Source organism: Lotus japonicus, chromosome 6 (genome assembly GCF_012489685.1).
Source record: "Lotus japonicus ecotype B-129 chromosome 6, LjGifu_v1.2".
Classification (NCBI taxonomy): Eukaryota; Viridiplantae; Streptophyta; class Magnoliopsida; order Fabales; family Fabaceae; genus Lotus; species Lotus japonicus.
Window position 1 is genome coordinate 9,406,447 of NC_080046.1, and position 72,089 is coordinate 9,478,535.

The 72,089-nt window shown below is 34.8% G+C and overlaps 6 protein-coding genes and 2 long non-coding RNA genes across 17 annotated transcripts in view; 6 read left to right on the forward strand and 2 right to left on the reverse strand.

Annotated features, from left to right (window-relative positions):
• Positions 1-1,013: 1,013 nt before the first annotated feature.
• Positions 1,014-2,333, forward strand: LOC130724854 (uncharacterized). Its single transcript, XM_057576122.1, has one exon. The coding sequence runs from the start codon at positions 1,014-1,016 to the stop codon at positions 2,331-2,333; it is 1,320 nt and encodes a 439-aa protein (XP_057432105.1).
• A 2,814-nt stretch (positions 2,334-5,147) lies between these two features.
• LOC130723889 (uncharacterized) lies at positions 5,148-5,991 on the reverse strand. The gene is made up of 2 exons (XR_009014387.1): positions 5,674-5,991; positions 5,148-5,546 (listed from the first exon to the last, which is right to left on the reverse strand). It is a non-coding gene; the product is annotated as an uncharacterized LOC130723889 (long non-coding RNA).
• Positions 5,992-10,794: 4,803 nt separating this feature from the next.
• On the forward strand, positions 10,795-16,520 carry LOC130722297 (glutamate decarboxylase 1-like). Its single transcript, XM_057572985.1, has 7 exons — positions 10,795-10,975; positions 11,255-11,459; positions 14,333-14,533; positions 14,664-14,878; positions 14,966-15,219; positions 15,600-15,652; positions 15,806-16,520. Exons 1-7 carry the CDS (start codon positions 10,881-10,883, stop codon positions 16,304-16,306), a joined length of 1,524 nt encoding a protein of 507 aa, XP_057428968.1. The 5' UTR covers positions 10,795-10,880; the 3' UTR covers positions 16,307-16,520.
• A 6,156-nt stretch (positions 16,521-22,676) lies between these two features.
• Positions 22,677-25,186, reverse strand: LOC130726912 (L-type lectin-domain containing receptor kinase VIII.1-like). Its single transcript, XM_057578234.1, has one exon. The coding sequence runs from the start codon at positions 24,653-24,655 to the stop codon at positions 22,682-22,684; it is 1,974 nt and encodes a 657-aa protein (XP_057434217.1). The 5' UTR covers positions 24,656-25,186; the 3' UTR covers positions 22,677-22,681.
• A 585-nt stretch (positions 25,187-25,771) lies between these two features.
• On the forward strand, positions 25,772-43,644 carry LOC130724855 (SNF2 domain-containing protein CLASSY 1-like). The gene is given in 11 exon segments (XM_057576123.1): positions 25,772-26,659; positions 26,755-26,842; positions 29,737-29,807; positions 30,110-30,214; positions 30,534-30,778; positions 32,448-32,532; positions 39,696-40,040; positions 40,105-40,574; positions 40,576-40,694; positions 41,050-41,206; positions 41,722-43,644. Coding segments are annotated over 8 exon segments (3,399 nt in total). The 5' UTR covers positions 25,772-26,659; positions 26,755-26,842; positions 29,737-29,807; positions 30,110-30,159.
• Positions 43,645-51,973: 8,329 nt separating this feature from the next.
• Positions 51,974-55,321, forward strand: LOC130726896 (uncharacterized). 7 transcript variants are annotated; one of them, XR_009015043.1, is made up of 8 exons: positions 51,974-52,508; positions 52,967-53,038; positions 53,209-53,266; positions 53,447-53,531; positions 53,641-53,685; positions 53,776-53,975; positions 54,808-54,900; positions 55,010-55,321. It is a non-coding gene; the product is annotated as an uncharacterized LOC130726896 (long non-coding RNA). The 7 variants fall into 7 exon arrangements; XR_009015040.1 differs by having other exon boundaries at positions 53,776-54,900; XR_009015041.1 differs by having other exon boundaries at positions 54,808-55,321.
• Positions 55,322-68,172: 12,851 nt separating this feature from the next.
• LOC130726362 (uncharacterized) lies at positions 68,173-69,916 on the forward strand. Of its 4 annotated transcripts, none has more exons than XM_057577617.1 (5): positions 68,173-68,332; positions 68,586-68,695; positions 68,805-68,877; positions 69,146-69,314; positions 69,388-69,916. In XM_057577617.1, exons 1-5 carry the CDS (start codon positions 68,215-68,217, stop codon positions 69,671-69,673), a joined length of 756 nt encoding a protein of 251 aa, XP_057433600.1. In that variant the 5' UTR covers positions 68,173-68,214; the 3' UTR covers positions 69,674-69,916. The 4 variants fall into 4 exon arrangements, with proteins under 4 accessions (XP_057433600.1, XP_057433599.1, XP_057433601.1 ...); XM_057577616.1 differs by having other exon boundaries at positions 68,175-68,332; positions 68,583-68,695; XM_057577618.1 differs by having other exon boundaries at positions 68,175-68,332; positions 68,583-68,695; positions 69,146-69,301; positions 69,414-69,916.
• A 1,977-nt stretch (positions 69,917-71,893) lies between these two features.
• The window catches only part of LOC130724856 (uncharacterized), a 1,443-nt gene continuing 1,247 nt past the window's right edge, over positions 71,894-72,089 (forward strand). Inside the window, exon 1 of the mRNA XM_057576125.1 lies at positions 71,894-72,089. This exon is cut by the window's right edge and continues 1,247 nt beyond it. Within this exon, the coding sequence (XP_057432108.1) occupies positions 71,894-72,089 (196 nt within the window).

The following is a 72,089-nucleotide window of genomic DNA, read 5'->3' on the forward strand; positions in this document are numbered from 1 at the left end:
GTATTCGAGGAAATGATGGGGCACGTCGATGAGGTTAATTTCGGGCTCGATGGATTGGGTCCTTCCTTGTTCGTTGTGGTGATTGTCTCATCAGAGAACTGTTGCAGAACAGTGTTTCAAATCGAAGGGGTTTTATTACCCTGTTTTTGGATTTGTTGTGGGGCGGTGAGCGTTCCTTCTGCATTGGCTTTCAAAATGTCGACAGGTCTTTCTATCGTCAAGGCATGGAAGGAGTTCTGTCGTGTTTCGTCGGTGACATCAATAATTTTCTTTTTTGGTTGTTTAGGGGTTGTAGTTGATTCGTTTGAGGCTACAATTGCCTTTCGTTCTTGCGTTTGGTGGTTTCTTGCTCGTGTTTAAGATCATTTGTTGGTTCTTTTAGGTGTCTGTCCAGTTTTATTTTTTTCGTTTTTCTTTTGATTACTTGTGTTTTGTGTTGGTGGATGTGAACTCTTGGGTTTGTCTCATTTAATAAGTGTGTTTTATTTGCACAGTTTCATATTTGTTTTTGCGGATCGGAGGCTTAATTGATATGTCTCCTTTTTGAGTTTGTAATTCTCTGACGAAAGAACTTGTATTTTAACACTCTAGTTCATCATTCAACAAATATATTCGTTTTAAAAAAAAATTGTTGACAATAGGCTCTCTCAAGTCTCTCAACAATGGACCAAAACTAAAAACCAACAAGAACAATATTGTCAAACTAACCAAAATAAAGATAAAAAACCAATCCCAGAATGAAATTCCACACTTACATAGCATCTAAATTTTAGGCGATTTCAGTTTATTTTATCCAAGAAAACATTAATTTTTAAAACTTACTTTTACACATTATTATTAAACAAAATTTTATTCTTTTAAATCTAACTATATTACCGGAATCCTTACTGGGTAGGATTTTTAAAGCTGTGTATTACCCAAAGAATGATCTTTGTGGGGCTGTGAGAGGGTGCCGCCCATCTTATGCTTGGTCGAGCATTTGGGGGGTGGGGTGGATTTTCGAGAAGGGTGGAATGTGGAAGGTGGGAAATGGTGAGGGGATTCATGTGTGGCGGGATAGATGGCTATCGAATGGTGTTCCTATTAATTGTAACAGGGCAGTAGCCGCTGATTTTGGCATTGAGAAGGTATCACACCTTATTTCCTCTCTTATTGGGGGGTGGAATAGAACGATTATTGAGATGATTTTCCCTCCAACAACTGTAGCTGAGATTTTAGCGATACCTCTTCCTCATCAAAGGGGTCCTGATATGCTATTCTGGCCTGATAATCAACATGGTAATTACACTACAAAGGCTGGTTACCGTTTCATCCTTGGTGTCAAAGCTTCCTCAGTTGCTTCTTCCTCAAGAGCAGCTCAGTTCACAGCGGGTTTTTGGAAGGCCATGTGGGGTTCTGACTCTCTTCCGAGGTGTAAGGAGCTGGTGTGGCGGTGCTGCCAGGGTGCTGTTCCAATTCGGGCCGAGCTAGTTCGAAGAGGCATTGCGGAATATCCAATATGTCCGCTATGTGAGGAGACGGAGGAAACGATCGATCATGCTTTCATGTCGTGTTCGCTGGTTCGCCGGGTCTGGTTTGCGTCAGTCCTTTCGGTGAGGATGGAGGAGAACACTACTGGTTTAGGCACTTTCCTGCAGGAGCTGCTGGTTTGTGCTGATATGGTGGTAGCGGGCAAGGTTTGCTCGTTGATATATGATGTTTGGGAAGCCCGGAACAGGTGGGTGTTTGACGGTGACCCCTTTGATTGCAGGCGAGTGTTGCAGCGCGCTGTTAGCTTGTCTCCAGCCCCGGCGAGTTCGTCGTCTCAGGGGTGTCAGCAGCGGTCCTTTGCGTCCTCTTGGCTTCGTCCACCGGAAGGGAGATTTAAACTTAACTTTGATGCTTCGGTTCTCGGTGATGGGAGTGCTGGCTTAGGAATGGTGGTGAGGGACGTGGATGGGATGGTGTTGGCAGCAGCTACAGAATCCAACGTTTGTGTCCTTTCTCCAGTACAAGGTGAGGCTCTATGCATGCGTTGGGCGATAGCTTTGGCTATTGATTTGGGGTTTCGACATGTGCTTTTAGAAACCGATTGTTTACAGCTATTCGATATGTGGCGGAGTAAGGGTCGTGGTCGTTCATACTTGGCAACCATGGTCCAGGAAGCTCGAACTTTGTCTTGTCATTTTGATTTTATTGATTTATGTTTTGTTAGACGTAGTGGTAACTCTGTTGCGGATTATTTTGCGCGTAATGCTGTTAGTTATGGCCAACGAGTCTGGGTGGAGGATGTTCCCCCAGCTGTTTTGCCGCTTGTAAACGGTGATATTTTGTCCTCGGCTCCGGTGGTTTGATTTCTAATGCATTTTGGAATTTTCAAAAAAAAAAAAACTATATTAAATGTAATTTTATTTAACGGTAAACAAAACGAACCTAAATCAGTCTACATTTCCAAAGGATACCTTGATCCACTGAATGAATTTTTAGGAGAAAGAAGAGAGGTTATTGGAAAGCATTTTTTGTGTGGCTTTTGTCTTAGATTGCATCCCCCGGTATGTTTATTTCGTACCGTGAACGTTGATGTCCGAAATTGGTGGCTTTGTAATTTTGTCCCCACTTTTAGTTTTTTTTATTTCTTTGTTACGTCCCCACTTTTAGTTTGATAAAGAAATATATCCAACATTTAAAAAAGAAAGGAAATATCTCCACACCTTTTGAAGTGCAAAAGTTATGGAAGACAGATAAGGAGAAACTAAAAAAATATCATGAATGACATGATTGAAAAAGGATAATAAAGATATAAAAGGAGAAAAAACAGAAATAGCATGCATGAGGATAGAAATAAGATAAAAAATGCTAGCAACATAATTTTTTTATAAAATATTGGTAGACCAATGAAATTAAAGAAAAAAAAACTACTCTACACCAGCACAATAACACTAGTCTGAAGCAAAAAGAAGAGTCAACTTAGCAAGCGGCAGACACCATTGATTAAGATGAACGTAGCAACACAAACTCACCAGATTTAATCTATCTAAAGGTGCGTCTTCTCTCTGAACATGGTAGAAAGAGAGATGTTACGTAGATAGAAATATCCATAATATCTAACAATGTAACTTTCAAATACGATGATGAAAGAGAAAACTCGAACACCCTAATAACATCCAACGAATCACTCTCACACACCTCATAACAATAACTCAAATCCTAAGCAAGAAGGAGAAGACCATACATACTTCAATGCATGCATAAAAGGTCAACGAAATTTTCAATAATTGAGAAAAAATATATTGACCAAAAAAACAATTGAAGTGTGTTAGTATATCGATATTTTAAAGAAACAAAAATATTACTCTTTCTCAGATAGATGTCAATTTAAATAAACCAAGTTACTTCTTATTAAATTGGCTTCTTATTTAGGGAATACTTCTTTAAAATTGGAGTATTACTGATCAACTTACCAGAGAGATGTCAATTTAAATATTTATTTCCAAAGTTGAAACTAGAAACTACTTTTGCTTAATTTTTCATTATGGTCATCGTAATAAAGATTTTAATAGAAACGCGTAAAAATTATGATCGGGAATTATTATTTGAAATAAGCATATTATGATCTGGATGTTTGAAAGTTATTAGAAGGGAACGGCCCTGTCAAAGGCTGGCAATCCATCCATTTTAGATTCTTTAATTGTGGGATGCATCTATAACATGGTCTCAATCTCCTCTTTTACGTAAACACAGATAAGACCTGGAGTTCCCCAGAAAGACCCTATTGGCCACCACCAAAGAAGTAATTCCTTTAATAAGAAGTATTTCCTCCATTTTTTTATTAATAATACAATGTTACTACTTAAACAATTTGGAAAATAAGAAGAGAAGTTAAAACAACAATTTTAATTAAATAAAAAGAGTAACTGCATCAATAAGATCGAATTTAATTAAGATGAAATTTGATTAATTTGATATATAAGTTGAAGAAATTTATGAAAGAAATACTCCCCAATTCCTTTTTATATATAAGAATCAAATCATGATTTCACACTTCTTAAGAAATGTAGTTATAGTAGTTAATAACGGTGGCTTATAAGGTGCACTAACATAATGGGTCTTGCACCGTACAAGGTAGAAAATCACTTGTTATAACAAGTTTTGTTACCTGCTGTAAAAAATATTAAAAATAAAATAAACAAAGAAGTTTATATTAATATTCTCCCTCTCTCTGTACCTCTCCCTCACTGATGGCAACTGTACAGACCAAGGCACCACTGCAGCCTTGGCTCCTCCGTGTCGAAACTCTTCTGCCACCGCAAGTCGTCCTTCTCAACCGCGAGTATCGCGACATCCTCCTCCCGTCGTCGCCGACCACCAATTTAGAGAGAGGGAGATGAGGGGCGCGACAATCTAGCTTTCTATGAGTGACACAGTGGTGCGACGGTGGCGGCGATGAGATCGATGGTGACACTCCAACACCTTTCTCTCTCTCTCTCTCTCTCTCTCTCTCTCTCTCTCTTTCTCTCTCTCTCTCTCTCTCTCGTTATAGATTTGGGTCTTGTTGGGTGTTTTTGTTCTAGATCGGGAGGAGATGTGATGGATTTTCCCTGTAGTGGTGGCTAGCACAGTAGCTCGGGTGTGATACCCGCAGTGGATGCGACTAGAACGACTAATTGTGGGTGGAGAGAAGGTGGCATGAAGCCTGATCTGTCGTGGAGGCTCTGTTAATGTTGCGGCGAAGAGAACTGCAGAGGGTAAGGTTCGATGGAGCGAGGAAGGAGGAAGAAGAGAAAGGGACGACCGACAGAGGTGGTGCGCGCGCTGGCGTGCGGTGGAGAGCAAGCAACATGCATTCACTAACTTCCTCCAGTTAAAGAGGAACGGAGGGAGTAGCTTATAAGACTTTTGTGTCATTTACTAATTAAATTTCAAATTTAATCAAAAACGATTTTACCAGATTATCCAATTTCCCTCCATCTCAGTGACACGTGTTGTGATACTATTGACCCTCAGAGGTATGGCACCGATGCAATACCTAATGCGTATTGCACCTTATACTCCACCGTTAATAACATTGAAATTTGTTCAAAATTTATATCAGCTTTTCAAAATAATCCCAACCTATTTTTCGTAATTTATATTCATCATTAATAAGTTGTATAGTGAAAAGATAGAGAAAACACAATTAAATAAGATTTCAATTCTGCTTGCTCATAGAGACTTGATGTCATGTCAAGGAATTTGGATCCTCTCCTACAGAAATTTATGTGCAGCCCCTCCTGCAGTGCTATAATCCGTCAGATTCATCTTATGGTCCGTAAAATTTTACTCCTAAAATTATAATATACATTAAATGACATCCCTTGGATGCATCTAACTGTGCACAACTGCTTCTGAACAGCTATTTCCTCTGCTTCAATTTGTGATATGCGTTTGGTTTTTGGATCACCATCAATTCTCACCACCTGAGGAAACAAAACCACCACTGTTTTCTATTGATATCCTTTGAGATCACCTCACCATATCAGATCAACAATTTCCCCAACGACCCCAGCAACCCATTAGAAATAATGACCCTGATCAAAGCATCAAATTAAATAGTCTCAAAACATCAATTTTTACCAACTCATGGAAACCAATCTAAAACCCCAAGGACTTATACATGTTACTATTGTTCGATAAACCTTTAAAAATTGAAAGTACCAGATTTTGAATAAAGATGCAGTACAAATCTAATCTGCAGAGGACCTGCAACGAAATCGCCGGTGGGTGGGGACGTCGGAAAGGCAGCGGCGAAGGGTTTTTTCTCGTCGCCGGCAAAGGCGTGGTGATCCTTAAGGGTGATGAACCAAACGAAGCCCGGTGAGAGGAGAACCAGTTATTGTTGATTGGAACAGAGCTTCTCTCACGACAGACAAGGAAGAATGAGTGTTACTTGGGTTTCTGTTTGAAGAAGACTATTTAATTTCAACCATGAGATTAATTTTTCAGCTGAGATTAACTTTCAGTATATAATTATTATAATTATAATTTTAAAACTAGAATTTTGTAGACCACAAGATGAATCTGACGGACAATAATACTACAGAAGGGACAGAACGGAAAAATCAGCAGGAGAGGATCCGGATTCCATGTCAAGCAACCAATTATCTCAAATACTTAATTAAGCTGTTGAATAAGAGTCACATGAATGATCTTATATTATAGTCTAACCGTTACGACGTGGGATAGTAATTAATGTGCCTTGTAAGCGTTGCAGTACTTAGGAGCCGCAAAGACGAAATTACTTGAAGACATAGGGGCTATGGTACATATAAATAAATATTACTCTCTCCGTTCCAAAACTATTGTAGTTTAAGGTTTTTACACAAAGTTTAAGAGATTATTAATTAATGTTATAATTAGACTGAAACACCCTTATTTAATATGAGTTATAGGAAAGAGAGAGAATACAATTTATTGGTCAACTAATTGGTGAGAATTGTGATTGGTGGAAATAAGAGGTAATACTTGGGAAATACAATATTAAATAAGGGCATGAGTGGAAGAAAATTAGATAAAGTGCTTTGGAAATGTAAAACAACAATGATTTTGGAACAAAACAAAAAACTTAAAACTACAATAGTTTTGGAATGGAGAAAGTATGTCAATAAACGATTATATACGAACAGACGACGATGATACATACAAACAAGTGTGTCCCAGCAGAAAAAGTTTTTGCATCTCTCTAGAAGGTCCACGGTTCAAATTAGCTAGTACACTTATTTTGAATCAACTCCCACATTTTTTCTATTTTTGATTAATTGACACTTATCATTAAAAGAATGAATTCTTTCTTCAAGAAAAAGATTTATGACAATAATTATAAAAATGCTATTTAAAGGTAAAAAAATATATCAAGATTGAATTCAAAACTTAAAAAATGAGTACTGATTATGATTATGAAAGTTTATTAGACGAAATGCAAGATAAAAATTGTGGCTATCTAATTTTTATGTCAATTTCATCAATTACTAGCGTTTTTACCCCGTGCGTTGCACGGCGAATATTGATATCATTATTTAAGCACGTATTAATAAATTAAGATATGAAAGAAAAAAAATGTGCATTCAACAAAAAAAAATCACAATGAGTGTCACACAACTTGCAAAATTTTGTGTGATTATCAAAATGATTTTTCATATTACTTAAGTATTTTAAAAAAAAAAACGAAGAGTAAATATAAGTAACGGTATGATAAATTGAAATTGAAAATATGATTTGAAAACACTATTATATATATATATATATATATATATATATATATATATCTGTGTGTGTGTGTGACACTCATTGTGATTTTGTTTGGTTGAATGCTCATTTTTTCATATCTTAATTTATTAATACGTGCCTAAATAATTAGATCAAATATCGTCGTGCAATTCACGGGGTAAAAACGCTAGTTATTATTTAAGAAAAAAAATCATAATTAATATGTGCATAGATTGTTTGAATATGCCAAATTTGAAGCTTAATCATAATTGATTTCATTAAAAAAAATTCATTTGAAAGCATATTAATCGTATGCAAAAACCTTTGTTATCCTATTAAATATTTTGCACATTAAAAGCATGAAATTAAGCTTGATAATATCTCATCGAAATTATTTACTATTATTATGGTTTTCAAAATTTATGTTAGGTTGTAGTGAAAAATAATACCATAAAAACAGCATAAATTCCTAAACTCCTAAACTGAATATCTTACTATTTTTTAAAAGTCAACCACCTATGTTCTCATTTATTTATTTTTAAAATTTGTCTTCATTGATCAATTTTTTCGAAAGCAAAAATAACTTTATTAAACTTAAAATGCTTTTATAATACGACTACACCTTTAAAGCTTGACAATCCATATTTGAAATTAATCTCAATATATGGAATTAATGAAAACATAACACAAAAAAATATATAAGAACGTCTCACCGATTAAATAGTTTTAGCTGACATCTAGGTTTAGGACATTGGGTATTCGGACAAAAGAGTTATAATGTGGAGTTATAATAGGAATCAACCTTTTAGGCCGTCATATTTGGTTCTATTGGTGGGAAATTCGAATTTTTTTAGTAACAGGCTATGTTAATTGGTTTCAAGGCACAGGTCATTTAATAACATGATGTGAAAGTCAATAAAAATTAGTAATTAAAACATTTTTTAGGCATAAATTTGTTCAGAAATGTAAGTAATTTGCAACTAATTGTATATTAAAAATGTTGTCAATAATTTGCTATAAATAATGACATTAATTTAAAGACGTGTTGTATTTTGTTCCGTAATTCTCTTATTAATAATAAAAATGATTTGAATAAATATTAAAATAGAAAATTAATTAAAACAATACAAAATATGTGTTTTATGCTATATTAATTATTCCATGTTAGAAACTGATTCAAATATTTTAATGTATTTAAAAACCATTAAATATAGTTCAGTATAAACATTTTTTTTAAAACAAATATTTTTTTAATGCATTTAAAAATATTAAATAGGTGTATTAAAAACGTTTTTTTTTTTGTAAAGAAAGGAATATAGCATTTATTGTAATTTTTTATTTACTAAAAATTAATGTATTGAAGAATATTTTGTTTTCTACCATTGACCCTTGATCAATGTATTTAAAAACAATTTAAAAAAAATGTATTTAAAAACGGTTAAATAGGTGAGCATAGCAGTTAATGATATTAATATTTTACTAATATTAATTTTAGAAATAATAACTTTATTGGTTTGTCTAAAACATTTTTTTAAGGAAAGGAATATAATATTTATAGTATTTTTTAATTGAGTCAAAATTAATGTATTGAATAATCATTATATAGGTCAATTTAAAAGGTTTTTTTAAAAAATTTCGAATATAGCATTTATTGTATATATCGCATTTAATGTCTTTCATTAGTTTACTAAAAACTAACGTAATTAAAAATAATTATATAGGTGTATTAAAACCTCTTTTTAGGAAAGGAATAAAGCATTTATTAAATTTATTAATTGAGTAAAAAATTTAATGTATTGAAGAATGATTAAATAGAAAAATTAAAAACGGATTTTTTTTTAAAAAACGAAATTAATTCAGCAGTTAATGTTATTGATACTTGACTAACTTTAATTTTTGAAATAATCATTTAATGTCTTTCATTAATTGACTAAAAATTAATGTAATTGGTGACAAATTAGTGTCTTTTATACAAAATTGATGTCTTTCATTAATTGACTAAAAATTAATGTCTTTCATTTAATATCGTCATTTAATAGGTGACAAATTAGAGAGAAATTTGTGTTAACAATTAATATGCGAAAGTCTGTCTGGCTGTGACACTTGTCAGCCAGAGAGATGAGTTTGAGGAGAGTCATTCTTAGAGTGACATGTGTTATAATTTAGTGGATAACGATTTTCTTTTATAAAGTATATAGATATAGATGGTTAGCATTGTCTTATTTTCCATCACATCACTGACACATACGAGATTCTTACATTTCATCTGCCAATGTTTCTTAATGCAGAGCATTAAAAATATTTTTTTTTCCAAAGAATGATATATCAAGAATCCAAATATTATTATTATAACTTATGATAATTTTCCAATATTCATGTATATAAATTAGTTTTTTTTCTTACACTTGAAAAATTAATTAGTTTAATCTTATTGAAAAATTACACTTGGAAATGAAGTGAAATTTGAATGAATCATAACTCATCAAAAAATTACTAAAATATTTTAGGCTAAAAAACATTTTTTGCCCCTGATGTTTCAAGTTTGTGCAAATTATGCCCCTACTTTATTTTTGTCGACGTTTCTACCCCTCATGTTTTTAAACAGTGCACCGTCTACCCCTTTGTCAGTCAGACTTTCTCAAGAGAGGTTCCTGAGTGGATTGGAGAGATGAAGAAGAGTATATGAGGTTGATGATCATCAAGGAAATGATATAAATTAAATTTACTTGATGTATATATCAATTATGTATGTAACTGAACTTGTTAAATGCATGTTTTGCTACTTACAGGTCTTGAGTTTGAATCTCCCATGCCCATTTTTCCAATTTCACTTATAATTTTCATGTGGCAGGTCCAAAAAATATTAAAATAAAAAGCCAAATTAGCTCATTCCATTAGTTTTTTAACGTTTGACTGATGGAGGGGTAGACGGTGCACTGTTTGAAAACATGAGGGGTAGAAACATCAACAAAAATTGAGTAGGGGCAGAATTTGCACAAACTTAAAACATTAGGGGCCAAAAGTGCTTTTTAGCCAATATATTACCATAAGTGTCGTCCAAGTTGGTGACATGAGCTCATTCACTCCATAATACTTTAATGGAAGAATTAATTAATACAATTTTTTATTTGAATATACTTTTTAAAATTTAAAAATATTTCAATATATATTTTACAATTAGTTTTATTTTTCAATTTTTTTGAACAATGATTTTCCATTGGTAAAGTCGCTCAATATTTATTGGTAAATAACTAAAAAAGAATATATCTTAATTAATTTCTTTGATCCTTGCCATGTTCTTGTGTATGATTGGTCCTTTAGTTATTGAATTTCCCCTACCACTCATTCTACTCATTGGCTGCTTTCATTTTAAAAATCCATCGTGTGAACATCAGAACATGTTTATATTTTTTTTGATTGAAAAGAACATGTTTATAGTATTCGATTCTTCTTTTCATGAAAATTGATAAATTCCCATTGTTTAATGACTGACTTATTATGGAAAGAAAAGTAAACACTAAATTTATTTTATAATAAGATCGTTTATTGCTCTCACTCTATTTAATTGTCTCCTTCCCCTGTTTTCAATCCAGCACACTCAGAGAGACCATTTCTCTCTCCACCGTACCTTTCTTTCTCTCTCTCTCTCTCTCTCCACCATGGTTCTGTCCAATACCGCCTCTTCTGGCTCCGAGAGTGACCTTTCCATTCACTCAACCTTTGCTTCCCGCTATGTCAGGACCTCACTTCCCAGGTAGATATTTTTCCGCATTAAATTTTTCATCTACTAATTAACTTTGTTTTATGTTGATGAAAGGTACCTAGATTATTATTATGATGTATAAATTGATATCATAATTCATAAGTGTTTTGATGTATAAAAACATGGTATTCAGTTTCAATTATATGGATCTGTGTGTGTGAAATCAATTATGTACAAAAACTTCTGTATATAACTTTTGAATGACGTCAGAATTGATTCTGAAAAAGAGAAGTTGATATGAACATGCTATGGTTGGTGTATGTTTCATAGGTTCAAGATGCCTCAAGAGTCAATACCGAAGGAGGCAGCATACCAGATCATAAATGATGAGTTGATGCTGGATGGAAACCCAAGATTGAATCTAGCATCATTTGTGACCACTTGGATGGAGCCTGAGTGTGACAAGCTCATCATGGCTTCCATTAACAAGAACTATGTTGACATGGATGAGTACCCTGTTACCACCGAGCTTCAGGCAAGTCTACCCCTCCTTTGTTACTTTTAACTTTTGGTTCTGGCTCTCAAATTCTCAATGCATATAAAGCTTTCATCCTTTAAAACAATAAACCATAATAAAAATCTTAGATACATATGGATCCATATGTCATTTTGATTGTGTTTTAATAAATTTAAATTTATATGTACCGATAGTGTATGTTACCTGGGATAAAATTTTCTACGAACATCCAATATATTGTCATTTTTATTCTTGATATTTGTTTTACTTTAAGATGTGCTAAAATAGTGAATTTTGATGAATGTATGTGTAATATTCTAGAACATGACACATAATTGGAATTTTTTTTGAGAAAAGTGATAATATTAATAAAATATTAAGAGAGTGAGTGTCTAACAGACATATACATTTCTCAAATTTTTACTAATAATAATATTAACAAAATATTAACAAATGGCAGCTGGTAAGTTTTGTTCTAAACAAAAAATGGGTGGGTTAAGTTTAGCTAGTTTTTTTTTGTTTGAAAATCTAGTTTAGGTAGTTGACTGTCTTAATTGAGTTTTTAATGCCTTAACTTGTCATTAATTAATTGTCATACCCGTAACTACTACGCGTGAGCTTATAGATTAATTTTTTTTAAAAGGACAAAAAAAGTATATTTAATATTATTTATTTATGACATATACTTATAATTACTCATAAAACTATTAAAAAGTCTGGTAAAGAGGACGTGTACTTGAAAATGCTGTTATAAATATAATATACAACTCAAAATATCTAATAGAAAATAATATTTAAAATTAATAAATGGAAAACTTAAAAAAAAAACTTCACTTTCAAAGCCGTTTCAATCTGTAACAAAAAAAAAATCGTTTCAATCTTTTTAGATATAGGCCACCAAGTTGTCCTTACTCGTTAGATTCTTTTTTTTTTCTTTCTTCATCGGAAAACACGTTACATTCTTCTTTGAGTATTCTTTTCTATTTGTGTTTAATGCCTATTATAATCTTAATTTTCTTCTTTACTTTAATTGCAAAATTTAAGCAAACAGCCATCAAGGCATCAACCTTTCATCAAATTTAATCATAATTTAAACAATAACTATTTGTCCACACCTCTAAAATTGAGGTGGAAAGAGGTGGAGGAGGAGAAAGATAGAAAGAAAAGAAAAGAAAGATAGAGCGAGAAAGTATAAGATGTGATAGATGATAAGAGAAGAGAGATAAAAATAAATATAGGTGGAAATGAAGTGTATAAATAAGGAGGTGTGTATATATCATTACTCATCAACAAAATATCAGAAACATTCTTAAAAAACTGAAATTCGTAGTTGTACAGTTGGTCCCAAGATTGAAAAGGAAAGCTGTTGAATTGTCGGTGGAAAAATAAATTAAATATGAAAGATAAAGATTTCTTAAATTAAATTAAATTATATTGTACCAAACTTTTTTGAATAAACTTCTATATGATATGACTTCCTTTTGTAAAAAAAAACTTATATATGATATAAGGTAAAAAATAATATTCATTAAAAATCTGACGGTTAAAATTATAATCCTGATGATATGCTGATACGTTTTTCAAAGAGAAGTAAGATATACTACTTTTTTTTATATATATAGTAAGATGTCCTACTTGAACCATCATTTGATGAAAATGGGTATAAATTAAGTATCTGGAAGCACATGCATATAAGTCTATCTTTTCTATTTTTTCCACCCCTCAACTTGCCTTATATATGAAGCTGTCAACATATTATTAGTTGTGCGTCGACACATGAATTGGGGCCCATAATAAGAAAGGGAGCCTACCTTTAATAAATACTCTCTCCGGTCCTATTTATAAGCAACAAAAAAAAAATTCACATAGTTTAAGAAATGTAGTTAAACTAAATAAAATGCATTAAATTTGTCTTAAATTAAAATGAACTTCCAAAATTACCCTTTGTTATTAGTGTTGGAAAGTGGAAAAGAAAGAGAATAATTAATGAGACACATTTTACAAGTTAGAATTAATAAGGGCATCATTGGAAAAAATTAATTAATATAGCTCAAACTTTCATTTGGTTCTTATAAAAAGGACCATGATTTTTCTTCTCTTTCATGCTTATAAATAGGACCGGAGGGAGTAGCAAAAACGACCGCAAAATACTGTGACCCACGCCTACAGATTATAGAGCGTGATCAAATTTGTCGGAAAAAAAAAAGTTTGTGGGGTTTGTTGGTGTAATTTGTAGGCAAATTTGAAAAAGTAAAAGGTTACCATAGCTTACCAAATTAAATCATAACTGAAGGCAAAACATTATGACATGTTAGCAATAGCATTATGTAGTGCTTAGCTTTTTCAGTATGCACATCAAGATTGCACTTCTAGCGTGGAGATATCAGTGTCTTTTAGGATGACCTAATTAACATGAGTATACCTACAAATTAATAACCAACAATTCTTATGAGATTTATTATCAGCACAAATTGACTAAGTTGGAAAAGATGAATCACTTTCTTTAAGAAGGTTGTATTTAATTTCTATTATTAATATGAGACTGTGTTGATGGACGACCTATAAGCAACCAAAGGTTTTAAAGACATACCCTGACTTGTGATGGTGACGAGAGCCAAAGCTACCCGAACAATTTTTAACCGAAAATACTATGACATTAATTATTATTTTTACTTGCTGTTGCTCTGTATAATAAATCCTTCGCAATAATCCATACATGGTGGTACACATACGGAAAAGTTTATCCAGGCCATTGCCGGATGAAGACATAGTAGGCCATTTCACTAACAAAAATGCTGAAATCTCAATGACCAAGAAATTCTTCCAATTACTTAAACAACAGTAGATGTGTTTTCTTGTGATTTTTACAGTTTTGACTGGTATGTTTGCAGAATCGGTGTGTGAACATGATAGCACATCTTTTTAATGCACCACTTGGAGACTCTGATACTGCAGTTGGTGTTGGCACTGTTGGCTCATCAGAGGCCATAATGTTGGCTGGATTGGCATTCAAAAGAACGTGGCAGAACAGAAGGAAAGCAGAGGGAAAACCCCATGACAAGCCCAACATTGTCACCGGAGCCAACGTTCAGGTACGTGCTTAAAGATAAAAAGTGAAAGAAACTCTTCTAATGAATTTAATTGAAAGTCAATGCACGTTTTACTCAACTGGTATATAAACACAGGCTACTAATCATGAGTTCTATTTCTGTTCATGTGAAGGTTTGCTGGGAGAAATTTGCAAGATACTTTGAGGTGGAGTTGAAAGAGGTGAAGCTGAGTGAGGGATACTATGTAATGGACCCTCAAAAGGCTGTGGATTTGGTAGATGAGAACACCATTTGTGTTGCTGCTATTCTTGGTTCCACATTAAATGGAGAGTTTGAAGATGTCAAGCGCTTAAATGATCTTCTAATTGAAAAGAACAAGGAAACTGGGTATATGTCTCTCTTTTTCTTTCTTGCACCAAGCTTACATTGTTCCTAAACTCAATAAATTGATTGACATGTGAAATTGTTTGGTAGATGGGACACTCCTATTCATGTTGATGCAGCTAGTGGCGGCTTCATTGCCCCGTTTATTTATCCAGAGCTTGAGTGGGACTTTCGCTTACCACTAGTGAAGAGCATCAACGTTAGTGGCCACAAGTATGGTCTAGTCTATGCTGGAATTGGTTGGGTTATCTGGAGAAACAAGGAGGACTTGCCTGAGGAACTCATCTTCCATATCAACTATCTCGGAGCTGATCAACCCACCTTCACCCTCAACTTCTCCAAAGGTAACTAATTGCATGTTTGGATCATGTATCTTTTCTCAAAATCAGTTATGGCACGTATAAGCTACTCACAGTCACATAGGCTTCTACTCATAAATGATTTGGGTTGCAGAATCAATTGTAAGAGAATTTCCAAACATCCACTAATGCATATTCATAGCTTGTTTGGATAAGTTTCTTTTTCAACATAATCAATTTGGCACCGACAAGCTCTTCCTATAATTGATTTTGTTTCAAAATCAATTGTAAGCAAAATCAATTGTAGAAGAATTTCTGATCACTGCAGAATAACAAAGTATATTTACTTACACTTTCTACCAGTCATTTATTAGTTTATTATGCACGAGTGTACTCATTTCTTTCACAAAATATGCAATGTGCAGGTTCTAGCCAAATCATAGCTCAATACTACCAACTAATTCGCCTTGGTTATGAGGTATTAAAACCAGTCAGCAAACCCATTTATAATTGCAGTGGTGTTAGTGGTTACTGTTACACACTAATATAACACCTCTAACTCACACACCACATCATTTTTTTATAGATTCATGTCGCTTCTTGTTCACATGAAAACTTATTGTGATTGCAGGGCTATAAACATGTGATGGAAAACTGCAGAGACAACATGTTAGTACTAAAAGAGGGGCTTCAAAAAACTGGTCGCTTTGAAATTGTGTCCAAAGACAATGGTGTGCCTCTGGTGGCCTTCACACTGAAGGACCACACACACTATAATGAATTCCAAATCTCAGACTCGCTGAGGCGCTTCGGGTGGATAGTGCCGGCATACAGCATGCCCCCAAATACTCAGCACGTGACCGTGGTCCGTGTAGTCATTAGGGAGGACTTCTCAAGGACCCTAGCAGAGCGTCTTGTGGCTGATATTGAGAAAGTGCTGCACGAGCTTGATTCACTCCCTGCAAGGGTGATAAGTAGCACCACTGTGACTGTTACCGGAGAAGAAGATGTGAACAAGAATGGGAAGGTTAAGAAGAGTGCTATTGAGACACAGAGGGAAATCACTACACTTTGGAAGAATTTTGTGTTGGAAAGGAAGAAGCTGAATGACAAGATGAGTGTTGTTTGTTAAGAGAGTTATTCAAATGGAAACATGGGTGTGTGTTGAATCTATGTCTGAGTTAATGGCAGTTAGTACATTGGATTGAGTCGAGCAATTTCTCTGCTTCCAGTTAATTGCTCAATGGAAAAACCAAATTGTGTTTTCATCTCGATGAGAGCATGACTTGCTTTATTTTTAAAGAGTGAATCATATTTAATAAGGGTTTTGATACATTCATACTTCACTTTCTCTTTTGTCCTATTTCTATTTAATTTCTCTTTTTATCTTTATCTTCTTTTCCGAACACATCACCCTTTATATTGCTCATTTTTGTTTCTAACTCTTTGGATGTGGATAGATTTGGAGTGTCAACATGATTTTTTCCTATTTATCTTACGTGAAATTTGTTCAATTCAACATTCTAGGCATTGCCTTCTAATTTTAGTTTACAAGCCATTACAAAGGTTGTTATGCATTACCTTCTAATTTTAGTAAAGTTGTTGTTCCTGGTGGGAGTCTTCTGTCCTGTTAAGTGTGAACTAAAGAATTTGGTTACTAACTTATTAGAGAAACACATAAAAAATGGGGTAAAAGATGAGTGAGCACAGAATAGGCATCATAGGAACAGACTTAATTAGCGTATGTTTGGAAAGTACGTCTTCTATTATTGACTCTACAGTCAGGAACCAATTACATAGAGAAGCTTTTGTGAGTAGCTTCTCGGTTTCAGACTTGATTCTGAGGAAAGAAAAGTTTGATCCAAAGTCCAAACATGCTATTAGTTCTATAACATAATTTACCATCAGCTAAGACAAAGAATAAAAGGAGAAACTCACATGATTAGCATGCCAGTTGTAGAGCTCCTTTTTAAGCTGGCTTTAATTGTTTTTAGGAGCTGATCCACGAGTTTCTGCATGTTTGAACAAAATTCCATGAAGAAATTGCATTTTGGTAAATTAACTAAATTCTGAATGGATTCTTCTGACAGAGGCACTGATTCATTACCAGGAGAATCAATTTGGGGTCGACAAAATTCAGGAGAAGCATTTGAAATTTCCCTTGTATTGAGAGTAGGCTGGTCATACCATAAGAACAAAAATTATAGCTTGAACCAAAATCTTATTCACAACTTTCAAGTTACAAAAAAGCTGCTACTAATTGTTTCAGCCTTTAAATAATCCAATCTTAAAATGAATAGAAGTTAATAACATTAGTTTTAGTTAACCCGGATAGTAAGATGCTACTCTAATGATTTCCAATTCCAAGTTTCAGCTATACTGCCAGTATGACTAATATACTTTTATGAATTTCTTTTTATTTATGTTCTCCTTTGAGAAAATATTTCTGTTCCTTATAATGTGAAGGAATTGCATAAACTGTTTCCAATTAATTCTTTAAATCAGAAGACAAGGAAAAATCAGAAGATATGATAACCAAACAGGACACTCCCATTTTAAGCGTGAGCCTGATGGACCCTCTTGGTATAGAATTGAAGTTTTAATCAGTAAGCCAGAATAGCTGATGAGCTTATTATTTGTAGGTAAAGACAAGAGGCTTGTTAAGAACCGAGCTAATTGCGGATCATTGCGATATCTTCTCTCCAATTTCGACACTTATTTACTACTAAAAGAATGAACACTATCTCTGTATTCTCATTGCTTAAAGCACAAGTTAGTATTACTGAAATAACAAGATAGATGGATCTACTCTTGTCCATTAGATATGGCCAAGGTGTAGAACATGTAACTAAACATGGAAGCTAAAAAATGATAGAGAAGTGAACTTGTAATATAAGCACAACTGGATCATTTTTAAAAAATCAAACTTCCAAAAATCAAAGATTTCATATTAACTGAATAATAATTAACAAGTACTGAAAATAAAGAAATATATCAATATCAGGGGCTTCTTCTACTAATTCTAAGAATATCCTTCAACCAAACAGAGGAAAAAAAATATACCTTGTCAATTTGGAACTCTCCACTCTTAAACATGTCACCTTTTTCTCTCATGCATTGGTTCAATTTCTCTTTTAAATCCTTTGTGTTCTGCAAAATCTGATAATGAGGAACAACAAGGTTATCAATGACAAAACATCATAAAACATTAAAACTCCATTAATACATGTAGGTGCACAAAATCTACAATCAAAGATGTCAAAATATATATATATATATATATATGTATGAGGACAAAATAAACACTGGAGTCACAAAGTATTAACTTGTCGCAAACACCGTCAGAATTTCACCTTCAGTCTTCAGTCTGGTAACCACCGCAGAAAACACCGTCACCAAGCTGCGGTTCTTAGCGGCCGCCGCCGCAAAATGCTAATTTTGTTGCAGTGAAACCCCCACCAGACAACTTGTTTTGTTGCCGTGCTAATGATTTTTTTTTTTGAAACTGCCGTGCTAATGATGATTTATGTGTACTTGTTTTACCAACCAAAAATTAACTAATGATGAATGGATTTTTTTTCAGCCAAATATTTACTAATGTTTTGGTCACAAAGTCTGGACGTGCTTTCTCTCTGTTCTACCATTTTTGTAATAAAAAAAACCAAAACTAACTAACTGCATCTAAATACAAAGAAGCATAAACAAACGACGGGGGCGCCTCCAAATTCGTCTCTGGGCTCCGGACAAGCTAGCCTCACGCGCCAAACAATCAATTGTATTATTCTTCTTAGGCTGAACATGTAAGAATTGCACCTATAAGAACCTGGGAACCATATCTTGGATTCGCCGGAGGACATCTCTAACCCAGAAAGTACTGAAATCAACATTGCTTTGAAGAGCAGCAACCACAATTAAAAAATCAGATAAGCAATCAACACTCTTACATCCCAATTCAAGAGCATGCTCCACTCGGACAAGCTAGCCTCACGCGCCATACAATCAGTTGTATTATTCTTCTTAGGCTGAACATGTAAGAATTGCACCTGCAAGAACCTGGGAACCATATCTTGGATTCACTGGAGGACATCTCTAACCCAGAAAGTACTGAAATCAACATTGCTTTGAAGAGTCGCAACCACAATTAAACAATCAGATAAGCAATCAACACTCTGACATCCCAATTCAAGAGCATGCTCCATTCCTAGCTCGTCAGTCAACGCCTCTGCCATGAAAGCAATGACATTGCCTAACCTCTAGGAAACCCCTGAAAGGATGAAACCCAATTACCGTCATTATTTCTAACCACCGCGGCACATCCCATGCGACCCGGGTTCCAACTACCATCCAACGCTACCACCATGTCCGTCCCGCCATCAATGATACTCGTGCTTATGCTGTCCGGAAGAGGAGGAGGCATGTAATTTTTAATACTTTGATCAAATGTAATCAATATATTAAAATTTAACTTTAAGGGTTAAATATGTTTTTAGTCCCTGTAAAACAGCGGTGAATTATATTTGATCCCTCTAAAAAAAATTATTTGCTATAGTCCCTAAGACTAATAAAACTAGTCATTTGGTTCATTTTGTGGTTGTTTAAACCGTTACTAAAACCAATATAGGTGTTCGTGTGTAATTTTTACATCAACTTTAGACCTTTCAAAATTCTTTTTTATCTAATTTAGTCATTTTCCTTTTTCCACTTTTTCCTCTTCTCCTCTCACCCACTCTTCTCCCACCATTTTTTTCCGATAAATCACCGCATTGTTTCCTTTCCAACTCTATCTTCCCCTCCTCTCCTCTCCTCTCCTATCCTCCTCAATCTTCCCTCCAAACTCCATCTCTCTGCTTTGTTTCCTTTTCTTAAAAAATTCTCATAACTTGGTGATTAGAAAATAAGAAATCCTTCGAAACTATCAAGATTTGAGTGCGGTAGTTGGCTGGAATTCTTTTTGGGAGAAGGGTGATAGGTCGGATGAGAAAGAAGTAGAAAAGAGAGAATGACTAAATTTCATAAAAAAAAAATGAAGAACTAAATTTGATGAAGAAGAACTTTGAAATGACTAAATTTGATGAAAAAAATTTCAAAAATAATTTATGATGTCATAAAACTATTTTTAATCAAATAAAATTTTCAAAAGACTAAAGACTATACAAAATATTTAGGAAAATGATAGAAGGCACGAGCCATTAGACGCACGACCACGCACGAGATAAAAAAATTGACATTTTTAAAATAAAAATAAAAATAAAAGAACTGAGTTCTCAATGCAAAATCCCCAGAACATTCAATCCATTCCAACCCTTTTGATTCACCACACCATCCATGTAACACTAAATCCCCACAATCAACAGAACTGCTTTATGGCACAAGCAGGTACTGCAAAGTAGCTAACTTCCACCCTTGTTTTCTTGGGTTTTATCTGTAAAGTAACTAACCTCCTCAGATTTGGAGTTGGGTGAGGGAGAGATTGAGGAAGAAATTGAAGAACAAGATGGGTAATAAGTTTCTGGGTTCCACATAGAAGGCTAAAAAATTGATATTTCCCCAACAAAATGAGCTTTTTCTTGATATAAGAATGCTTATAGAAATACCCACCTCGTGGTAACCAATTGTGCCAGCAAAATCGATTTTGAACTTGGAATCGAGACCCTTTCTCTTGACCAAGTCAGTGAATACTCCATGGAAGCTTGAGTTGGAGAAAAGATTCGATTTTTGTAGGAAATAGCAGATGGGGTTGGGGTTTTCTGAGTGAACAAGGAACAAGGAATGGGAAAATTGGGGTTGGAGAAAGGAATTGGGAACAGTGGCAAAATCGTAAATTAAAGAGTTCAGTGCTTCACTGTTTAGTGTCCACGTCAGCTCGTGCCTCATCGTGCCTCTCTCTCGTACCCTATAGCGGTGCTCAAATATTTATAGGCATCATTTTAAATTACGGTGTATAAGTCAGGAAAAAAAACATATTTAGCCTTTTTTTAATGTCATATTGTATAAGAAGTACTTTCCAAGTTACTCTGCAGATCCCTCCAAAAATACATTATTTATTTTCTTAAAAAAATTGTAACTGAAATACAATATTTTTTTTCTTTAAAAATTGTAACCGCTACATTCTTAATCATTTCATTGAAGGACGTCATTGTTGGACTATTTCATTTATATTATTCATTTTGCCGTTGTACTATTTATCAATTCTTTGTAGTCGTTGCAAAGAAGAAGTAAATAGCAAAAAAAAAAGCGTTGCTCACTTTTTATTCCCAAAAAGTAAGAATAAATCCTCACTAGAGCAACTAGTTCTATGACATTGAGTGCAAGAAAGTTGCTGATGTTAGTCACTAGGTAGAATAGGAGTAAGTTTTGAGTAGAGATTTTGAGTGGGAGTTCCCAAAATATTTTTATCGGGTTTGGAGAACTTACAAGGAAACCAAACTCATCTCATTTTTAAATTTTTTTCTTAATATTTAGATGAAGAATGTTACAGCCACATTTGATTCAACAATTTATAAAATATGAAATCAAGAATCTTAAAAGTACTAATAAACTTAATAATTGAATATATTTTGCTGATCTTCTTAGCCTTAATGGCTTACCAAGCCCACTTGACACAGGAAGAACACCCTGCAGTCTGAGGCTATAAGAAAAGATCACATGGAAGGAAAATGTTACCCAATTGAGATTGAAAATTATATGATAGTTCCTCACTTTAGATTGCTGTGTGTAGCATCAGGAGTTCATATATAACTAACTAGTTTAGAGGAGGGAAGTAGGTTAACTTATGCCACTGAGTACTGACCTTAATAAAAAGGTAGAGTTCTCTAAAATTCTAAAGACCCTTTTAGCAAAATTCTTGACACAAAATTGACTTGGTACTACTGCATTACACTTTACACGCACTAAAGTCTAACACTATCTGTCTTACACCAAAACAGAAAATTGAAAAATTGCCGTTTTTTATGAGTGGAATACACAAAATCTGGATTTTCAGAGTCAGAAAAATCGTTATCTCTAACATAGTATGGTAGGTAAAATCAAATTGTCCAGTGAAGAGCTTGTTTAGCCTCAGTTAATTCCAACTTGTTCTATGTCACTGGACAAAAATTAGAACTGACACAATGACATTAGCATCTTGCACTTACCCAGTTACCCTCACCAAGATCCAGCTAATTTGTTTATTTTTCAAAAGAAAATTAAACCAGAACTATACAATAAATCATAAACAAGAGACCACTCAAAATTGCATAAAGCCCAAAATTTCTTTCCTTCTCAAGGTCTGTAATTGTATGGTATTGGCAATTTGGCATTTACATGCATGAAGCAAAAGTATAAATATTTCTCTATCTACATTTTGAGTCTATATTTAAAAATGGCAAGTTCCTAGCCATGCATTTCATGTTTGGAAACTCTTTTATAAATGATTTTGGAGCTATAACCAATTTTGGGGAGAAGCTTTTGTGAGTAGCTTCTAGGTTTCAAAATTGATTCTGATGAGAGAGAGACCGATCACATGATGCTATATATCTCTATGATTGAAGCTGTCCTCTGATGGGGAGGTAGAGATGGTGATTATGGCATTGCTGTCAGATTCACTATCTTGCAAGTTCATCAAGAGCTCAGAAGTACTATAACTAGTAGATGGCTTTGTTCTAGGGACAATAGTAACTTCAGCCTCACCAAGCAGCATCTGAACCACACTCCTCATAGATGGTCTTACAATTGAATCAGGGTGTGAGCAAGCTAACCCAACCAAGAGCACCCTCCTCATCCCCCCTTCATCAAAATTACACTGAAGCCTTGGATCAGAAGCCATTAGTAACTTCCCTTCCTGGTGCAAACTCCTAACCCATTCAACTAAATTGGTTTTCTCAGTGGCGTTTTTCTCTATAGGTCTTCTCCCACTGGCCACTTCAAGAACCACAGCACCAAAACTGAACACATCAGTTTTCTCAGTGGCTCTACCTGTGAGGACATACTCAGGAGCCAGGTACCCCATTGTGCCAGCAGCCACGGTTGCATCAGGGGACTTGTCATGCTCCGTTTGCCTCGCTAATCCGAAATCACCTAACCTAGCATTGAATCCTTCATCTAGCATTATATTGCTAGTCTTAATGTCCCTGTGAATCACCTGATTTTCACACTCATGATGCAAGTAGGCCAAAACAGTTGACACACCTAACAGAATCTTGAGCCTGTGAGGCCATGGTAAAGGTGTTCTGGCCTCATACAAAGCCTTATCTAGACTCCCATTTGGCATCAAGTCATAGACTAACAAAATTTCACCTCTTTCATGGCACCAACCTTGAAGCCGAACAAGATTCCGATGCCGGAGACTTCCAATTATGGACAATTCAGACAAAAACTCATTCTTCCCCTGACCACCATGGTTACACCGCTTCACAGCAACAATGTCACCACTCTCTGGCAATACTCCTTTATACACAGTCCCAAAGGCACCATGACCAATAATCCTATTAGCACTGAAGCCCCTAGTGGCCAATTTGAGATCCTTATAAGCAAACTCTTTAGGGGTTTTGATGATTTCTGACTCAAGTGACTCACGCCTCTTCACCTTCTTGGAATACACCCAAATCAATGCACCTGCAAACAGAGCAAGAGCAAAAGCACTAGCAGTGACAACACCAGCAACCGCTCCCATTCCCTGCTTACACAACCCACTGTGGCAAGAAGAGGATTTCCTCTCCTTTTGTGGAGCAGACGGAGGCAACGACGGCGCCGCCGTAGAATCAAAGGTGGAGGTGAAACTCCACCACTCCACATTGTGAACCTCTGTGCTTCCCTGTGTTGACCCAGAAAACCCCACGAACATGAACTCATTCACGTACTGACCCACATCAAGATCCACCTTCAGAATCGGATCCCTGGGCTTCACATTGGAGTACGAGACCCAAACGCGAAACCCTTTGCTCCTCGCATCGTACTCAATCCACGCGTTCACCGAGTCACCGCTCTTGAGATCGATTCCGATGGTCCCCAAATCACCAACCTGGGTGGAAACGACGGTGTTGAGGTCCAACCCGACATGGTTCCCGTTAATGTCATGAAGGTCAACATCCATGAGGGTGTCGAATTCCACGGCGAGGAAGGAGGAAGATGAGCCGCCGAGGCCGAGGAACCCGCCGGGGTCGCCAACGGCGGCGGCGTCTGGCGAGATGAGGAAGGCGAGGCCGCCGCCGACGGATGAGGGGTTGAGGTTGGTGACGGAGAAGGAGAAGAAGGTGGTGAAGCTCGCCGGGAGGAGGCTCCCCGGCTGCCGGAATCTGACCGGGGTGGAGTAGAGTGCCCTGCCGGCGGCGGAATTGGGGACAGCAGGGTCGCCAGTGAGGCTGATGGTGTTGTTACTGGTGAGGTGAGCATCGCCGAGAAGCTTGAGTGTGCTCAATGTTATGGTCGCGAAGTCGAATTGTGTGGCGGCGCCGGCGAAGAAGAAGAAGACGATGATGGAGATCATGGGAAGTGATGATGGCATTGGTGAATTGTTAAGGAAACAGTGAGAGTGATGGATGGATGGAAAGGTTAAGAATAAGAATATAAGATAGATTTTCTGCTTCACATTCGCAGGTTGTAAGAGAAAGATGAGTTAATGTTTTTGCTATGTTATTGTTATGTACTTATGTTTGTTTGGCTTTGAATTTTAGAAGCAATGATGGAAAGCATGGCAGAAAATTCCAAACGGGGAAGTGGAGAAAACAGGTGGATAGCACCATTGCAGGCATAGTTTCTTGCTCTCACAACGGTTATTTCTTTCACTTTCTATAGACTCAGAGAGAACAACAGAAACTATTGAAAAAATGTCATGCATATCAATGTCTCTTAAACTTTTGTACATAACTTTTAATTAATTAGCCTGGGTTGTCTAAATGACCCATGGTAATATTTGGGTTAAATAACCCATGATCTAGATGGACCAATCATATTCAAGATAATTAATTGAAATTTTTATATTTTATTAATCAATTTATTTATGGTTAAATATGTTTTTGTCCCTAACTTATACACATAAATATAAAATGGTACCTGAAAAAAAATATAAAGATCTAAAGTCCTTGAAAATTTTATTTTTATCTAAAATGGTTCCATGTGGATTTTTTTACTTCTAGTTTGGTCCCTCAAAAATTTATTCCATCAAATTAAGTCCTCATCTCCTCATAATTATTTCAAAACCTAGAAATTCATATCTTCATCTCTAAAACTCCTCCATCTTCTTCATCTTCAAAACCCAGAAATTTCATTCATCTTCCTCCTCGTCCCTCTCCCACCAAAACCATCATCACCACCCAAACCTTTGTAACATCCCTGATTTCACCTGCTTAGGTAAAGTCTAACTAAGGTTATAACTGAAATTTAATAACTAGATATTTAAGTTTGAGAATAAATTCTATAAGCAATTTTAATATAATTTCTTAATTTATAATTAAGAATTGAAATAAAAGAAAAAGAAATTAAAATAAAAGATTAAAATTATACTTAGTTTCTTAGTCACTTAAATTTATCAAAAGTTGTCTTAAATTACACTTTATAATCCTATAAAGCTTCTCATAATATTTAGAACTTTAATCTATATTCCTCTTAATTTTCCTATAGCTCTATGTAGATAAATCCTACACTACTTAAATCAACTAATACCCACTCTTATAATATGTGGCAAAGCCACAATTCACCAGAGGCTGAATAACCTCTTCAGCCCCTCTCTCTCTCACACGTAAGTCCCTTCTTCCTCTTCTTTCTTTATTTTCTTTCACCCCACGCACACAATCTTCTCTTCTTATTCCTTCTTCTTCTTCTTCTTTATTTTCTCCTCTGAATAGGCCAACTACAGCTGCCAATCATCTCCATTTCATGACCTGCAATCACCTTCTTCCACTCCATTCCTCTATAAATAGATGGTCATGGTTCTTTAGCTCTTCACACCATCAATTCCCTTCAATTTTCTCTCTCGTTACTCTGCCTCTTTCCTCTTCCTCACTTCTGACGCTTTTCCTTCCTCTATCTATCTCTTTATCTTCCTCATACGTTCCTAAACTCAGAAGCCATGAAGCTTTCCTCCCATGACAGCCACCATAATGTTCAAACATCACCAAATCTGTCTCTCTTTGATTATATCACAAAACATGTTCAAATCCCTCTAAAAAATTGATATTCATGTTCCTGGATGTCCAAATATGGGATCTGGAAACTTTGGCGAAGTTCTGGGCTTGTTTGGGCTGTTTTTGGGTTTTTGTTCTTCGCTGTTCATCGTGTTCTTCCTCACCACCGTGCAGTCCAGATTCCGGCAAGAATCATCAACTTAAAGCGCGTTTTCTACCTCGTCCGACCTCCGATTAAGACGATTCCAAAGCCTAAGTTCTTATGGAAGATAGGAGAATCTAACCATGTGCCCAGATCCGACCACCGCCTCCTCCGGTCATCTTCTCCGCAGACCTTCGCCGGGAAATTCATAACTTGCCCAGAAAAATTCCAGAACTTGTATTCTGTAAGTTCTCGATCTTCTGAGATCATTTCTAACCTCAGATTCTTCATTAGATGATCAAAAACATGATTTATCTTACTCAGAATTTGTGCCTTTAGATTTTGAAGGAAAAGACTCAATTTCCTCCTTCTCGGCCTCACCATCTTCAAAGAGGAGATGATGATCACGAAATCACACCTCTGTCCTGTGAGTATGCTTATCTATGAGGTTGTTTCTGAAGTAAAAATTAATAAGAATCATGAAATAAGTGATTTTGGGCTAAAAACCTATGTTCAGCAACTTTGAATTGAGAATAGATTAAACTTAGATGAAGATTTAGGGGTTAAGTCAATAATAAAAGTTGTAGGGAAAAATATGAAGAAATTGATTCTGAAGTTAGATTTTGAAAAAGTTGAAAAGTGATTTTTGATAAGTGATTTTTGGGTGGTGATGATGGTTTTGGTGGGAGAGGAAGGAGGACGAGGAAGATGAATGAAATTTTTGGGGTTTGAAGATGAAGAAGATGGAAGGGTTTTAGAGATGAAAATATGAATTTTTAGGTTTTGAAATAATTATGAGGGGAGAAGGACTTAATTTGAAGGAATAAATTTTTGAGGGACCAAACTAGAAGTAAAAAAATCCACATGGCACCATTTTAGATAAAAAAAAATTTCAAGGACTTTAGATCTTTATATTTTTTTCAGGTACCATTTTATATTTATGTGTATAAGTTAGGGACAAAAACATATTTAACCATAAATAAATTGATTAATAAAATATAAAAATTTCAATTAATTATCTTGAATATGATTGGTCCATCTAGATCATGGGTTATTTAACCCAAATATTACCATGGGTCATTTAGACAACCCCAATTAGCCTTAAATAAGTTTATCATCTCTACAAAACACATTGTTTTTGTTTTTTTTTTCCTTGAAAAATATTGTTTTATGTTTAACATTCACAAATATTACATGTTTTAATTTTAGTCATTGAGGTCACATTTTCCATCCATCCCAAACGGAAAAGCTTTGTTGGGAGAGTTGAATTTTGAGATTTTCTACCTTCATGCCGTTTTACCATATGTGTTTTCATTGACTAATCAATTTTTTACTTGAATACGCCTTAACTCTAAGTCTACTTGAATATTCAATTTGTATAATAGTATCTGGTTTTTTATGTTTCGATGTAACAAGAAAATAGTCTTTCGTTTTTTAGGCTGTAACTTGCTAGTGGGTTATATGAGTGGCAAGTGATTGTTTGGTTATGAGTAACAGAGTATGGGCTTGTTAGTGAGTTTCTTGTATTTGGTTCTTGTTTTGCGCATTAGACGGTTTTCTGTCAAGGTTTGCAATATTTATCAATCCTTGGGCATTTTATTGGCCATATCGGTTCTTTAGGCCTTTTATCTACAATGTAGATTGTAACTTGTTGCGATTTTGTACATTATAGTATTTTGTAAGATCGTGCCTATCTATTTATATATTATTTTTAAAAATAAAAATAAAAATAAAAAAATTTAGAATTCTTAAATTACTTTTTTTGAAATTCAAAATAAATTTTTTTTTTCAATCATAATTGATTTCTAAACTTGGATAATTTTTTACGTATATTTAATAATAAGTATTTATATAAATAAAACTGCATAGAATGTCTCTTAACGCATCGCACAAGTTAATGTACAAGTCAAAATAACAATTGTTAGAAATAAATATTTTTTAGATATTCTTTTCATTGACTAATAAGTATTCTACTTGAATACGTCTTGACTTTAAGTCTTTTTAATACCCCTGACTTTCGTGCAGTTTTACCGCAGGCGTTTTCATTGACTAATAAGTATTCTACTTGAATACGCCTTGACTTTAAGTCTTTTTAATACTCCCTGACTTTCGTGCAGTTTTACCGCAGGCGTTTTCATTGACTAACCAGCATTCTACTTGAATACGCCCTGCCTCTAAGTCTTTTTAAACCCCCACATCATTCATCATTTGCATCATACACACTCTCCTATGTTTTAGAGGTGATTAAATCTCAGATTTTTTTCTTTTTACTACACTTTCCTTGATTGCAATAACATCGATGTTCCTCCGTGAGATCTAGCTCGAAGTTTTTGCTGTGAATTTATGTGTTTTCCTCAAATCATTTAGTTGATTAACCTGGTCTAGTCGGATATTGAAAAACTTTCACTTGTTATGACTGTAGAACTGGTATTTGAGAATTGAGTTCTCAATGAATACTTATTTTCAAAAGAAAGTCATTTTGGAGTCTCTTTCCCCCTCCGAGTATCTATATCACTCTCTGTATGTGTGTGTGGATTTGATTAGGAGAAATAATCTAATCCAATCTTATTTTCTCTATTTTAAGATATTTAATTTTTTTTAAAGAAAAATACACTTTATTTAAATTTGTATAATAGTCTTTGGTTTTTTGGGTTGTTTGTTTTTGGGTTGTAGTGGGTTATGTGAGTGGCAGGTGTTTGTTTGGTTCAGAGTAAGGAAGTTTGGGCTAGTTCGTGAGTTTTGGTATCTGGGTCTTGTTTTGGGCTTTAGATGATTTTTTTGTCAAGGGGTTTGCGATAATTGTCGATCCTTGGGCTTTTTTCTTAGCCTTTTCGGCGTTATATTTTTTCGTGGTTGGGGGTTTGGTTCAATTTACATTGGAGATCGTAACTTGTAGCGACTTTTTACTTTATAATATTTTGTAAGTTTGCGCCTATCAATTTACATATCATTTTTCTTTAAAAAATAAATTTTCAATTTTTTTAGAATTCTTAAATTACTTTTTTGACCACTTATAAAAAATTACTTTTTTTTACTTTCAAAATAAAAATATGTTTATATTTTAATTATAATTGATTTCTTAACTTTTATAATTTTTTATGTGTATTTAATAATAAATATTTATATAAATAAAACAGCATTGAATGTCTTGTAACGCATAGTACATGTTAATGTACTAGTCAAAATAACTAATCAGTCTTCTACTTGAATACGCCTTTAACTCTCAGTCTTCTCAAACCCCTACACCGTTCATCACTACACACTCTGCTATGTTTTAGCTGTGATTGTTTTCTCTTAATTTTTGTATTTTTTTCATTACAGTTTCCTTTATTGCAACAACGTCATTGCTGCTCCGTGAGATCTAGCTCAAAGTTTTAGTTGCGAATTTTCAGGTAAAGTCTAACCCTTAGTTGGGGCATTATATTTATATGGTTTCACTACAAATATCCACTTGCGTATATGCTCTTGGTTTGAATTGAAGTGTGAATATATGTTGTTTTCTCAAATCATTTAATTGATCAATGTCGTTTGGCTCTGTATATGAACATGTATCATTAAAGAAGAAACAAATTGAGACATTTTCACATTTCCGTTGTTTGCAAAAAATTAGCCGGTTTATTATGAGAATTGAGTGATGACTTCATCCTGGTGGAAGTTTGTGTATTTATATTTGGTTCTTAACAACTTACTGCAGATAAATACCATACAAGATCGGTTGGTCTTTTGTTGTTATTATCAAATTCAATGGCGCCAAGAAAAATTCACTTGCATCAAGGGAAGAATCCACTCGATGCTTATCGTAAGATTTTTTTTTTCTTTTCGTTAAACTATTACCATGCAATGCTTTTAAATGGTTGTTGATCACTTGCAAATTTTAAAACTTATGATACTATTTTATTTCACTAAAAAATCACTTACTGAGATCATTTACTCTCACAAGGAGGAGCTTCGATTTAATGTATTGAAAATGATATATTTATTTACATGACATATTGTGTCGACTAACTATATGTATTTTCTATTGTGGTACCAAAGGGCCAAAAATTGCCATAAACACACTTTCAAATTCATTAGTTTTAAAATATATTAACTTCCTCAAATTCTTTGCTTTTGAACAGCATTTGAAGCTTTTTCATTCGGCTCATGGAAACCCGCAAAGTTCATAAAAATTGAATCAGGAAATGTGACCTTACATTTTATGGATGATGATGAGATGGCTATAAAGAATGGCTACTCAGACATGCGAATAAAGTCAAGGAAGGCTTCTTTGTCTGATTGCACCTCTTTCTTACGGCAAGGGATTGATGTATGTGTGCTATCAACCTTTCAAAGTGATAATTCAGATCAATTGAAATCCAATCCTGTAAGTTGAGGCTAATTAGCACTAGTTTTTATTTGAACTATAATTTGTTAGCATTTATTATGATTTGGAATGTGTAAGGAATATAATTTATAATAATTCATTGTGTTTTTACTCAACAACTTACTGCATTTTTTGTTGGTAAACTTGCTAAACAACATTCATAGCTTTTCAAGGCACCCATGGTAGAAGATGTTAAACACACCTTTAAGCATTTGGCGTAGTTTATTTAGAAAATATATTAGAGTCTTTGTGAACAAATAATTCAGAATTATCCCAATTGTTTCCATTCCTTCAATACAAAAATTGATATTCAACACAAGGTAAGCACGTTTATTCAATGTCCATGCATTACATCCAGCATGCTCTTGTTTGAGAAAATGTAAAAGAATTATAAGAGCATCAGCTCTTTGTGACATGTCATCTGAAGTAAAGTTTTTTAATTGTTGCAGAAAATGAAGTTTCTCCACGTGGCAAGCAACTTTGTTCCAAAGTTTCTTTCTAGAGAAACTTTGCTCAAAGTTTCTCTTCTAAATTTAATGATTAAAAAATAATAAAAAAACAAATAAAAAAGCAAATAAATATGTAACTGGATTTACAAGAAAGTAGTGGGGGTATATTGTGGGGTTCATTTAAGAAATTTTTTAGAATTTCTGGATTGGAGTAAAAAGTAAGTAGAGTTTATTAAAGTGGTTTAAATGATGTGACATTACCAAAATTTAAATTAGAAACTCTAATGAGTTTCTTGGATAATGATGGTCTAATATGATTTTTTTTTTGTGTTCAGAGTATTTACCGTCGACACGAATGATTAATCCCTTAATTATAGGTGCTTGCACTCATTGGTTAATGATTGACTACAATATGTACTTCAAAAATGTGAGATAATTGAATCCCAGATTCCTCCAACATGTTAAATTTTGACGATATAAGGTGATACTTTAATTAAGGCGTATTTTGGTTAATCTTGAGAAAGTGTACGATGAGTGGTTTAATTTAGAGAAATTTTAAATTATTTAATCCAATTGGTAATTTCCTAACTTAAAGTTAAAATATTTAAAATTCTATAATTATTAATTAATTATAGAAGAAATTTTAATTATCCGATCAATCGCAACCCTCTGCTCCCTCCTGTGGCGGTGCCTCCTCTGCCTTGCTCCTTCAGATGGCTCTAGAAACAACGGCGTCGTGGGTGCAAATCGGAGCAATTAGAGGTCGAATGAAGAACGAAAACTCAACCCAAAACCCATTTTTTAATTCACTTTCAAGGTAATATTGTGTCAAGGAAGAAGGGAAAGCCAGATAGTCGATTTTTCTTCCTGTTTTGAACAAATTGAAATTCACAAAATCTGTAACTGATGATGAGTGATCACATGTGTTTGACTTGAAATTTACTATGATTTTCTGTGAATTCATGTTAGGCTAGAAATTTGAATTTAGATTAAAAATTGTAACTTCAAATGATGTGTTAGCCAAAATGAATATAACATTTTAGTCCATTGGAAAGTTACCTTTGTGAGAGATTAGTTTTTGCTTGCTCCTATTAGATCATCATTGTGATTATTCTTAATATCTTTGTTTTTTCGCATTACTTGGCGTGTATCTCCTTTAAATTGAGAGTAGTAGTTTCAGGGACATTAAATCTGATTTTGTCTCCATTTTTTAATTGCAGGTCTGGGCTGATGCTAAGATAACTTCCGTAGACCGAAAGCCCCACAAGCCTGACTGCTCGTGTGACTATTATGTGAATTTTTATGACAATCAAGGAGATTTGGATTTCCCACTCCAAGTATTAGATTTGCCACCCAGCATTTTAAAAAAAATGCCAGGAGTACCCTTCGAAACATAATCTTCCGAAATATGTTATGTTCAAAAGATAAATTTCCGAAACCAACAATATTTCAGAAGATTAACTCCCGAAACTATTATTCACAGCAAACGTTGGTTTTTTAAGATTCGGATCATTAAGATCCGAAACCAATCAAAATCAGTTTCGGTAGATAAACTTCCAAACCTGTTTAACAGATGCACACACAGTAGCAGAAACACAAACCAGATACACCTCAATGAGAAGCAATGAAGATACACAAATAAAGCAATTGAGAAGCAATGAAGATACACAAATAAAGCAATTGAACCACATTATGAATCAAAATACCTTAAATTAATAATTAGAGGTCTTAAACATAGTCTTGAACATAGGAAAATTTACATAAATCTCATTCATTGACACCAATTTACAAACATCAATCATTAGTCTTTTGTGATGTCTATGTAGTCATTCACATTTGGAACAAGAGGTCCACCAATAGCAGCCCTCCAAGCAGTGTGTTCAAGCGCAAATCTGGCCATACGGTCTTGATATGGGTTAATCCATTCGGTCGTGGGTGGTAGGACGTTGTATGGCCATTGGGGAGCAATATACGGAATAGGATGTCCATGCAACAACTTAAGCTACATTTGAGAGAGTATAACAATAAAATTAGATAACTAACATAAATTATCTAGCAATAAAAATAAATTAGGGTACATAACAAAAGATATACCTGTACAAAGTGGTTGGGCACATGGCCAACAACTATAACTGTGTGTACCTCTGGTGGGGCGCCTATCAATGGAAGGTAAGTGTAACTTGATTTTTCCGAAATGGAGATAAATACCACCTGAAACCTTGTAGCAATGAGATACCCCATCTCCGGTAAGTGCATCCATTTGTCGTCAATGGCCATCTGATCATGAGGGAGGGTGAGACGAAAGTGCAAGGCCTGAACTATATCAAAACCCCACATGGTGTTTTATAAATACTGATGCCGTTCGAGTTCTTCCATCAACTTTTCCCTAATCGAATGCCAACCATTCTGCCCTTCCGGATGTCCCAGCAATGCAGCGACCGCTCTATAGCCACAATTACCATCTCCATCAACATCTATCACTTCATCTATATATGGTAGGAAAAAAGATGGCAAGTACCCCAAGTAGATGCTGGGGGGTGGAGACTTCCCGATAGAGTTCTTGTTCTTTGACTTACTAGCTTGTGATGAACGATTCCTGGACCGTATAGTTGGTGGAGGACATTTGGCAAGCGTAGGTGTTGCGTTGCTCTCATTAAGTTCCCAATGTGAAGGCTCCCGCCTCAAGGATCCTATTGGTTCACGTGTAGGTGGCTTACTCCCCTTGGCTTTGGATGACTGCTTGGTTTTTATCTTCACTTCAGGAGGACATAGTGAACTACTCTGAGGACAATACAACTCTTTAACCTTCCTCCTCAATATACTTTGGCCTGCATCATCCAGAGTACTGTAATGAGCAACCAAGGCCTCAATGTCATACTAAATGTCTCCACGGTTTGAGGTTTGTCTATCCGGAACAGGCACTTGTTCCCAAGAAAGTATCTTCCAGAACGGATCCATTGCCTTATACGGAATTGAAGCATAACTCTGAAGTGCACAAGCGCAGGGTAGTCCATGAGTGACTTTCATCAAGCAACCACATACCTCATCCTGACCCCACCCTCTGTTTTGTTCATCGTGCATGAGTTGAAGGGCTTTTTCAGCCACGAACCCCCTTACATTCACATACATTTTAGACTTGAAACGGTGCTCTACAATGTTAATGCTGCGCTCAAAAGATGCTACAATTTCATTGTGCCTCACAGTTGTCAACCTATCCACTGCATCCCATGAATCGCACAAGTTACCCTTGCTGTTCCTTAGCATCTTCTTGAAGGCTGCATGTGCACTTTCAGCCCTACATACAAATATTGTAACTCTGAATTACCCATTTTCAAACATGAAACAATAAATGAAGTCGTTTAACAAATGTAAAACATATCACAAGTAATAAACTGTGTGTATTACCTGTTACTTGTTGTGTTTCCAAAATGCATCACATTGCTTGTCCATGCCTTCACAAACTTCTCCTTGTGAGTTAACCATGTCTCAGAAATGTACTTTGTGAACTTTGGGTGATCTTTACCCATGGCACACATGTTCCTCCATTCCTTCTCATATTGTTGCTATGTTTCCGCATTCACCAAATCTGTCCATTGCTCCATTACTATATCTTTGAAATCGTCTTTGGCAACCCACAATTTGCACTTTGCCTCAACAGCCTTCTTTATGTGGAACAAACATAATAAATTGCAAGAGGTGAGAAAAGTTTGCGAAACAGCATTCATTAAAGCCAATTCTTTGTCAGTGACAATAACACCAGGTAATTTGACAGGGTCGGCAAGCAGAGACTTCATGCAGTCCAAGGCCCAAACATAGTCATGTGTGCGCTCTTGAGTCATGTAGCAAAATGCTATGGAGAAAGTCTTACCAGTAGAAGTCAAGCCAACCATTTCAAGCAAGGGGATCCGGTATTTATTTGTCTTATACGTGCAATCCATGATGACCACATGAGGGAATGTGTTGAAGAGTTTGATAGCATCAGGATGAGCCTAGAAAACATCTATAATGACATCCGAATCGTCAGCTTGTCTTTCAAAGTGAACATAGTTGGCTTCTGTCAGCTTCTTCATCAAAAATTGCATTTCTGTCAATGGTCCCTGTGCTTCTTTCTTGATTGTTTTGCAGAAAGTGTACACTTGAGTGATTGTAGTCAAGTTACCTGGATTTTGTTCCTTCAAAGCCAGTAGTATGTGTCTCGGTGCAACCCAAGACTTATGCATAGTTGACAACTGCCCTTTCTCTTCCCCCGTTAGTCGACCAACGTAGGAGTGGCCAACTAGTGATCTAGCTGGTTCATGGTTGTGCTTCCCCCACATGACTTTCAGCCACCAATTTCTATCACCCTCCGTAGGTTGTCCTTTTAGTGTAAAAGGACAATTGCACTTTTTTGATCCGGTGGTGTTGTACTTGAACGTTTTCGGGTCCTTGTAGGGCACGTACACACCATTCCTCCCGCACAACAAAATAACTTTTATAGCTCCGCCTTTTGTTCCTTTGTTGGACCTTCCGATCACTATCTCGTATCCATTCTCCTTTCCAACATTCCGTACCCAATTCAGAAGGTCATCACGTGTATCAAATATCTGTTCGAAAGTAAGACATATCATATCTATCACTTCAGATTCGCTAAACAATACTGTCATACTATATTCAATTAATAACTGATCAGTTGTAAATAAATGTGTGGCATCCACACTTATAGTTGGTGGCACAAACGGAGTGATACTTGTAGGCTCAACATTCCCAGCATCATATGCAGCTTGAAGCAGCACTGCTTCATAAAAAATGAATGGGTCTGTCATCTGCCTGCAAAATGCCACTGCCACTGGTTTAATTATATAGTTTCGGCAGTTTATGTTCCAAAGCAATTCGGCAGTTTATGTTCCAAAGCCATTCGGCAGTTTAAGTTTTTAAACCTCTTGGAACTATAAGTTTCGAAACATATGTGCAGAGATGAAGCACGGTACAGAAATAAAGAACATACATTAAAATAAAAAATGTGGTGGGAAATTTAATCATTTGTATGTAAATCTGGTGGGAGAGAAAGAGAACTTACCAACCAACAACCTTGAAACTTGAAGATCTGGAACTTGGTGGCACAATGGAACAATGGTGGTGGCACAATGGAACAATGGTGAAATGGTGGTGGTGGTGTCTTGTGGTGGTGGTGGTGGTGCAATGATGGTGGTTGGGAAGAAGGCAGGAAGAATAAAGAGAGAAGTAGAGAGGGTTGGTGGTGGAGGAGGGTAGTAATAAATCAGTAGAGTAGTAGGATAGGTGGAGGAGTGTGGGAGAAGTCATGGTGGCAGGGTGGCAGACTTGTGCACCTTTAATTTCGGAACTTTATGTTCTGAATGATTCCGGTGATTTATATTCCGAAACAGTAAAAATGTAGATTTGCCACCCCTTATTTATAAGGTTTTGGAACTTTATGTACCGAAAGGTTTTGGAACTTTATGTTCCGAAACCGTTCGGAAAGTGAAACTTATAATGTCTAAAAACTGATGTTGTACCAGAATATCACCGGCTACAATTTCTTAATTGAAAAACTAAACTCAGAAATTATGAAATAAAAGTACCGGTGATCATAAAACTCATAAATTATGAAATAATAACGTGAAATACGTAGTCAGAAACTCATAAAAGTACTACAATAATGTCAAAGCCAAACTCAGAAACTCATAAAAGTACTAAACATAATGTCAAAGCTAGTCACTATCCCCTACCCCTACGGCCTCCCCTACCCCTATGACCTCCCCTTCCTCTATCGCCTGCCCTGCCTCTAACTCTGGCTCTGACGCCTAGTCTCTCAGCAGCAAAAGCAACGCCTTGGGTCCCGGCCAAGTTTCGGAAGACCTCGAGTGCCCGATCAACTAAAGTGCGGGAGACTGAGTCTAATGAGGGAGCATCATCAACCTCGAGTGACTGCTCAAGCAAATCCACACCCCTACGCAGAGCAGCCTGAAAATAAATAAATACACATGTTAGTAAATGACATACACAAAATCGCAAGTGTAAAAGAAAATAGTTTTCATACTTACAACGGCACTGAGTTCCGCCCTCTTCGTATCCGGGATGATGAACCGATGAGATACCATGCTGTACCACTCAATGTAATTTGACGATGTCTGTCCACCTACAGTAGCAGGGACGCCCTCAGGAACTAGGTACTGCTCATAGGCCGCGAACGCTGCATCAACATCCTCAGCACCAGGAGATCTCTCCATCACGACAGAAGGGTGCCTCGGGACGGTCTGCACGGATCCAAACTGCCACAACACCCGCTCCGGAAGATGAGGTCGCACAGCCGGCCCGTAGGGAGTCCGGATGTATCCCGAGAACAAAGCCCTCGCATCCTGCGGTCGCACAGACCTGTGCGCCTCATATGGAGTCCAGATGACGTCAGCTGACGTCATCTCATCAAATAGGACTCGCCTCTCCTGCAACCTAGCATGGCCTGTCCGTGACTCAATCCACTTGCACGCTCTAGGCTCGGTCTCCACGTAATCCCGGTTTTGATACCGGCGCACAAGGGCGTCAGGGAAGTGCTCGTAGGCCCATGCTAACAACAAGAATGTGTAACCGCTCATCTGTCTGGTAGCGCTGCGTGAGGACCGACCAAGCTGGTCGTACAAAGTGGCAAGCGCAATGGCGCCCCACACAAACTCATGCACCCGATCAAGATGCTCCAGCATGCCAATCCAGTGGATCGTGGTGTAGTGTCCTCCACTCTTGCAGGCGAACAACGTCGCGCCGAGGAGATTCAGTAGGTACAACTTGGCTGCATGGTGGTACCGCCTCTCTACATTGCAGAAAACAAACAGTTATCATGAAGTAAACTGGAATAAAAAAAAGAGACAAATTAAATAATTATTAAAACAAACCTGTAACAAAGACCTCATAACTCTTCTGCAAGAAGCAGAATCGCAGCCCCTGAGTATTGCATGCATCAAACTATCGCTGTAATCAAAGCTCTGCCCCCCAGCAACCGCACGCAGGTCTCAGCCATCTCTAGTCTACTAAGGGCTGCCGGAGTATAGAACCTCCCACTAGTCGGGAGATGAAGAAGGGCCGACACGTCGTCCAGGGTCACAGTCATCTCCCCGAATGGCATGTGGAAGCTGCTGGTCTCCTCGTGCCACCTCTCCACAAGGGCCGAGACAAGTCCAGAGTCTGTCTCTTGATAACTGGACCTGACGAGATGAAGCAGTCCGGTCGCCTCCACAAGTGTCAGTACATCCCTATGAGCATCGCCCTCCAATGGCATATTCACCAGCTTTAACCCAAAAGTGGACACCAATCAAAAGAAAAGAAATTGGTCAAATCTGATCAAGGAAACACTGATACATATGTATAGATGAAATTTAAGAAACTAGAAATAGGTCATATGCCCATAGAGTAGTTTGTTGGAACAAAAGCCTTATCCCACTAAGTGAGGTCGGCAATATGAATCACACTACCTTGACACAATCTAACCCTTTTCTTTTCTCACAGGGCAAAACTACAAACTCTAGGATTAAACAATCTACAAGAGAGTTGTATTTTCAAAGAGTTGTATTTTTCAAGCAATGGAAATGATCTATATCTATAGTATGTGTGAATCAACTTTTGTATCCTCAGAATGAGTTGTAGAATATAAAAGCAACTCAACTTACAGAATCTTGTATCCAAAATTGATTAGGATTTCAGAATCAATTGTAGAAAGATTTACAAATATGCATTTACACTAGTAGGATTTGAACTCCAAAGCTTGTATAAACTACTAAATCCAAATTGTCTTAACATGATTATGGTTCGTTGGATGAAGAGGATAAGGAAACCGAATGAATAAAGATTGCAACTGGCTGGTTTGGAAGTTTTTGATGAGATAGTGTCATTAGTGTGCGTGCGACCGGAGAATGGTTTGAAAAGGCAAATGATGCATCATAGCATAGCATAGCAGACTGTAAATGTTGTAAATAACAAGCTAGTTAGTTACGGAAGCGTGAGGGAATGAACCAAACTCTACTTGCTTGAATCCCTCTAACCCCACCCCACGAACGCTGAATACCAAAAACCCCAAAATGCAAGAACCCTAATCTACGAAATTTGATGAAGGTAGGGTTCAACTCACCTCTACACTTGATTTCTGACGAAGATGATGAGGCTCGATGATGAGAAACCTCCCCGCTGATGATGAAAGTTGAAGAGGTCGAATGGAATTCGCCGGAATCGCCTCCTTTCAAGGTCGGAAAGTCGAAGAGAAAGAGGATGTCGAAGAGGGAGACGATGGGGGAACTGGTTTGGAATTGAAATGAAATTGAATGGTTTGGAACTGGGAATTATAAAATCGATTAGTTTCGAAACTTAAACTACCGAAACATTTCGAATATTTATCTCCCGTAAAATAACACGGAGGGACATTTTAGTAATTCCCCACTTTAAGTGGGGTGGAAAATCTAAATCTTGGAGTGGGAAATCCAGTTCTCACAATCAAGGTTCCATTGGTTCAGAGAAGAAGACTCTATGCAAGGAGGTCAAAGTAATTGGGTTGGATCAAATTTCCATCTTACAAAAGCTTGGACGCAAAGGCCATGATAATCAGCCATACCAGTGGGATTCATCAGAAGACTGCATTGCCAGATCACTAACGAAGTTGTTCTTAAGAAACTTCGCATGCGACATTTCATGGCTAGTTGTCGCATCTCTCAAGAAGAATGTCTCCTTCTGCGTGAGATCTGTGGACAACAAGATTCTCTACCAAATCTTGGAAACTGATAGTTGCAGCTCTAATGATTATAACATAAGAGCTGTGAACTTCAGACTCGAAGATGGCATATTTTTTTCCCTCTATTTTCGATGTTGATTTCTTTGACACCAAGAGAATTGTCCCTTCAGAACATGATTCCCAAAAAGTGCCACCATCTGTTGAGGGGTTACGGCGTTCCACACGCCGAATTAAGGCACCTGAACGCTACTTGGGTTATGATCTTTGTTCAGGTTCTTTTCGAACTCAGAAATGCAAGATACACAGTGGGAAAGATGATGCAAAGTGGTGCTCTTCAGGACGTTATTATAATCCTACAAGTCGTAAGAAGCATCAGAGGAAGGATTCATCTGATTTGGATGATATGATGGATCTTCAACCTGGATGGAAGGGGCAGAGTTCCAGAAGGGGAACTGAGCGGAAGAGATATCGTTCAGATTATTCAAGAAACATGAATGATGAGGATGAAGAACAACCACGAAGAGGTAGGGCCTTAGATGCAACTGCCTCCAAGAAAATGATAGATTCTTACATGAAGAGCATGAACAAAATACCAACAAAAGAAGAGGCTATTAATGAACAATGGAAGGAAGCAATAAACTTTAGGAAAGACAAGGATACAAAAAAAAACTCAAACAGAGGAGGAGGAGGTAAAAATATCTGAAATGGAAATGTTATGGAGAGAAATGGATGAGGCAATGACAGAGATTTATCTTGAAAAACAAACAGAGGAAGGATTCTTCCCTCTCTCTTTGTTCTCTGTCTTTTATTCGTCGAAAAATATGATGATTTATGATTCTCTGATGAACTTGATGATAACTGATATCTTATGAATGTTGCATGAATTTCAAGAGAGATGATTTCCTTGGTGAAATAAAATAAAGAAAAAGGATGAATTTATCCTAAGGCATCAAGGTAACCAGAGTCAAGGGAGGGCTAGTCAGTGTGATAGGAAAAAAGAAGAGAGAAAAAGAAAGTGGGTAGAAATGAGGTGGAAGAGAAAGTGAATGTGATTTGTGTTTGTAATATTTTGTTTTTCTTTTTATTTTCCATGGCTTATTCTGTTCAACCTATTTATCAAACCAGGGTTCAAATGTTGCTGCTTCAACTCAGACTAAGGAAGAGTCTACCGTAACATGTAAACACAATTATATAGTGGATGAACAAATTGGAGAACGTTGCACGAGATGCGGCTTTGTGAAGACGGAGATAAAATACATTTTTCCACCTTTTGTAAGTCAAGTTCAAAACTTTAGTAGAACCTCGACGTGTGATTTCTTTATTGCGTAGTTAAAACTCATACCCAATTGTTGACTACAATCTCTTGATTTTGTTAGATATTCTGAGAGGTACACAGCTCGAGAGCTTATTTATAAGAGTATTTATAAAATTTATTGAAGTGAATTCAAAAGAGTTTATTAGATATAAGCGCTTCTTTAAACATTAATACAAAAATTAGATCAAAATAAGTTAATTTTTTTTATAGATAAATCATTAACTTACCCAAAGAAATGCTTAACTGCATGTTTGTTTTCCAATTTATATTTTAATTTTGTGCCGTCCATTGTTTGGAAGTTGGAAATCCCACTTCCTGATATACGTGAAAGGAAGAAATTGCTCTGTAAATTTCAAATATTAAATTATGTTTATGTAAATTTTTAACAAACACATCCTAAATTGTTTCAGTAAAAGATAAAGTCAAAGCATTTCAAATAAACTTCATCTGAAAACCTTGTTCATATTGGCAGATGGAACGCCGGTCATGGAGACACGAGGAGAGGCAATGCATTGGTGAAGAACCAGAGCTGATGGCTGATGATGGTGATGTTGATCTCCATTTGTTCCCTACTCCTGCTGCTTGTGATGAGCCTATATCTAATGAAACTAACAACGTTTGGGCATTGATTCCTGAACTTAGAGAAAAGATGCACCTCCACCAAAAGAAAGCTTTTGAGTTTCTTTGGCAAAACATTGGAGGGTCCATGGACCAAGGACTTATGGAAGCACAATCTGAAAGCAGAGGCGGTTGTGTGATATCTCATTCTCCTGGAGCTGGAAAAACTCTTCTCATGATTGCGTTTCTTGTTAGCTATTTGAAGTTATTCCCACAGAAGAGACCCTTGATCCTTGCTCCAAAAACTACACTTTATACTTGGAACAAAGAATTTATCAAGTGGCAGATTCATGTGCCAGCGTATCTAATTAATAGTCGTAAAGACCAGAGAAATTTCAGTGAAAAAGCATTGGCTCTTCCTGGACTTCCAAATCCCAATGAGGATGTCAAGCATACTTTGGATTGCCTTGACAAGATACAAAAGTGGCAAGCACACCCCTGTGTTCTGGTCATGGGGTACACATCATTCTTATCATTGATGAATGAGGATTCAAAGTTTGAACACAAGAGTTACATGGCTAAAGCATTGAGGGAAAGCCCTGGGATTCTTATCCTGGATGAAGGACACAACCCTAGAAGTACAAAATCAAGGTTGAGGGAAGCGTTGATGAAAGTGGAGACAGAACTGAGAATACTACTCTCTGGCACATTATTTCAGAACAATATCTGTGAGTACTTTAACACACTCTGCTTGGCAAGGCCAAGGTTTATCCACGAAGTGCTGAATGTGTTAGATCCAACATATGTAAGGAGTGAAGCAGAAAACAAAGCTCCCCATATAGTTGAGTCACGGGCTAGGAAATTCTTCCTAGATATCATTGGGGCAAAAATTGACTCGGGTAATGCTCATGAGAAGATGGAGGGCATAAACATGTTGAAGAGCTTCACTAGTGGTTTCATAGATGTTTATGATAGTGAGATTGCAGATAGTCTTCTACCTGGTTTACAAATTTATACGTTGCTGATGAATAATATTGAGAAGGAGAGTGAGATCTTGCAGAAACTGCAGAAGAAAATGAATCAGAGTAGTGGGTACCCTCTAGAGGTAGAGTTTTTGATAACCCTTGCATCAATACATCCATGGTTGATCACAACAACAGAATGTGCCAAAAAGTTTTTCAGTTTGGACCAATTGAAGCAGCTAGACAAATGCAAGGATGATATGAAAATATGGTCAAAGGTGAAATTTGTTCTGAGCCTTGTTTTACGTGTTACGAAGAAGGAGAAGGTTCTTATATTTTGCCGCAACCTCGCACCAATGTGGCTTCTTTTGGAGTTATTTGAGAAGTTCTTCATATGGAAAGAAGGTAAAGAAGTTTTAACACTTCATGGGGATCAAGAGCTGTTTGAACGTGGGAAAGTTATAGACAAGTTTGAGAACCGTGGTGGAGCCTCAAAGGTACTCCTTGCTTCGATCACTACTTGTGCTGAAGGTATTATTAGTTTGACAGCAGCATCTCGGGTGATTTTCTTGGACCCAGAGTGGAATCCGTCAAAAACAAAGCAGGCTATTGCACGGGCTTTTCGCTCTGGTCAGGAGAATGCCGTTTATGTGTATCAGCTCTTGGCAGCAGGGTCATTTGAGGAAGATAAGTACACGAAAACTAGTTGGAAAGATTGGGTTTCGAGGATGATTTTCACCGAGGATTTTGTGGAGGACCCTTCCAAGTGGCAAGCAGAGAAGATTGAAGATGATATGCTGAGGGAAATGGCTGAGGTGGACAAGTCTAAATCAGTCCACAAGATACTGAAGAATGAAATGGCATCAACAAATTGAAGGTAATTTCTCTTCTTCCATATCAAAATGTGTGATTTACATATCATATATTCTCTTCTTCCATTAGAAGTCCCTCATTAATGTTAATCTCTTTTCATCGGACCAAACTATAAGCCTAACATACTCTTATAATCTAGAGATGCATTTTGGGTCCAGACTTCCAAATCCATCAAAGTGTAACGTGTGATATTTGCACTAGATCACTTTTAAATTTATTTTATCTAGAAAGAAAATTATTCATCTTGTTTGACATCTACTACTTCTTATTCTTCCACTACTGTAGCTAAAAGAGCTCCTATCACCGCGCGACACGTGTACCACTTTGCTGAATTTCTTTTTTTTTTCCCTTGCCAGTTCCACATACGGTGTCGTTTGCACAGCTTGGTACCATCTCTCAATAACCCTAGATTTCCATCGTTGTTTACCTCTCCCTTCCTACCTGCTCCGCCGTACCATCCCATTTCCTGCTGATATCGTGATTTCTCTTTCAAAGCCTTCCTTTTCTCCGCCGTACCATCCCATCGCGTCAGAGGCTTGCATCATCGCTGACGCTCGCCGTTCCGTGTTGAAGGAGTTCTGCTCTCCGTAAATGGTGGAACCTACCGTATGTCGCCACCTCCCTCCATTCACTGTTGTTTGTTCATCAGCCTTTCAAATTCTAGATCTGAATCCATTTCCAGGGAGGAAATCGCGGATGGACAAGCTGTTGGTCAGTATCTGTATCTGTATTCTCTTCATCTTTTTCATTTAATTTGAATTTTGAGTAAACGTTTTAGATGAAAGTACATATGATAGAGTTGTAGGTATGCCAGTTCAAGTTCTCTATAAATACTCCCTGTGTGAGGATTTTCATTCATTCTGCTTTTCCATATCCATTTTTCTCCTTTGTTGATTTGCTCCTTTGTTAATTGCAGGTTTGGTTAGAGACGGAGATTTGGAAGTATCTTGGAACACTATGATTGGTGTCATGGTTTTGTGCTATTTGAACTACTTCTCAGAATTTTTAAGGTTTGTTTTGACCTTCACGGGCCAAGTGCATCAAAGTTTAGGCCTGTACAGATACAGTCAGGTTCTACACTGGTGCAATGCCAATTTTTAAGGTTATTTTTTGGTTGATGTTATCACTAATTCATTCTCTTTTAGATGATTAATTTACCGCACAACTCAGAAACATTTTCATGTTAACACGAAGCATTTAAGCCTTAGGTGAGGTAACTTTTTTTTTCCTGTCTTCTCTGTCAGGCATATGGAGACTCATCATTCAAAGATTGTAAGCAAGCATCTGAAGAAGCAATAGCTATCATAGTAAATAATTTAAAGGTATAGTTCTTTCACCTTTTTTATGCATTCTGTATAATCTTATAACGTGATATCTAACCCCTGTTAGATAGCTATATCTTATCTCATTTGGCTATCAAACTTATGATAAAACTGGATAAGATTGATTAGCTTGTCCTCTCCATCCTTTTTAATCAACTTTTCTAAAAAAATGTCAAACTTTTATAAAATGCACTGAAGTTAATAACACTATGCTGAACAAGTAATTGGTGGTTATTTTCTTTCTGTGAAGTTTGCTTCATAATTTGACATTTTTCTCAAAACAGGAAAAGTTATTTTTAGATTCTGAATCAACGCAAGTGAGAGCTGAGGCTGCTGTTCAAGCATGAATGATGTGAACCACTTATTTCTTCAACTACTAAAGAATTCTCTGCCATTCATGTTGCCATAGGAGCACAAGATAGTCCCCGAAGTTATCAAAACTGATGTAGTGCAGCAATACTTAAATTGAGTGTATCATGATTGATTATGTTTTGATCTTTCTTCTGCTCATGCTTTCTAGATGCTTTTGTTTTCTTTAATACCTGTTTATGCTTTTTGTTATAGAGTCATTACAGGCAAGTTGCTGCTAATCTTATATGTTTTTTTTTCATGTGATATATGCCTATCACGTCATAGAACTTTGTTCCTTTCCACAGGATTCCAGATTCCATGCCTCTACGCGGAATCATCTATAAGTAGTCCAACATGTTCACACCAGTCTATTATGGCTGCCAGCAAAGTAAGGACAAAAATGTCCTTACATTGTAATTTTGTAAACAATGTCTTTTTGTAAGTTAGTTTTAAATAAACAATGTAATTTATATGTAGTTTAGCTATATAAGTACTGATTAGTTTTCTTTGAAGAACTAAGTTTGTATTTCATATTAATGTTTGCCTGACCTTTTTATTCATCTTTATCTGTATCCCTTTGATTTTTCCACTAAATTTGATTTTTTGAGTAAACATTTTAGAATCAAGTACAATGATGACCTACAGCTGATAGAATTGTAGGTATGGCAGTTGATTTATGCAATTTCTCTATAAATACTCGCTGGGTGGGGATTTTCGTTCATTCTGGTTTCCATATCACTTTTGCACCTTTGTTTAACCATTTGTGGATTTCCATTGATTTATTAGAAGTCCTTAACTGTGAAATCTAATGAAATAATTAAATCTGTGTCTGTTCAATTTTTAGGTTAGTCTCAATGGTGAGGGGAATAACAATTTCACTGAGAAGGGATCAAAGTAGGTACAATGGTTTATGTTCACATGATCTGGACAGAATCTAATGAAATGATTAAGTACATATGCTGCTTCAGTTTTGTTTCCTAAAGAATTATCTTATAATTATGTGTGGTGTTCCAAATCTTTAGACTTGATGAATTGTTCTTATCTAATAAACGGGTTTGAGATGCCCTCAAGGTTCTTGATGCTGCTGATATTGATAGACCAGAAGCTTTATTGGGAATGTATGCACGTATCATGGCTTTTTCTGTAATTTACATTTTTCCATTTATTTATCAACGTTTTCTGTTTATGGCATTAGCTGATTTTCATATAATATGCTATGCAGAGTTGAAATATACTCCTTAAGAGTTGTTCCCAAAGAGCTATGAGGAAAGCCACAGGGATGGAATAGTGAGTCAAGTCAACTAATCAATTTTTTGGGCTTGCATTGATTTTAATTCTGTTCTTTCACAAATCTTGAGTTATCTTATGGCTTTTCAGCTCTTTCACTTAAGTTAATATGTTCCAAAAGTTTTACTCTTTGATTATTATTATTATTTTTAACTAATGACTATAAATTTTTCGGTCTAAAGAAGTGAAGTATGTTCAGGGGGACAAAAGGATGTGTTTGAAGGGAAGCTATTACTTATTGTTTTAATAAGTTTGTTAAAAGTTAGTTTTACAGTTGTTAGTTGGTAGTTATTAAGTGGTATATACATATATCAGTTATGTTCAGTAGGCAGATTCATTACTGTAAATGCACCTGCTATATGCCTTTATCTAATTCCTCATGTTCCCAATAAAATCCTGAAGTTCATTGATTGTACAAATAGTTACCCTATTAATATTAACATGATGTCCTACTGCTCATAGAGTAATGGGTTTCTCCCTTTAGTATCTATATAAATAATGTCATCTTTTTGTTGTTCTTCCCATCCTGCAACTGCGTTAGTTCTTTTGTCATAGATACTAATATCAATTTATCTTGCGTCTTACCTCTGTTTAGTGATACTCATGTCTTTTATGGCTGGACCTGTGAATGGATATGAAGTGTCATCATTCTGGTATGTTTTGCCTCTCTTTCAATTTCGTTTTGGATAGGAAATCCTATCATGATTTTTATTTCTAATTTGCTTTTCCTTAACATCATTGGTGGACCGTATAAGTCAATGATAAACTTAGACTATTAGTATGATGAATAAATTGTTTCTCTTGCCCATGGTTCCTTTGAGGGTCTTTCATTTCTTGATCAAAGTGAAACAATGGACAACTTAATTGCTTTTTTATTCACCTGTTAGTCCCTCTTTCTTTTGATTTTTCTTTTCAGAGGTGTTTTAGCACATATTGTACAGATATACTTCTTTAGTTTTAATTTGTTTTTGTTATATCTTATGGGTACTGTTTGCAAAACTTTCTTTGCTAACTTATTCTTGATGTGGACCTTATACTTTTGCCATTCTCTTCAGGCTAAGATTGCTAGAGGAGATTTTGGTTATACTTTTGCCATACTCTTTAGGCTAAGACTGCAAGGTGAGACTTTGGTGGATAGCTCTTTATTAAAGAGGTTCAACTTTTACATGCAAGTCCTTTTAAAAGAGTGGATTCCTTATGTGGTTATGTTGTTTCATACTACAAATTTTCTTAAGCTGATATAGGAATGAATTTGTTTACTTCAAGTACTCATAAAGATTCTAACTATTGTTTCCCGGCCGGTACTGGATAGAGTGGTTGTCAAATATAACTTCATTTTTGTTTTGATTTTCACTCTTCCTACGTTAATTTTGAGATCCTCTACTCATGTTATCATGTGACTATATATTGGCATATTATCAGCAATTGGTATATGATCAATTAGTACATTTCACTTCTTAGCAAAGGAGAAGTGAAGGGGTTATTAGTGCAGTAGTTATGAGTATGTTTTGATTGATTGTCAATATGACAAGGAAAAGAGGCGTGTCTCATGTGTGCATGTGCTTGGAGGAAGAAGCCTATTTTTCAACTCATCAATGATGCCTTTAATCTAAGTCTTTCACCCTCCACCATTTTTTTCTCTCTTCAAATTGTGAATTACATTATTTATTGTTTTATTTCCCTGTGTTGGGATTTAGGAGTTTGATTAGCATTTTTTATTGACTTTAAATTAAATTCTATGTTAGAGCCATTACTACAAGAATGAATGAAAAGGCCAAAGATTTATATCATATTAGTGCTTGAAAAGGCCAACCAAATGTTGTCCATCGTTGACAATGGTATTGACATAACCAATGACGGTGATCAATCTATTCCACGAAGTCTTTTTGCAGTGGTGAATGTCTAACTTTCACTACCTAAGAATGCAACCTTGGAAACATTTTCAGTGTATGTGTAATTTATGAATTGAATTTTGTGAAGGTTTACCATGTACCATGGATTCACCTACACATCAGTAAGGCTTTAAATGAATGAAAATCATAGCATTGGAGGACAATAGGCCATAAGAAATTCATATTTCTGAAGCTTCATAATAATGAGAGATTGATTTATTATTTTGCAACATTTAAGATCAAGCCAAAAATTACTTATATGCACCTGTTATTACATTAAAAATTTAGTCCAAAATTATGTTCAATAAAATTGATATCACCTACTAACATGTTGATAGCTTACAAAAACTAGAAGCAAAACATTTACCATCATAAGACTAAATATACAATTAATAAGATAGAATTAAATATACTCTTTCGTAAAGTTCCTTTAACCACCTCAATTTATTGTATTATTGAATGTGAAGTTATGTGTGATGAGTTATGTGTGATGGGTGTATGAAACTGATGCAGTCTTTTAAGGATAGTAATATATTCTTTATACTTTCTGCTCCTAAATGAATTATGTAGTTTGGTTTTTTACTTTACCAAGAGAATAAAAGTGGTAGTGGGGGATAGAAAGAAAAGAGAAAGAAAATATGAGATGTGATACGTGATATATCATGCACTACATTAAAACATTATATAAAATATATAACAAGAACTAAAATTATTATATAATAGTAAATTAAAATTTTATAATATAATTATAATTGTAAAAGTTCATGTTTTTTATTTTTCTATATATTAATCTAAATTTCAAATTCAAAAGTAAAAAACCTGACCATGCATCACAAAGTTTTCATGCTATATTTGTTATTTGTATAATGAAAAAATATTATTTATATTTTCATGCATTACAAAACATCTTATTGATGGCTTTTTTTTATGATTGGTATACATATTGCTATATTATTTTCGAAGAAAATAATAGATATTCCTATTTATTCAGTGAATTTAGAAAAATCTCAAATATGTGGATAATCAATTGTTCGTCATGCGAATGTCTTCCCTTGCCCTTTATTCTATCTTGAGTAAGAGACTTCCTACATTGGATTCACATATTGGGTTCGGTCCCTCCCTACACCTCATGCATAAACGAAAGATTTATAGCACCATGTTTACCCTCGAGTGAATTTGTTTTCCTTAAATTTATGATTCAAAACTGTGAACAAGTTCCTTGAAGACAAAAACCATGTGGCCAAACTGCGAAGCGTTGGTTAATTAATTTGTTGAATTTGTCAAATTCAAAATCTGTAAAATTATTAAGTGAAATACCTATGATAAATATTACTCTTAAAGTAAGGGTACAATGTCATCTATAATAAACAGAAAATGCCATAAGTGGTAGATAAAAATGACTGTTAATTTATTTAATATGACATCAATATGTTTATCTCAAAAGTAGTCTGAATGAATTGTTGAATATATTTCCCATGCATCGCATGGGTAACATCAAAGGTTTTTAACATAGACCATTTACAATGTTATTTGGTTTTTTCTAAAAGGATTAAATTCATCTCTTCCATTTTATAAATCATATTGACTTAATTTTATAACCTTCAAGAAAGGTTAATAGGATTAGTTTATAACAGTAAATTCATAACAGTGTCCCTAAATCACCCTCATTTAAAAGAATATCAATTCAATTTATGTCATTTTTTTTCTCCATATTATTGATCTACTTTCTTTATAACCTACTTTGATAGAAACTAAAACACCCTAATTTTAGAGGGACACGAAACATATTTAACCTTATTTACATTTAAGTTACAGTATAAAAAACTCTCATGGGGTTTGCGCCAAAGAACACATCGACAGGGTGTCAAACACAGTTAACATTTGAAACTCATCTAATTCATATATATATATAAGAGATAAAACATTTCAACATAAACATAAACATAAGATAATAATGACATATAAGTGTTTGACTAATTGAAATTGTATGTCTCAGTAAATACATCATTCTATATTTGACACTTAAGTGTTTAACTGATTAAAGGTAGACATCTTAGTTAATACAACATTAAATCGTTCACATATATAAAATACTCAATAATTGTATTTAACAGTATCATGCATCAACAATTTATCCGTGCATCGCACGGACAAACGGGTATAATACTAGTAGACGTAATTTTGTCACTTTGGTCTTCAGCATATGGAAAAATTGCTTAGAGAGCCAACCCCAAATAAGAATTTGGTTACAATACAATACAAATCAAGATGATAAATGATAATATGAGAGATCCCCGTTTAATTAGCCTCTTTTTATTTGTAATGATTATATATGTGGTATTTGAAGTATGTACTATTTTTCCCCTATAAAGAATGTCCTCAAATTGCACTATAAATTTATGCCCTGGTCCCTGAGTGATTGCTTGTTGAATCTAAATTTCATTGGTATATGTTCATTTTGATATTGGTATTAGTCCATCAACATCCTTTGTAGATTGCATTTGAGTTTTCTGTGAGGACATTGATGCCTGATAAATTCAGACTTGAGCTTCAGATAAGCTTGGTCATTAATTCAAACTCTTTATGACATTCTTTATATTGATACTATACTATAGTGCCTTTCAGAACCATCCACAAAGCTTGGAATTGCAGTCTGCAGAAGGGAACTGCAGCAAAGGAGCAATGGCACTTCTTAATAAGCTAGCTTTGCCTATGGATTGTTTAAGGGACAAAAACAAAAAGCAATTTTAATCACCTTCATGTATTGCTTAAAAATCAATAGTGTACAAGTCAGTGTCATGATATAGTTTGTTTTGCTAGTAAAAAATACTTGATTTTGAGGAATATATATCTATTTATAATATATAATTTCTCAAATGGGAGATATTACATTCATATATCAGCTAATTTATTATTCCATTTCTTCCATCTCACTAATTTACATTAGGGGTGACCTCTAGGTTCAATTGTAACTTATCATTCTCATTCTTTTCATTTGAATGTGTTTAGGGTTCAATTATAAAAAGAAAAAGTGAGTGAGAATAAGATGAGAAAAAAATATGAATGAGAACAAATCAAAATTCTTTTTTGCTTAAATCACCGCATAATAAATATGGGTTAAAACAAGGAGCACTTCCACCATTATTTATAACCAATCATCAATCAATATATCAATATATATATATATATATATATTAAAACAGCAAGGGTTATGAGAACCATTTGCTGATGTGTCGCAACTAGATGCATTATCTTCTCTGGTGCATTCTCACAATGAGTGGAATTCCTATGTGGCTTCCTCTCCTTGCTTCCCTCCTTTCCCTGATTATGTGTCATTTTCTCCTTTATTCTTCTTCTCCAGTCATATTTTACGTGGCACTCATCCACCAATCATATTTCGCTGGTCCCCACCCATTTAGGTGTTTCTCTCCATGATTTTCAAATTGCATCTGTTCATTTTAATTCTTGACTGTTGCATTTACTACTCTCCCGTTTCCAAGTCTCCCTAACTCGAGATTTTCTTCTCCATTCACGCTTCTCCCATTCCAACGACTGCCACCTCAACTGTGTCTAATCAATTTTCTTCCCCTCCACTCCCTTGCCTCCCAGACCTTTCTTTTTATCAATGTTTTCTCATTTCCCGTGATATACTGTTCTCTCCCCTCATCTCCATATCCGGATTCTTTCTCTTCAGGAGAATGAAGAATTTGAAAGAAAAATTCTTTCCCACCCATCATCTCTCTCTTCCCCTCCATATGAAATCGTCCCCCCTCCTCCAAAGGAACCCGCCGCGGTGGAATTACTAGGCTCAGATCTATCTACGCATCCCCAAGATCTGTTTTCTTGATGCGGTTCCATCTCTGGTGAGGAAAGCAAGGTCGATGACTCAATTGGAGAGGTACCGGAAATCTTTCCTCGGCGGAAACCATCCCCGACAGAAATCTCACCGGTGGCCACACACACACGCGCCGATGGCTCTTCCACCCGGGAAGCTCACCATTCTCCTCGGTGCAGGTCTTCAACGCTCACTCTTCTAATTATTTTATAAATTAGTTTTAATTAATGGTGATATCACTTCAGTGAGAATGTTTGTGTGACTTCACTCTTCCATTTCTTATAGGGTTAAAGTTATAACTTTCAGTACCTTGGTTCTTAGACCCAAGTTTGTCTCTTTTTTCCCCTATGTTGTAACATTAAGTGTCGTGGTTCTCTTCACAAATCCACATCGAGGTATTTGAAAAAAAAATCAGAAATTGGTGATGACTTTTGACATTTTAGATCATTGTTTTGAAGTCCATTTATATTGCATTTTACTGTTTGTATTATAGATAGTGAGAAAGATTAGAAATTGGTGATGACTTTGAGTGTAGTTGTTGTAACAGGAAGCTACATGTTCTTTTTGGTAATGTGGAACATCACATTCCAATTGGTGACTGGATTGAACCCATTTGATTTGAAAACTTTTAGTGCAGATCGAACAAGGAACTGCTTCGGAGTGAACTTCGTGGACAGCAAACTGAATGGAAAGGAAAAACTCAATAATGGTGAGAAAAAAGTTTTAGTGTAAGTGTTCAAAGTGTGTTTTTCAATTATGTACCATGTTTTCTGCTACACACATTAATGCTCCATGTTGGTAGCATATCTCATATGTTATATAAACTCAGGTTAGTGAGATTGTTTAATTTTAACTAATTTCTTTGTTTATGTTCTGCAGAGTGTGAGATTGATTGATTACTTTAAAGAGGTCCATTTTTTAGACTGGGCATTCAAGGGTGAGTTTGAGTGATTTGGTTACCGGGGTATATGGAGTGGACTCTATCATAGAGCAATAGAGAGCAACTGCGATAGAGATCTCGGGGGTGAAAGGGTTTCAATTTGTACTCACATCATTTTTCCTTTTATAGAACTTATTTTTGGTCTTGAATTTTTTATTCATGGCCTTAAATTTACAGGTGATACTAAAGAGGGCATGACTAAGGGGAGACATATGCAATAGCAAGTGTAGTTAAGCATATAAAAGGAGACATACAATTTCAGGTGTGGGATCATTGTGATTCATTCAAGTGGAAATGTACCTTCCTTTATTATGAAAGATTAATCTGAATTCACTTCAGATATTAAGCTTCCTTTTGTTTTCCATGCTCAGGTAAGAATATATCAAGAACTTTAGACGCTATAGTTGCAAAAGAAGGTTAGTGGACTAATTATTAAAATATCATCTGTTTTCTTTTTGTCCTGTTTCACTCTATTTATAATTATTTGGGTGTTTTGTGTACTGTAGGGGCTCATCATACAGTTCTATGGAACTCAACTAAGGAAGATCCAAAGTGGCTCAAAGATGTAAGGATAAAAGAGCTCCAAATCAGAGCAAGTTGAATCTCACAGTACTATCAAGATTTACATTCCTATAATAATTAAGGAGATGCTCTTCTCATTATTATGTGACTTTTATAATTAAAAAGTGACACCGGTGATTATGAGGTAAGATTCAAGTATGCTTTATCATGTTATCATTTAATGTAAGGGGGAACCTAGATTGATTTGCATTGCAATATTTTTTAAAAAAGTTTTCTGCGATCGGTTGTTGATGGAATTGGTTCACATAGAATTGTGTAATGAATGATTCTACTTTTTTTTTCTGATTTTTTCTTTGTAATAATCACGCAACGCAACACAGATGCCATCAGAGTTCTTTCTTGGCGAGTGGCTATGAATTGAATTAATGAACTCACATCCTTTGTACTATTCCATTGCAACCCTGCTTAATAGTTTATGACTCCTTTTTTGTGGGCATGCAGTAAAATGGTGTTTATGTTATTTTATGCAATGAGGGTTTTGTCCAACTGTGGGGGTTTGTTTTTTGCGAGAAGTTTTATGTTTTCATTGTACTGAGGGATTTTTTTTTTGTTTTCTTTGCTGTTTTTGATGATTGAAGCAGCTTACTAAGGTGTCCGAACAAGATGTAAATTCAGGGTATTCCATGCAGATTTAGTATGCAAAACTTTTTGTTATTGCTTCTGTTCTTTGATTCTATTTTTCATTTTCCAAATTCAAATTTAACTCTTTCTTTAATTGATTTTAGTGGGTTGGATTTAGCTAATCTGATTTTTGTTAGGTTGATTTAAAACTACTCAAACTGCTGCAATGTTTGGGCTATTATTCTGTCTGATTATTGATATGTGTTTTGGGATCAATTTTGATTGGTATATTCGAGACAATCAATTGATATAATTAATTATTGATATGTTTTTCTAGAGCTTATTTTTCAATATAACTAAGTCTTTTCAGTCTTTTTACTAAGCTATTTCTGTAGGTTTTTGTATACAGGTTGTCTGCAATACAGTTGCAGGTGTAGGTATTTGAGTTTAGGTTGCTCCGCTGCATTTTTTTTATTTATAGCAAGAAGGTTATATTTTCAAGCCCCACTAAAAGAACTTTTACAATTCTTCCGTATATTTTTCTCTGTTTAGGCTATCCCTCACAACAATTTATCGTCTTCTATTTTGGATATGCAGGTTGATCTCCATTATAAAAAAAACATGTACTCAGAGGAGCGAAAAGAAGTGAATTTTTCAGTCATTAAACTGATAAAAGAGCAAGAAGGGAGGAATTGAATGATTATCAGAAATAGATTGGGGTGCAATTTCAAAGGATTTGGAGAGATAGCAAGTTCATAAAAAGAATTGAATATTCAGAGGCTTCTGCATTAGAAGTTCACCATAATAAAGTTAAAATATGGAAATGATCATTGTACGAATCTGATTGCAAATATAAGGAAAGTTGTGATGTTTTATGGTTACTTATATGGTAATTTGGTATTTGAAGTAGTTAATAAGCTCATTAACCATAAACTTAATGTCATGACTGCTGGAGCTATGGATCATAGAAAGTCTGAAGTCATTCATGAATTTTATGGAAAACTTTACAATATTTGTGAACAAACATAAGCATTTGCTTGAAAATAGTCTATATAGTCCATTTTTATTTTTATTTAAGTTATATGGTAAAAAGTTCACAAATACTCTCATAAAAATTAATAAAAAGATAAGTTTTATTATAATTTCAATTCTTTTTGTTATATTATTTTAAAAAAAATTAAGAGTAAATAAATATTAATTCATGAAATTTGTATACTAATAATGTTTTACGGTGATTTCAAATTATTAAGATATATTCTATATTTATTTATTTTTAAGTTACACGGTAAAAACCTCCCATGGGAGGTATGTTTGGTAGAAAGTATTTTCATATTATAACTAATAGAAAAATAAATTTATTATAATTTAAGAACTTTCATTCATAATTTTATAGATATTTTAGGAATAAAAACTTATTAAAGAAATAATAGAGATCAAGAAATTTTTTATGTTATGGTCATTGCCCTTTAGTGGTTCCACATCCTCCTTAGATATATAGGGAGAGAAAATAGAGAAATGAGTGATATAATATGTGAAGTGACAATAAATGCAGAGAGAGATATGAAAAAAATATATGATGATGAAATTGGAGAGAAAATGATACGTAAAATAATAATTACTCTTGGATATGTGTACAAATATTTTATTTTAGTTACTGCAAGTGATTGACTCTTCCAACCAACTTTTATGGGCATTTCTCATAAAACGATAATCACGATGGAAGTAACTAATATGAGAGGCTTGAATCATATTTTTATTTTTATTTTTTTCTCTTTAAATTGTATTATTGCCTTTCTTTATCTATAATTTAAAAAATGATGTCTAAAATACATTAACAAACTTCGCCGTGCAACGCACGGGTAAAAAACTCTAGTCTACTTCAAGTGAACAATCAATTTAGGTCAATGGAATTGTTGTGCAGGAAAATCCGGAAAAAACAGTGTTCGCTTGTTGATGATGCCGGTGCCACCGCGAACACTGCCTCATCAGCCAGTGCCGCTGCATCTATAGAAACTAATTGTGGCCACAAAATTAGTGGGGATCCCCCACTGTCACAACCAAGAGACACATACATTTGATAATAGAAACCTAATTTTTTCAATTTCAAGTGTCGTTGCATAATTAAGATGAATTTTTGAAAATTTGTAATTGAAAGAATGGTTCGTGATGGAGGTGAAAGTCAATGAGAGAGAGGAAGAACCCACGGTGATTGTGGTGGAGGTGAACCGAGGAATAAAGAAAGTGGTGGTTTTTGGGTGTTGTGGTCTTAATCTTCATAGTGATGGTTTGAGTGGTGAAGATAGTTTTTTTTTTGGTTACAGAGTGGTGAAGATAGTTTAGGATTAGGGTTGGGAATTTTATTTTGTTTGCAGTTATGTTTTGTTATTCGCAAAAAGAAATAATTTTCTTTTAATTAAATTTATTGACATGATATCTATGTAGAATATGTATTTGTGTAAGTGTTATAAAGTTAGTCACATAATGTTCGGTGTGGGTTGATTGAGATTTCCTGATTTTTACTTCGAACCAAACCAACCTGATCCCAATTGGATTGGTTCATATCGGATGGTCGGATTTGGAATACAAAAAAAAAATTTATTTAAAAATTTGCACGAAAATTATTCTAAAAAGTAAAAAAATATAGAAAAATTCAACATTTCAAAAGAACAAAACATTCGATAATGACATAATCCATATACTCCAAATAAAACCAACATCTCCAATAAAAGCATAATAGGTATGCAATGGGCTGGAGTGTTTGGACTGAATGTAAAAACTAATTCTCAGTTCATTGGGTTGGTTCAGATTGGTCTTTTTCAATCATCAAATATGATACCAAAACCGATGGTGATCGGATGCAGTAAGAAAAATCCGAACCGAACCGATGATCCAATCCAACCCACTATAATGTGTTCGGTTTGATCTGGACCATACCTGCTGCACCCCTAAAAAATATAATAAAAAATAATAAGAATTTAAATAACATTTTTATTACCAGCAAGTGGATATTGCATCAAAAAATATTTGAAAACATATATGAGGAATATAAGAGTGCATATATAGAGTAGTACAATTAAATCAAATTTCATGCTCATTGGACAAAGATAGAAAGCATGTAAGAAACATTATTAGCTTACTTGTAAACATAAGTTGCTTGTGACAGTTTTGGCGGTAGAGTGGTGGTGGTGGTAATGACGACGATGTAGGTGGAGGATGGTGGAGGGGATTATGAGGCAGTTGTGGAGTTGGTTGTGGAGGTGGCAGGAGTGGTGGTGGTGCTAGCCGCGGTGTTGTAAGGCGACAATGGCGGTATTTGTTAAGTTAATTCATTATCAGAACTACTTCCTTGTTTCAATAAAAAAATTGTTCTTAAACATGGAGCAGAGTAGAGACTTTACGCATGGAGAAGAAGGAAAGAGAATTACAGAGGGAGAATGGGAAAAAGAAAGAAAAGAATTTACGGATAAATGAGGAGAGAGGAAAAAATAACAGCTTTTGAAATTTGAGTAAGCTAAATGATAAAAAACCTATATCTTTATCATTTTTAAATATAAAAGTGGGGTATTTTTTTCTAAAGAAAAAGGTGTTGGTTGCAAACTTACTCCTTCACAAAAACAAGTGGGAGTAAGTTAGCATTTCTATATATATATATAAACACGATTAAGGCCGATCCCTTTAACCGAATAAATACACACGATTAAGGTCCATCCCCTTAACCGAACGAACAAACACGATTAAGGTCTATTCCCTTAACCTATCAAATACACACGATTAAGGTTCATCCCCTTAACCGATCAAATAAACACGTTTAAGGTCCATTTCTTTAACCGATAAAATAAACACGATTAAGGTTCATCCCCTTAACCAAACAGAAAAACATGATTAGGGTCTATCCCCTTAACAAAACCAATACACACGATTAATGTCCAACCCATTAACCAAACAAACAAACACGATTAAGGTCTATCCCATTAACCGATCAAACAAACATGATTAAGGTAATCCCCTTAACCGAATAAATACACACGATTAAGGCTCATCCCCTTAACCGAACGAACAAACATGATTAAGATCTATCCTTTTAACCGATCAAATAAACACGATTAAAGGTTCATCCCCTTAACCGATCAAATCCAACATCTCATGAAGGTTAGTATAAACAACGAACGATCCTCCCAAGGGTATGCACGTCTAGCTAACAATCATCGCCCCCATGGTACCCTCAGGTAAGCATTGGTCCTTAACCAAAACATATCAATAGCAAGAAATGCCTCCCGAACCCTAGTGAGTGCTCTAGTCTCGACGTCCCGTCCGCCAAAAGTTTGCAAAACAATTGTAAGGAGTGTCTCCCGCACCTCAGTGACTTCGTCATGATGTCCCATCCTCTTGATAACCGCACTCAGGTTCTCTTCTTTCCTCGAAACTCAAATCATCGACCTTTCCTGTTTTCAAAACTCATTTTCAGATCCTAATTCTTCTTTGAAACGACTCTCTTTATCATTTAAATGCATTATATCTTAGATTAGTTTCACTATGAAATTTATTCTCGAAGTTCAATCATGGGCTATTTCACGACCTTTGCATACTAGGCTGCACACTTGATGTTTAAATTATAGATGGAATACAATCAAATACTCGAGGAGGAAAATTAAAAAACTATAGCTTCGTTAGTTTTTGGCTCAATCTGGGGATGAAATTTCTAGATTTGTGCCTCATTAAAGACTAACCATATTCTCACAAATTTCCACCAAATTTTCTAGACCTGCATTATTGCATCATCTTGTCGTTTAGCGTTAAATTAGGTTTTGGGCCTTGCCCCAACTATTGCCTATTCATGTACTTTTTGGGCCTTAGCCCGTGTTCTATGAATGAATGAACCATTTTTGAAAAAATAAATATATAAAGAAAGAAGTTTTTGAAATAGAGTATTTCTTAAATTTTGGGCTTTCTCTATCCATTAGTACTTGACATTTGTTTTTAATTCTATAACTTCTAAGAGTTGAATAAAGTCTGACCAAAAAATAAAAAGAGTTGAAGAAAGTCATCATCTTAGGTGCCAATTCTGATATATTAATGGAAGCCATCATCATTCCGTAATCAAATGAGATGATAATGATATTTGATATATGGATTTTTAAAGAGTTGTAGATTATTTTTTTATTAAAAAAATAATAACTATGTGTAATCTAAAAGATTTAAAATGCTCAAAATTACAATGCAGGAGAATGAAAATTTTAGTATTTGATTATGATATTAATGTTTATGCATGAATAGTTTCAAAAAATTTACACCAACATTCAATCACATTATGACACATAGGACAAGTGGTTTTATTTATTTTTAATTTTAATTAAAATAAAAATAAATTTTTTTGATGTGGTGAAAATCATTTGGAAGCATGTGCAAAAGAACTTTACACTAATAGTGCATCTATCATTCTCCCTCATTTGTTTTGAAACAATCATTCTCTCTTAGATGATATTAAGATTTGGTAAACTAAAATATAAGATACTATTTTTACAATTCTTTAAATATAAAAATTTATAAGTAATTTTATGCAATATGCTAATAACAAAATACAACCACCTCTAGTAGTAAGCTTAAATTATAATCTCTTAATATTTTTTCCGATGTAAAAAAAACTGACCCTATGAAAGTATATAAATATAAATTTTAAAATATAATTATAGTGATAGAAGTTAATCTTACTTTGTATTAGATATAATAATTCAAAATTTAAAACTACTAACTGATTGGAATTTGAATATCATAACAAAATTATAAAAATGGAAGTTAATATTACATTAAATTATGCGACATAATAATTTAAACTTTCTTTTAACAAATTTAGAACTTTAAATTCATTTTTTTTAAAAGGTTCGTGCATCGCACCAGTAGAATCCTAATAAGATCATAATGCTAGATATTCAACATGAAATTTTGTTAAAAAAAAACATAAAATTTAGTCGTCAAAGTCATTCGTATTCAACCCAAGATTGATTTAAATTTTATGCAAAAAAAAAAACAAAATATAGTATAAAAAATAATATAATATTATATTATATATGGTATTATAATATAATATAATATAATATAGCATAACATAATAAAATATAATATAATATAATATAGTATAATATAGTATAATATAATATAATATAAATATATATATATATGTATTGATAATATAATATAGTATAACATAATAAAATAAAATAAAAATATATTATAGTATAATATAATATATTATAATATATTATTATAAAGTATAGAGTATAATATAATATAATATAATATAATACAATATAATATAATATAATAAAATATAATATAATATAATATAATATAAATATAAATATTGACTATTATCATTATTATTTTCAATATTTTTCAGGATGTGACTAAAAAATTCAATTTAAATAAGAATTATTTTTAAATATGAGAAACTGTAAGAAATTATAATTAGTAACATATATAATGAATAATATAAACCCTTATTAATAACTAATTAATATTGTTACAAATGTATATGTCAAGTCAAATATATTTAAATATATTGATTGATGATATTGATTATTTGATTAATTATTGTCATTATTATTTTTAAATTAGTTTCCCAAAGTTGTGGCTAATAATAGTTATTATTTTTCAATATTAGAAGCTGTAAAAATTTAAAACAATTAATGTAGTTAATAATATAAACTCTTATTAATAACTAATTAGTATTGCTATTAATGTATATGTCAAGTCAATGATGGAAATTATTAACAATATTAAATCTTACTAATCATAATATAGTATTTAAAAAACTTGATAATGAGAATTTATTAATATTTTAAATTTCTTTAGACTATTTAAGGTCGTGTTTGGCCCCAGAGGGTTGCTAAGTAGTAGTGGAGGTGAAAGAAGGAAAATACTCTGTAAATCCTTCAAGACCCCAGATGGCTCTGGAAACAATGGCGTGGGTGTACAACTAGCAGCTCTAATCTCTCGCTCGTGAGAAACTTTGAAAGGCGTTGATTGTCAAATTGTATGTGGAACGAAAAGGAAAACTCAACCCAAAGCCTATCTATAGTTTTGCAAGGTAAGGGCAAGATAGTAGAATTTTCTTCTATATGTGGTTTCAGTAGTTTTACGTTGAGAGTAAATTGAAATTGAAATTGATGATGATGGTTTGGGTTGGAATATTTTTCTTTTGGAGTGATCATATTTTTCTTCGGCTCACATGTGTTTTTTTCCAGTGTTAACAAACAAACAACTTGAAACATTATCTTTAAGAGAAAAAATTGAGCTAATTATACTTCAACACAAAGTAAACTTAAGCTCACCTTTACTATGATTTCTTGTGAGTCGATGTCAGGGAAGAAATTTGAATTTAGATTGAAATTTGTAACTTCAAATGATGTTTGATTCTATAAATAAACAGAAAATTTCGTCCATTGGGAAGTTACTTAACTTCATTTTAAAGTTCATATATATATATATATATGGTGGCTATGAGAATGTTTTTGTCTGCTCTTATTAGATAATCATTATAATCTTTCTTAATATCTTTTTATTCACATCATTTAGCATGTATCTCCTTTAAATTGAGAGTAGACATTTTTGGGACATTAAATCTGATCTTGTCTCCATTCTTTTAATTACAGGTATGTGATGATGCTGAAATAAGTTCCATAGACAGAAAGCCCACAAACTTGACTGCTCGTGTGAGTATTATGTGAAATTTTATGCCGATCAAGGTTATCTTGATTCAGAGAAAATGACTCTCAGCAAGGATGTCAAGGTAGTTGGGTTTGGTCGAATTTCCATTCTCCAAAAGCTTGGACGTAAAAGCCATAAAGATCAGTCATACCGGTGGGATTCATCAGAAGACTACATCACCAGACCACAAATGAGGTTCTTCTTAAGAAACTTCGTATGCAACATTTTGTGGCTAGTTGTCACATCTCTTAAGAAGAATGTCTCAGCCTGTGCAAGATCTGTGGAAAACAAGATTCTATACCAAATGTTGGAAATTGATACTAGCAGCTGTGATAATGCTCATATAAAAGCTGTGAATTTCAGATACCAAGATGGAATATTACTGCCCACTGTTTTCCATGTTGATTTCTCTAACACCAAGAGCATTGTCCCTACAGAACATGATTATCAGCAAGTTCCACCATCTGTTGAAGGGTTACGATGTTCCACACGCCAAATCAGGGCATGTGAATGTTACTTGGTTTATGATCTTCTTTCATGTTTTGTTCAAACTCGGCAATGCAAGATACACATTGGGAAAGATGATGAAAAGTTGGCATTGGTCGTATGCAGTACTCCGCAAGAGGATGTTGAAAGTGGTAAAACCATTGATATAAAAACTAAGGAGGTGAACTTAGGTGATGTCATTTCAAGGGAAAATCTAAAACTACATTTTGCTTTTCTAGCTCCTAAAGAAGGTAGTATTGCAGATGCTCTTGAATGATACATTCTTCATGCGAAGGTTACAGGAAGAAATTCACATCATAAAAGTGGTGAAACACCTGAGCCCTAAAATCAGCCTAGAGGGGACTCAAAAGTGTTTCATGATATCTCTTAAGGACGTTATTATAATATTGCAAGCTGGGAGAAGCATCCGAAGACGAATTAGTCTGATTTGGATGGTATGATGGATCTTGAACCCAGATAGGAAGGGTTGAGTTCCAGAAGAGGAGTTGAGGGAAGATATGTCATTCAGATTATTCAAGAGACATGAATGATGAGGATGAAGAACAAGCATGAAGAGGCAGCCCTTAGATGCAGCTTCCTCCAAGAAATTTATAGATATTCTTACATGAAGAGTATGGACAAAATGCCACAAATGAAGAGGCTCCTATTAATGAACAATGGAAGGGAGTAATCAACTCTGGGCAAGACAAGGAAACAAAAAAAAAACTCGATCAGGGGAGGGAGAGGAGGAGGAAGATGAAATTTATCAAATGGAAATGCTATGAAGAGTATTTGATAAGGCATTGACTGAGAGTTGTCTTGAAGAAAAAACAGAGGTGTGATTCTTCTTCCCTATCTCATTTTTCTGTCTTTTATTCATCGAAAAAGTTTAGGTGACACACAAATACACAACGCACAAAGAAAGAGATATGATGAACAAGAGAGAAATGACAAAATATGATGGGTGATGTGATGAAAAAAGAAGAGAGAATAATAAAGTAGGTAGAAATAAGGCGAAAAAGATCATGAGTGTGATTTGTGTTTGATTTTTTTTTCTTTTTAATTTTCAAGGCTTATTTTGTTTCACCTATTTATCAAATTAGAATGTTGTTGTTTCAGGTCAGACTAAGGAAGCATCTACTATAATTTGTGAGCAAAATTATAGAGTGAATGAACAAATTGGAGAGTATTGCACTAGATGCGGCTTTGTGAAGATGGAGATAAGATACGTGTTTCCACCCTTTGTAAGTCAAGATCAAAATTTTCGTAGATCTCTCATTGGTGTCTTTTTATTGTTCTAGTTAAAACTCATATCCAATTGAACCCTATAATCTTTTGTTGAGAAGTAAAAAAACTCGACCGAATGTTTAGATCAATAAAAACCTACTAAATAAGAGTTTATTTATTAGAGTATTTATAAAATTTATTGAATGACATTAATAGAGTTCATTAGATATAAGCACTTCTTTAAACATTAATACAAAAATCAAATAAAAATAAGTTCAATTCTATTTTTTTATAGATAAATCATAAACTTACCCAAAGAAATGCTTAACTGCATGTTTGTTTTTCCAATTTGTATTTTCATTGTGATGTCCTGTATTTAGGAATTGGAAATCCCGCTTCCTGATATGATTTATGTGAAAGGAAGAAATTTCTCTGTTAATTTCATATGTTAATTTATGTTTATGTAAATTTTTAATAAACACATCTTAAATTGTTTCAGAAAAAAGATGAAGTCAAAGAATTTCAAATACACTTCCTCTGAAAACCTTGCTCCTATTGGCATATGGAACACCCGTCACGGAGACACAATGTGAGGCAATGCTTTGGTGAAGATCCAAATTGCCTAACATAAATTCATACTTGAGCTTCAGATAAGCTTGGTCATTTATTCAAACTATTTATGAAGTCTTTATATTGATAATATACTACTTTACAGTACCATCCACAAAGCTGGGAATAGCAGAGGGAATAGCAGCAAAAGAGCTATGTCACTTGTTAACAAGCTAGCTTGCTTAACCAAAAAGCAACTTTGAACCAAACATATCCTTCCTCTGATGCTTCTCATAGACTGTGAGATTATAATAACATCGTGAAGAGACTTCATGAACCACTTTTGAATCCCCTCCAGGCTGATAATAGGGCTCAGAAATTCCACCACTTTGATGATGTGCATTTCTTCAAGTAACCTTGGCATGAAGAATGTGGCGTTCAAGGGCATCTAAAGTACCACCTTCTTTAGGAGCCAGAAAAGCATAAAGTAGTTTCAGATTTTTCCCTTGGAATGACATGACCTAAATTCACCTTTTTAGTTTTTATATCAATGTTTTTACCAATTTCAGCATCCCTTTGCGGAGTACTACATATGACTAATGAAAACTTTTCATCATCATTCCCAATGTGCTTGCATTGCCGAGTTTGAACAAAACCTGAAAGAAGATCATAAACCATGTAACGCTCAGGTGCCCTGATTTGGCGTGTGGAACATCGTAACCCCTCAACAGATGGTGGCACTTGCTGAGAATCATGTTCTACATGGACAATGCTCTTGGTGTCAGAGAAATCTACATGGAAAATAGTGGGCAGTGATATTCCATCTTGGTATCTGAAGTTCACAACTTTTATGTGAGCATTATCTGAGCTGCTAGTATCAGTTTCCAATAATTGGTATAGAATCTTGTTTTCCACAGATCTTGCACAGACTGAGACATTCTTCTTAAGAGATGTTACAACTAGCCATGAAATGTTGCACACAAAGTTTCTTAAGAACAACCTTATTTGTGGTCTGGTAAGGTAGTCTTCTAATGAATCTCACCGGTATCGCTGATCTTTATGGCTTTTACGTCCTAGCTTTTGGAGGATGGAAATTCGACCAAACCCAACTACTTTGACATCCTTGCTGAGAGTCATTTTCTCTGAATCAAGGGGATCTTGATCGGCATAAAAATTCACATAATAGTCACACGAGCAGTCAAGTTTTTTTGGCTTTCTGTATATGGAACTTATTTTAGCATCATCCATTGTGCATGAATGGAGACAAGATCAGATTTAATGTCCCTGAAACTATTTAAAGACATGTAATGATTATATATTCAGTATTTAAAGTATGTACTATTCTTTTCCCTATCTCAAATTGCACTATATAAACATCCATTGTGCATGTAAAGTGGGTTTCGTAATTTTTTTTCCCTTGGATTATGATGGATTTCATAACGAAATGTAAGTACTTTGTAGTCATTAAGGCCATAACTCCTGTTTTTTTTGTTTTTTTGGTTTTTGTTTTATGCAAATGATGTTGAAATTGAGCGGATTATATTCCTAGTTTTCTTTGACGACATTGATGCCTAATATAATCATTCTTTAAATTGATACTATACTACCTTATAAGACCATCCATAAAGCTTGAAATATCAGAGGAAACTGCAAGAAAAGGAGCAATGACACTTCTTAACAAACTAGCTTGCTTATGGTTTGTTTAAGGGGCAAAAACAAAGAAATTTTAATCACCTTCATGTTTTGCTTGAAAACTATAGTGGCCAAGTTAGTGTCATGATATAGTTTGTTTCGCTACTTAAAAATATTTATTTTTGTGCGGTATTTATCTATTTATAATATATAATTTCTTAGAATTTTTGAGATGCGAGATATTTCATTCATATATTTTACTATCTTATTTCTTTTATCTCAATAATTTACATTGGGTGTGACCTGTATGTTTAATTTTAAATTATCATCTTATTCATTTGTTTTGAATTTGTGTTTTGCATGATTTTAAATTTGCTACAATTTATTAACTTTTCACATTCTCACAATTAGAGACACTCTTTTCTTTATTTTCCAATAACCTTTCACCACTGATTTCTTTGGTATTGTTTGGTTTTCATTTTTGTTGACATTCCCAGTATTTTTATTGCATGTAGTGTTTTTTTTTTAATTTCTTTCAACTTTTATTGTTTTGTTTTCATTTTTTCCTTACCTTCATGTTAGCTTCACCATTAACACAAAATTGACAAGACACAAAAACTATTATCCTTTTATCAATATAAAAAGATTATTCTTCTAAGGGCAGTTACTTTCGCTCCCACATTCTTCTTGAGGATAATTTTGAAAATAATTTTATCTATTGAGGATAATTTTGTCTTTGGAAAATGGAAATGTTTACTAAGTGGTCTATAGATGGACCACTATTATTTTAGCTAGTCATGCTCTAGATTCTACCTCCTTACAAATTATAATGTTTTAAAAAAGACCAGAGAAAAAAATTCGCATAGAGAAGGGAATCTCTTCCTCTAGTATCCACACGAAACACTATAAATCTGCTTTGTAGCACTTATCCCGTTGGTTGGAGCATTCAAATGCAAAGGTCTTCCAGGATAAGGAAATTAGAAATGGAAGGTCTGTTTGTTCCTTTATGTACTGTATATATTAAGAACAGGTTTCAAATTGTTATTTATTTCCTCATTTACTCTTTCTATTTTTCTTCTTTCATTACATCCTCATGTGAAAAATGTATTACTGCAAATCAACCGCTCTTTCTTCTTTTGAAATTAACCACTCTTTCTACTCTTGTAGAAGCTAGTAAAATAGAGCCTAAAAATAAACTGTTGACGAAAAATAAAGCCTAGAAGTAAAAATTGTTTAAGAAGACTAGAGGTATAAAAAAGGAAAAATAATTATAAAAAGTCAAGGCTGAAAAATTATGAGAAGCTATAAAAGCCAAAGTATTCGGTAGCTTCATTGGTTTCCTTGTCATTCAGAGAAACAGGAATTAAAAGAAAACTATACGAAAGAAAAAGATATATAGACGCATGTTTTGAAAATCTATACCAAAGAAAAAGATATGTAGCGAATTAGAAAAGCCGAAAGTGATTCTCTGAATCCCTTTTGGGAAAATGGTCTTCCAATATGGTCCACTTTTGTTTACATTTTCCTACACTAATAACATGGTTTATTCAACATTGTATTATTATAATGGTAACTAAGTTAGTAATTAATGAACGGTAATTCTAGTACTACATGTTTGATTTCGCTTGAGAAAGATTTAGGTGTATGACAAAAAAAATTCTTTGAGAATTAGCCTCACTCAGATGTGAATGTTATTGTTTTGAATAAAATTGTCTCTAGAAGCAAAATTAAACCAAATCTTTATGTAGTATATATGTAGGCTTCTTCCTATCTTTTTGCAGGCAACGTGGACACTTGTACAAAAAATATATGAAAGAAACATGTCCCCATGGATGCCTTGATCAGTTCAAGTTATCTTTTAATACTTTCATTTCTAGGTGCAACACTTTTTAATCTTATATGATGTCACATTGTTGCTCTTGTACTAAGCATCCACCACAGAAAATCTGCAAAATCCGGAGGTGACCAAAATGTCTTTATTTTCTGGGATAATTAAAGACCAGCTTCCTCAATATGATCAGACCAAAAATCTTATCAATCAGTAGTTCCAATTGCATACTCAACACTCTAGATAAAGTAACCTATTTATTATTTTGATTTGCATTGACTAATATATGGTTAGGTAGGTGGGTTTTTTGAGAGTTTATAAAGGGCCCCATTTCAATAATTTTAAGTGAAACACAGTAGTCAGTTTGTTCAGATATATGAATGTTCTATTAACCTGCATACAAGAGTTCTTGACCACACATAATTGCTTGTGTTCTCACTGCCCTTCCTCCATGGAATTGGAGATTGGAGGCACTCATTCAGATCTCACTCTTGGTATATATGTTATATCCTTTTAAGTTACTCTTTTATTTTCAATTTCTTTGTGGATGCTTCACTTGTTTCCAAGTAATGCTACTAACGGGCACTGAGTACCCGAATGGATGCAAACCAAATAGTATTTATTGGAGCTTATTTTCTGCATTTTCTAATAGATAAGTTCCTATAAGCTTGTACTCAAACAGGTTCTAATTCTACTTGTTTCTGACCCTAGTTTGCTTATTATGCCTGTATGTTGTTGCTGTAGTAGAGTCATGGTTTGCTTCTGATGCATCTACTGGGTATCTTGAAGATGCTATTGTTGGCTGGGATATTTGGTGCAAGCAGCAAACCTTACCATCCTACTCTCAAGATCAAAAGGTTAATTAACTATGCAAGGGTTCATGTACTTTACACTTGCTCAATTGTAATTCCCATGTTTTAATTGTTAAATATTTTGAAACTTGATAAGATATTTAATTAATTACAGAAAAGCCAGTATTTGGTTGGTCATGAAGATCCATTTCCAACATTTTCTTCCACAGCAGCTCAAATGCTTCATGGTATCCCCTGTTATCATTTTCAATCTAGCATGATTTTGGAAATAAGTCCTTTTATTATATTGTTCATGGTTAGAAATGTAGTGCAAAATTATCTCCTTAACTGTTTGGATACAGATTATGTGGCCATAAAAGGAGTTTAGAATTTGCAATAAATTACAAACCTAACATTTCCACTTCAGCCTATAAATTTGTTACTAAGTTTAGTCTAAGTGGAATTAATTGAAGCATAACAACCACTTACACTGCAGATTATTTCTTTCCATGCCAGACCATAAAAAATTCATCACTAGGAACCTATCATCATCACAAAATCAAACACATGCAGCTGCAGCCAAACATGATTCTGCTCAGAAGAAGTGTGCATCTACAGAGTCATCAGATGAGAATGATGCTTCAGTTCCAAGTACAACATTCTTAAAGAGGAGTTACTTGATTTAGTATTTCATTCCTCTCTCACCTCAGCATCTTTATCTTTTATTTTGTTTTTAGAGTAACAATTGTTCACTCAAGTGTCCTTCTGTCACTTTTCTCTTCAGGAGGTTCTTGGAAGAAAATAGCTTATCCATTTGAGTTGGTGAAGCCTGGAGGAGTTGAAGGGGAAACAACACTCAAAGATATAAACCACCAGATGCTGATGAACCCATCAAAGCCAATTCCACACCCTGTAGGAGATCTTGTCACACATCCCTGCATTTCAACAAGTGGGTTTGGTATCTCAGGAAAAAAAGTTGCAGCCCTTACTAGGATTCACACCAAGGGTAGAGGCTCCATTACCATAGTTAGGACCAAGGGTTAAGTCCATGTCTGGAAACCCTTATACCATTGATTATGAATCCAGAATCAATTCGAGGGAGAAGCTGAAGCTGCAAACAAGCTATAAATAGAAGGGAAAACTCTGTATAATATTGTGTCCTTGGTTTTTGTATCATAGTGTTAGTTTATAGGAAATATACTAAATGGACTGAAAAAAATAGCCAAAGGTGTGTTGTAGTGTAAATTCAATTTGAAATTTTGAAAGGTGAGTTGTTTTGATGAAAAATGTTCCCCAGTCCTTGGCTCTGAAATATTGTTCTGGTTCTTCCAGGTTTTTTTTTTCCATCACGATACAACAGGGCTACATATTTAGGCATTTCAACCAGCCAATAGATTTGGTCACGGCGACACAAGTTCAATGAGTAGGTCAGTAGTCCAATCACATATACTGATATGCAATAGCTAATAATCAATAATCAATAATCAATAATGAATAGTATAGAGTAGTTGAGAAAAATTGAAAGCCATCCATGGAATAATTGTCAATCAACTGGACAATCGGTTTTATATCTATTAAATACTTATGTAATTTTTTTTAATTAGTCGGGTAAATTTTAAATACTAGTTTTAGGAATGTAATATATCATAATTGGTGGCGGCTCTAAAATCGGCCCATTTCCCTCTTTGGGCAGGTGTTTAAGGCAGTTTATTTCTCTCAGTGATCTTAGGAAGTGAAGAAAGTGTTGTGATATCAAGTGTGAGTAAGTCTCACATTAGAAGATAATGACAACTTTAAACACTATAAATGAGAAGGTTCATACACCTAAGGTCTTAAGGTTTTACACTTTGTTTGTTAGAAGAGAGATAGAAAAGAGAGAGATGCAAGAGAGAGAGATAGGAGAGAGATGGAGGAAGTTACCTTGTTTGGTAGAAGAGAGGAGGGAGGGGGTTACAGAGGTGAGGCCCACCCCTTTTTTTGGGTATCTCCAATTTGGAGAAAAATGGAACAGTAACAAGGGGGCTGCGTTTTTTTTTTCTTCTAATTTTGGCTACTTAGTGGCGGTTTTAAACCGCCACTTTGTTCATTTTTTTCAAAAAAATATTATTTTAATCAAAAGTTAATCTTTTATCTTTTTTCCACCTCATTATTTCTTATCTCTCTCCTTTATCTCTATCATACCAAACAACCTCTTAAATCCACTTTATTTCTCACATATTTCTCTCTACTCAATCTCTCTATTCTCTACTCTCTCTTCTCTATCTCTCTCTACTCTACCAAACATAGTGTTAGGGTATGTCATTTTCAATTCACTTGTGGTTTGCTCTTTAGCCCAATGCAATGATTCACCGTAGTTTTAATCATCTCATTGGTATAACAATGGTATCAGCTGATGCTTTGTTTGACCACGGTGACGACTCTTTGTATCGAAAGTATTCCTAACAATTTTGTGACTAGCGATGTGTCTCATTGATCATCCCGACGACGAAGCAAGTATTTGGAGGCTTCCGCTTTCGCTTGAGATAGAATCATACTTGAAGGGGAGATTGTTGTGATATTAAGTGTGAGTAAGTCTCACATTGAAAAATAAAGAAAACTTTGAGCACTTTATAAGTGAGAGAACTTCCTTGTGATCTAACATTCTTGCCAATACATTATCTTCATTCTACTCAAGATTGTAATCTCGAATAAAAAATATATCTTTGTGAGCAAATGCCCATGTGATAATGACACATACATCCGATGCATTAATGTTTTGGGTAATTATCTCATTTGGTCCAACAATGGTATCAGAGCCGATAATTGGCTTGACCATAATGACAACTCCTTGTATCGGAAGTCTTCATAGCTATGTTGTGACCACTGACGTATCCCCTTGATCATCCCAATGGCGGTGCTATTATGTGGAGGCTTCCGTTTTCTCTTAACATAGACTCACATTTGGAGGGGAGATTATTGTTGTGAAAATACTAGAGTGTTCAAGGACTAGTATGTAATAAAAGCAAGAGTTCAAGGACTCATTTGTAATAGTTAGTAGTTAGTCGTTTCCAGCTGTCAGTTTGTTAGGATGGTTATAACTACTGTTAGTTAAGGGTTTACCATATAAATAGTGCTTAACATAAACACTCTGTAATCTGAATATTCATTTCTACAAGATGCAATACAATTGATTCTTCTTCTTCCTTGAGCTTCCTCTGAAAGCTAGGTTAAGATTTCTGTTATGGTATCAGAGCATAATCATCAAAGCTTCCGCAATCTGCAACAATGGTGAATCGTCAGAATCAAAATCAAAATCCTCAAGTGGTGCTTGATCCTGCTCAGAATCCCGCATCACCTTACTATATACATTCCAGTGATAATCCTGCAGCAACAATGGTGAATCCACCTCTGAATGGGAAGAACTACAACGCTTGGGCAAGATCGATGAAGCGTGCTTTGGTCGCGAAGAACAAGTTTCGAT

Excerpts from the sequence above, each read along its gene's own strand:
- LOC130724854 (XM_057576122.1), top strand. The coding sequence starts at position 1,014 with ATGTGGAAGGTGGGAAATGGTGAGGGGATTCATGTGTGGCGGGATAGA.
- LOC130722297 (XM_057572985.1), top strand. The coding sequence starts at position 10,881 with ATGGTTCTGTCCAATACCGCCTCTTCTGGCTCCGAGAGTGACCTTTCC. Across the intron at positions 10,976-11,254 it reads GTCAGGACCTCACTTCCCAG|GTTCAAGATGCCTCAAGAGT; the intron begins GTAGATATTTTT and ends TATGTTTCATAG. Across the intron at positions 14,879-14,965 it reads GAAAAGAACAAGGAAACTGG|ATGGGACACTCCTATTCATG; the intron begins GTATATGTCTCT and ends ATTGTTTGGTAG.
- LOC130726912 (XM_057578234.1), bottom strand. The coding sequence starts at position 24,655 with ATGCCATCATCACTTCCCATGATCTCCATCATCGTCTTCTTCTTCTTC.
- LOC130726362 (XM_057577616.1), top strand. The coding sequence starts at position 68,215 with ATGAATGTTCTATTAACCTGCATACAAGAGTTCTTGACCACACATAAT. Across the intron at positions 68,333-68,582 it reads TCATTCAGATCTCACTCTTG|TAGAGTCATGGTTTGCTTCT; the intron begins GTATATATGTTA and ends TTGTTGCTGTAG. Across the intron at positions 68,696-68,804 it reads CCTACTCTCAAGATCAAAAG|AAAAGCCAGTATTTGGTTGG; the intron begins GTTAATTAACTA and ends AATTAATTACAG.